The following is a 72,089-nucleotide window of genomic DNA, read 5'->3' on the forward strand; positions in this document are numbered from 1 at the left end:
GTTTAAATTGCTGTTCTCTACAGAGCCCTGGGTGCTCTGGAGTGCCTGCAGGGACCTCAGCCTGTTCTCTCATAAAGCTCTGTGATTGGAACCATCTATATTTTGGTGCACCAGGCTTGGGAAAAAGTGCTATTGTAATCCTTTACAAATAGGAGACAGAAGTGCATCTTGAGAGCATTACCATGAGCACTCATGGACTGATAAAATATCAGCCTTGAAGATATCAGATTGCAGAGGAAAAAAAGCCCCTTTCTGGTTTTTGAACACTGAATTATTTAATTTCAGCAAGTGTTATTTTTCTGCTGTTTTTCAAGTGTTAGCAGGCTCTCTTCACTACATCATAAATAAAATGATGCTGCAGCTGCAGGCCAAGGCCCCACAAGAAATCAAATAGTAGCTAAAGACAAGTGCCACTAAAGACTTGATTCCAAAGCACAGAGTGGGTATTAATGACTGAGTAAAGGAGTGTTGGAGTCACTTCCACAATCAGCTTTTCTTATAATTCTATTTCAAAATTCTTTGGAGAGTTTGGAAAAGTTCTTTCTTTGGTGGGGATTAATTCAGGGAAATGTCAAGTTCATCTGTGAGGAGCTGGGATGAGACCATGACTCAATCACAGATCACAATTTTTAATGTGTCTTTATGTACAGGTTTATATGTTTTAAGTTTTAATTTTAGTGTAAACCAAAGCAAAAATGTGTAGCACAAACTTGAAGAGAGATTTTCTCCTGAAGCCTGAAAATGTAGCTGACACCTGTTGGAGATCTCAATTGTTTGTAAAAAGGAAAGTTACTATTAAAGAATATAAATGTAATGGTAAAAAAACCTCAATTTTTCCCTAGCAGGAGCAGATAAGATTCTTCTTTCAGCCAGGGATAAATACTTTTTATTGATCATCAGTTGTGCAACAAGAGTGTTGAGATGAAATAGTTTAAACTGCCCTAAGGTTTCCTAAAACAATTCAATAAACTGCAACAGTAGGTTCTCTTCAGAACTAACAAAAAATCTAAATATTTTCATAGAATCCCAGGATGAAGAACATCCCATGTATTCACTGACTGGAGATACTCTTCTAAAGAGCATGAAGATTTGTTCTTAGGAATTTGCATTGAAAAAATAGGGATTTTCCCTGTTTATGGAGCTGGATACCTTTAGAAAAGGCCATCCTGAAAAGCTGGGGTAAAATGCTCATTGCTTTTCTCTCTGCTAATTGCCAAGCCCTTGAGTCACCCAACACCAGCTGATACTTGCTTTTGTATTTTTTTCCTCCCCCAAATTTGAAAGTGGGATATAAAAAATGCATTGCTGGAAACTGGTAGTCTGGGCAGAAGTAATACAGAAGGTGCTTCATTGAATGAAGGGAAAGGCTTCTGCCTCAAAGGTAAACAAGAATAAACTCTGTGTTTCTGCACTTGCCCTTGGTGGTCAAAACAATAAATACTGTGTCTTCCTTTCTTGAAGTTTATACTTTCTGTAGGAATGTGATTTTGCTTTCAAAAAAAAAACCCCTTAATTCTTCTTCCTTGTGAAAACAAATTTCATCACCAACCCATAAATAATCACAAGAAAAAAATAATAGCAGCCTAATTTACATCTAACCTTTCTTTTTAATGATTAATGGGTACTATTTATGTAAACTGTTTCTACATTCCAGCGTGAAATGAAATTTAAATTGCAAATTTTACAGTGGTGTATTTTAACTGGTGACCCTTTCCCCAATCACAAATTAAAAAAAAACCCAATTACATTTGTAATAAAGATGCTAATGCATTTCTTGTTTTTAGGGCATGTAAAGTTCTTGCTGCTGGCAACTTGCATTCTCCCCACCGATCAGCCACTAAAAATGTATTTTCCAAAGTACTCCAAGATGTGTGGATGTGGAGGAGTCCTCAGCTCATCCACTCTGTGTCCATGGCCAGGTAAACCATGTGTTGTCCATGATTTCCCCTGGACAAGGGCAGCCCTTGGAAGGAAGGTGGGTTTTCCTCACTTTTGGGACACTGAGCTTTCCCACAAGGGGCCAAAGGGCTCCAGGGATTACTTGGTCCTTGGACACTGGTGAGGAAGATGCTCCTCTCTGCCTGCTGGAATGGCCAGGAGAGGAGCCTGCAGGTCCCTGGGGTCTGGCTGTCCTCAGTTCTTTGTGCCCCACAGAGCTTTGGATGGATGGTTTTAGAATTCCAGCCTGTAACAGTGATTTGTACTTTTGCTTCCAGTTGCACTCAGGACCTCTTTGAGGGTTAAAGGAGAGGATATTTTGGTACCTTGCTGTCACTCTATTAAACCTCCAGGAGGATCCAGGAGTGGAGAGGAAGGAGCTGAGTCCCATCACACTCAGGACTGTGTTCAGCTGTGGCTTTCCAAGGGCAGCAGCATTTCACCCTCTCTGGAAGGGGCTGGGTCTGCTGTGAGCTGCACAAACACTCTGGGATGCAACTGGAGCCCCAGGGCCCAGCAATGTGTCACATCCATGTGGGGATCTGGAAGGCAATGAGGAGAAAGGGGGACCAGCCAAGTGTGTGGGGGAAATTGTGCCAGAACTGGGTGCATGTCTTGGGCTGCAGTACAGGATGTGACCAGAAATGTGTATTCTGTCCCCATCTGTTAAACCAGGTGGGGCAGTGACCCTGATCTCCTGGCACATATTATCTGCTCATGGGCCAGCTTTAAACCAGCTGGGCAATCATCTTTATCTTTCCCACAGCCCATCCTCCCTCCAGGAGATATCATCTGCTGCTGGCCCATTCAGTCCCACTGCATGGCTGATAAAATTCCATCATCCCACTGGGAGATGCTCCAGCCAGGGGAGCAGCCAAGCCTTTCCTACCCAGATAAAAACTGAGATTTTGGACACCAAGGTACCTTCTTTCCACTGGATTCCAGAGGAAAGCCAGACCTTTCCACATCATCCCTGCACCTTCAGAGGAAAACTGCACCTTCTCCAGGAGCACTGCTCCAGCTGAACCACATCTGCCCCTGCAGGAGGATGCAGCCACCATGGAATGGGACTGTGCCAACACCCTGACTGACTGACGGGTGTCAGGCTGTATTCTGACTCTGGCAGTGTTGAGATTGTTCTTTGTAATACTGCATTTCTATTTTAATTTTCCTAGTGACAAACTGTTATTCCTAATTCCCATATCTTTGTCTGAGAGCCCCTTAATTTCAAAATAATAATAATAATTTGGAGGGAGGGGGTTTACATTCTCCATTTCAAAGAGAAGCTCCTGCCTTTATTGGCAGACACCTGTCCTCCAAACCAGGACAGTGCAGTTTCCTGCCTTAGGGCTGCTGCCTTGTGAAGGGTGCAGGGGCAGAGCTTTCCAGCTGCATGTACTTTCCTCCCAAAGGGAGAGCACAAAACTACCAGAGAAGTATTTTTTTATTTTAAGGCCTTCTGTTTTGGTGGGTAGGAGAGCTTTATTCTATTTTTGTAGCAGTGCACTGTCAGAAAAGTGCAGGACTAAATATTGTATTTGTGTCTGTACATCTGTAGGGGCAGGAAGAAAGGTGATAGGGACAAAAAAATAGACCAGTTTGCAGAAAGGCAGAATTTGGGGACTGCACCAGGCTGTTTCTGACAGTGCCAGCAGACAGAGCACTGCAGTGCTCATCACTTTTTACTGGTCCCTGTGTCCAGCAGTATGAAAATATCGTTTTACCCACAGACTGAGCAAACTCATTCTGTGAAACATTAAATGTGGAACCCCTGGGTATCGTTTCAAGATTTGCTTTGCAGACTAAAAGAGCACTTTAATAGCAGGTGTATAAACCTCCTTAGCAGTGCTTGTGGAGGCTGTGACAGAGATGACCCCAAGGAATCTCGAGCTGTAACTTTTGCAGCACTCAGTTGTTCCTGGCTGTGACAGATGCCTTGGGGAAGGGAGCACCATTGTGTGGTGGGGATTCACATGACTTAGAGCTGTGCTTAGGCTGATCAGGACAATAATTTAACAAGGGAAATCACCTCCCTTTAACTTGGCTGGGACCAAATTCTGTGTATCACAGGGGCTGGAACTGAACGGGCTATAAGGTCCCTTCCAAGGAAACCATTCTGAGCTTTTATGATTTTGTAATCACTGAGTGTCTTGTTTTCCAGAAACCCCCAGTCTGCCCTTGGCACACAGGCTCCAAATCCAGCCTGCTGATCTCAGCAGAGCACATCAGGACCTGCATTTGCAGTTTCTGGAGTCCAAGGCAGCCCAGTGCTGGTGTTTTTGCTGGATCACTGGTGGCACAGGACACCCACTCACTGTGGAGCTTTGCTTAGCTCCTAGCACAGAATTCAAGAGGCCTGAAATCTCAGGGTGATATAATTGCTTGCCCTGACAATTTACTAGCACATAATGCTTCCTTTGTGCTGCCACCAGCCTTGAGCTCTGCTGTTGTGTAGTTTTTAGTGTACCCTTCTATTGTCCTGGTCAGCAAAAGCTCACCTGACCTTACCTCTTTGCTTAATAACTCCCTAAGTCATTTAGTCTGATTTCTCTGTGCTCTCAATGCTATCTTATTATTTTATCATTTAATTTCTAGCTGAAAGTGTTATGTAGTTACAGCTAAGAGGTTGGGTCCCTTCAGTAATTCATTTTTTGTCATTGTACAGTGACCAAAACACTCAGCTCAAGTGACAGAATTCACACAAAGCCTGATGCTGTGGCTGCCCTTCAGAGGAGGCTTCTGGGTTCAGATCTTTCTTGACAAAGAGGCACCAGATTGATTTAATGGACTGTTATAACCTCAACCAAGGCTTCAGATTAGTATAAAAACACTTCTTCCACCCTCAGTTAATTCCCTGTGGGGGCTTGTGGCTTTTACTGAACATGAACTTATTTCTGCTGATATTAGAAGTAAATGAACATGGTTAAACAGAGTGTATAATAGACAAAAATGAAAATTTGACTGTTTCACCTTTAATGAAGGTATTCAAGCAAGGTATTACTTAAATTGCTTAAGCAGTTCTGGTTATAATACAGCACTGAAGATGCTGAACTTGTTAGCTTGTTGATTGCATGGTTGTGTCAGGGCTAATCATGACTGACAAATAATTGAAGCACTCTTGTTAACTCTATTAAAGGATATATTCCAACAGCCACAAAATCCTCATCTGAAAGGCAAATCCTGTGTGTTGTAGCCCACTGAGAACATTTCCAAGTTGTGCACACAGCAAAATGTTTGTTGTGCTGCTAGATATGAATACTGACTTTTAATTTACCCTTTAAAATGAAAATCAGGAGGGGAGAAAACCTCTTTGAAAGGGTTTTAATCCTTCTAATTTAAGCAATTAGCAAAATATTCTTAAGGAAACACGATGCAAGATCCCTCTTCTGTGACTTACAATTTACCCTGTAAGGCAAGGTGGTTGGTTAAGTTTTGCTTTTAAATGAAATTATTAATTTTATACAATCTCTTCTATTGTGAAGGCAGAGAATGAAACCATTGCCTATTTCTACTCCTTCCAAATAAGTGCCTGCAGGGACACCTTCCACTAGCCCAGGTTTCTCCAAGCCCTGGCCTGGAGACCCACAGGGATGGGGCAGCCACAGCTTCTCTGGACACCCTGTGCCAGGGCCTCACCACCCTCACAGAGAATAAATTCTCCCTAAAATCCCATCTAAGCCCACTCTGTCAGATTAAAGCCATTCAATCCTGGCTGAGATCTGGGTCTGTCCCAGACCCCTCAAGGCAGAAGAGGTTGGTGTTGCCTGGCCTGTGGTGCTTGTCTCCTTCATCCAGATTTTGGGGTGGGTATGGAGGTGTCACTGCAGGTGTTTGGGGCACATTTCTGCTCTGTTCAGGGACAGCATTGTTCCAGGATATTCCCTTGGGGACAGCCAGAGCACAGACCTGGCTCCTTTGGGGACAGCCAGAGCACAGACCTGGCTCCTTTGGGGACAGCAGGGCACAGACCTGGCTCCCTTTGGGACAGCCAGAGCACAGAGCTGGCTCCTTTGGGGACAGCCAGAGCACAGAGCTGGCTCCTTTGGGGACAGCCAGAGCACAGAGCTGGCTCCTTTGGGGACAGCAGGGCACAGACCTGGCTCCCTTTGGGACAGCCAGAGCACAGAGCTGGCTCCTTTGGGGACAGCCAGAGCACAGAGCTGGCTCCTTTGGGACAGCCAGAGCACAGAGCTGGCTCCCTTGGGGACAGCAGGGCACAGAGCTGGCTCCTTTGGGACAGCCAGAGCACAGAGCTGGCTCCTTTGGGGACAGCCAGAGCACAGAGCTGGCTCCCTTGGGGACAGCCAGAGCACAGACCTGGCTCCCTGGGGACAGCCAGAGCACAGACCTGGCTCCCTTGGGGACAGCAGAGCACAGACCTGGCTCCCTGGGGACAGCCAGAGCACAGACCTGGCTCCCTTGGGGACAGCAGAGCACAGACCTGGCTCCTTTGGGGACAGCAGGGCACAGAGCTGGCTCCCTGGGGACAGCAGGGCACAGAGCTGGCTCCTTTGGGGACAGCCAGAGCACAGACCTGGCTCCCTGGGGACAGCCAGAGCACAGAGCTGGCTCCTTTGGGGACAGCAGGGCACAGAGCTGGCTCCTTTGGGACAGCCAGAGCACAGAGCTGGCTCCCTGGGGACAGCAGGGCACAGAGCTGGCTCCTTTGGGACAGCCAGAGCACAGAGCTGGCTCCCTGGGGACAGCAGGGCACAGACCTGGCTCCTTTGGGGACAGCCAGAGCACAGAGCTGGCTCCCTTGGGGACAGCAGGGCACAGAGCTGGCTCCTTTGGGGACAGCAGGGCACAGAGCTGGCTCCCTGGGGACAGCCAGAGCACAGAGCTGGCTCCTTTGGGGACAGCAGGGCACAGACCTGGCTCCTTTGGGGACAGCAGGGCACAGAGCTGGCTCCCTGGGGACAGCCAGAGCACAGAGCTGGCTCCTTTGGGACAGCCAGGGCACAGAGCTGGCTCCTTTGGGACAGCCAGAGCACAGACCTGGCTCCCTGGGGACAGCCAGAGCACAGAGCTGGCTCCTTTGGGGACAGCCAGAGCACAGAGCTGGCTCCCTTGGGGACAGCCAGAGCACAGAGCTGGCTCCTTTGGGACAGCCAGAGCACAGACCTGGCTCCTTTGTGGACAGCCAGAGCACAGAGCTGGCTCCCTGGGGACAGCCAGAGCACAGAGCTGGCTCCTTTGGGACAGCCAGAGCACAGAGCTGGCTCCCTTGGGGACAGCAGGGCACAGAGCTGGCTCCCTGGGGACAGCAGGGCACAGAGCTGGCTCCCATGCCTGTGTTTAGGGCACCTGTGACCCTTCTGCCTCTGCTGCCCAAGCCTGTGCTGCTCCCCAGCACTGCTCAGGGTGAATCCTGCAGAGCATCCTGGATTTGCCAGACAGGGATTTCCTGCCAAGGGAAAGATTTCCTTGTGCTCTTCTCAGACTATAGACTTTAAAACCATTTGCAACCTATTGAATTGCTTTTGTTTTTCTCTCTCTTTGTAGAGCACTTTTGAAAAAACCCATCTGCCTTTTTTTTTTTATGTTTTCATGGAATATCCTGAGCTGGGAGGGACCCACCAGGATCATCCAGACCAACTCCTAGCCCTGCACAGACACCATCCCAACAATCCCACCCTGTGCCTGGGAGCATTGTCCAAACACCCCTCTACACTCTGGCAATGTGTAGAAAACCCTACATCACACAACCCTCAGAGGTATGAAGCTCAGGGCATAAAATCCATCCGATTTATTTTTATTTATTTTTATAATTGTACGTTTTTCTGCCAAAAACAAATGAAGCTCAAGCAGAATCTTGTCTTGTGGGCATTGTATTTAAAATTTCAAATTGTATTTACAAAGTAACTGAAATAAAAATTAAAACATTAACATGAAAATCATTAGAACAGCAGTAATACAACACATGACATTTAAAAAACCAAAAATAATCACACCTACATAATTTTAGGCCTCTGAAGAACACCTGCATCAGTGAGACAAGCTGGACAGGGCTGTTTCCAAAGGATAGTTTGGAATGTATTTTGGCTCTATTAATTAAATCATCAGCTTCCTAACTCTGAGGAAGGGCTGGTGGTTGTTGCAAAGCTCAGTGAGTGGCAGAACGTGCTGTTCCCCTGTCATTTCTAGGCTGGTCTCATTTCTGCTCAGCCTGCCTTATCAGCACGTCAGATGGAAATCAGATCTTGCAGAAGCTCTATTATTGCTGTTTTGTTTTTCAGAAGCTGTAAAACCTGACAGTTTTCTGACATTCTCAGCAATTGAGGGCACAGACATTTCAGATTGCAATGTTTCTCTGCAGAAAAGCTTAATGGACCTGACGTGCTTTTCCATCTCTCCTTGTTTAAGAGGGACATAGGAGCCAAAGTGAGATGTTAACTTCCACAAAGAAAATCAGAATCTGCCACTTTCTCTTTTGTCTGCTGGATCAGATGCTCAATTTCCATCAGCTGTCTCTGTTGTGCTGAAATATGATTGAACATTCATCTTGTTCCCTGGCTTTGGCACACACCACGCAGCACAAGTGGCTACAAATTGAGAGCTTTATATTGGCTGTTACTTTTATTTGTTAAAAAGGTACAGTTTATTCTCTTGTTGCTCATGGTAGCATAAAACTGGAGTTATGCATTGCTTTGGCCAAAGAAAATGTGATGTATTCAGGCTTTGAACGGCCCAGTTTTGCTCTTTTTCTGTCCCTAATTTTGCTTTTGTTGCAGTGTCAGTAATGTAACATCCTCAGCTCATCCTGGTTAAACACAATCCAGTGTTTGGGGCATTTTAGCTTTAGTGATGCTCTCAGAGTCACTGACACTCCTGGGGGGCATCCCTGTGCTGCCCTCAGAATTCCAGTTTCCCCTTTTCCTTCTTTCTGTATTTTCAGCAGTTTTAGTGAAAAATTTCACAGTGAGATGGGTGTTGCTTGTAATGAACATCCTGGCAACTACACTTATTTTGACAATTTTTAAAGCACAGCAAAGCCTTTTCCTACTGACAGGTCTAATCACATAGGGCCTTTCATTTTGCATTTTCCCCACTGTGGATGGATCAATATTCCTGTTGTGAATAGATAAGCACTGCAAAGCTGCATGGACAAAATTTGGAGTCAGGACTTGGGCTTTAGGAGCCTTCCACAAACATTTAGTGAGCTGCACAAAAGCTTTCCAATTAAACTTGCTTTTTGTGGGTCAGGCAGTCCTGAGAAACCTGAACACCCAGGCAAAATTCTGCTTTGCTGGCCCAACAAGAAAATCCCTTGGAAAGGGATACTGAGGGGTGAAGCAGGAAGGGACAGGGGGAAGCTGAGGCTTGAAAGAAATAGAAGAATTCAGTGTGGATTCAGGTCAAAAAGCATTGCTGGGACTGGAAGGTGGAAGGAAGGATTTGTTATCATTGCTTTCTGCCCATGCAGCCTCTCAGTTCTACATCCTTTGTGTCCAAGCCTTGTGCCTCCCTGGATGCTGGGGAGAGACCAGGAGAAGATGATGTCTGAAACAAAACAAAACAAAACAAAACAAAACAAAACAAAAAAAAAAAAAAAAAAAAGGGAAGGGAAAATTTTGAGAAGGCAGAGCAAGGAAAACCAGGTGAGTTTGGTGGGAAGCTCTGGAGTTTTCCACTCCTGGCAGCTGGTGGCATCTCCTGTGGATAGCTGTGAGACAGAGAGGATGCCAGTCCCTGTTTCAGCAGCTAAAGGAGCTGAACTGATGAGTAATTTTACTGACTTCCTCAGGAAGGAATGTAGCCAGGTAAGTTTTAGTGCACAGAACATCTGTCAACTCCATGTTTTGTTTTGTTTTTATTGCATTTATATGCTCTTTTAGTACTCTGAAAACTTTTCCTTTTGGAAAACAGCAAAACTACATCAAACCTCCTCAGCCTAAGCCTGTGAGGTACTTTACCTATATGCTGGCTGCTCTTCTTACAAAACCATTAAATAATACTTTTTGGACATTCAAAGCAGGTACAAATCATCATTCAACTCATCACTGCCATTTTGTTAGTGCCTTATGAATCCAGGAGAAAAGTTTTTATAGCCAGTATCCTGAAAACTCCCATAATGAACTCCCAGGATACAGCAAAGATTGCTGCCAATAATATAAATAAATGTTGTATCAGGCTGTGAACATGAAATGGAATACAAAATAGAACAACTGAAAGGTTGAGAAGGGTTGTTCTTTGGTACCTGGTTTATATTTTATAACCATGGGAACTAAATCAATACCATAATTCTTTATGCACGGATATTTCCTATTTTGTGATGGAATTCTTATAAAATATTCAGAAAACCAGGGGGAAGACAGTAACTTGAAGAGTTCAGGTTATTTTTTTGGCTGTCAGGGGAACATTGCTTGAGAGGATTAAAAAATATCCCAGAACATTTTTTTCCTGGATGGTAGCTGTGTGCTCAGGGAAGGGAATAAACCACCAGTGTTATGGAATTGTGCTAATCCCAGTTTTCCTGTGAGTGGGAACCTAATTTGTTGCCACCTGTCTTAGGTACTTAGGGATATGATTTGTGGCCTACATGAAAAATGGAGTTGTTTCATGTAGTAAAGCTCAATTTTGTACTTCAAAGAGCACGTAATTTTGTTGCTGCTTCTCAGAATAATAGAATTTCACTTTATTAAATTATTTATGTCTTATATTTGAGCTTACTCTTTGGTTAGTAAATTAAGTTGCTTTATTTATTATTCTGTTAAACAGAATAATTTTATTATTTCCATTTCTATTACTCCAATTCTTTAACTCAGAAGGGTTCCTGGGGTCATCTTCATCTTTCCTCACTTAGAGCACAGCTAATTTTGAAGGTAGTGCAGCTTTCTCCAATTCATTGTGTTTTTTATTTTTATTCTTTATTTCCAAGGATGGAAAGTCCACCACCCCCCTATAAAAGCATGAGACACCCATGAAACTCTTTGTCCAATTCTTCTCCTGAAGGGCTCAGCACACCCTTAGGGGTGTCACAGAAACAAGGAAAGTTTATTTTTTATGGACAATACAGTTCAGGGGAGGTAAGGCAGCTAAATACAGTTTATACTGGAAAATTAATCCCTTTATTGATGAGTGACTTGTCACATGGAAACTACTTGTTTTTTTAGGAGAGTCTATGAAGGACTTAATAGAGGAATTTGTTAAATCCTACATCCATGAAGGATATTCCAAATATTTTTCTGCTTTTTCCAAGCAGAAATGCTTCTTTAGGAAATGATTCATTGTTTCTTAATAATTTCAAAAAAACCCTATTGATTTTTCATCTGGAGGGAGGCTTTTATTTTGCCTTTTGGGTGAAAGCATTTGGCCTTGTGCACAGGAGCATTAAAAACTCTGAGCCAGACCTGCCCCATGTGTCTGCAGCAGCTGTGATTTTATTCCTTCAGTTTTTAAGGCTCCTTTTCTTTGTCTTCTCCTCTATGGCAACCTGGTCATTGTTTTCATGTTTTTCATATCAAATCAGTGTTATAAATTCAGCTGGAACTGTTTCTCTCTAAGGAGAGCAGAGAGTCTGACAAATTGTCATGGACTCCACGGATGCAGGAATTATGGAATCCTTACACATGCAAAATATAAGCAACAAAATTTAAAAACTGAGGCTGTAACTCTGTGTTTACAGTTAGGACAGATCCCACTGCAAGGAAAAATCCTTGCACTGAATTCTAGGATAGACTATTTTTCTTTGATATTTGAATAACTATTATATTCTCTTTTTTTTCCCCTTGCCTTTACAGTTTCAGGAAAATCACATAGAAAGGTAAGATGGGTGAAGAGGCAGCAAAGGATAGTGGTGGTGTTGTCAGCTAAAAAACCAGTGTCCACAAAGGGGTTTCAGGTCTGTCTTTAAAATAAAATAAAATAAAATAAAATAAAATAAAATAAAATAAAATAAAATAAAATAAAATAAAATAAAATAAAATAAATGTGTTTAGACTTGATCTAAATGAGCTTTTGGGTAGTCAGGTGAACTGTGGATTTTCTGGTCTCTATCCAGCCCCTCCTGTCTTTTCATAGAGAATATGTTTTGCTTTATCAGACCTCTAGATTTGATCAATTTGTGCTGGTATTGATGCAGAAATGAAGCCACTGCCCTACAACAGGTGTTGCAATAAAATGCCTATAAAGCAGTAGCCTATTCTCTCTGCACTGACTTTCCCTTCATCTGAAGGGCTGCTATTTTTATATTCCATGTTTTTTACAGGATTAGCTCTGGTTGCTGGAATGGTTTCAGCTCACTGCAGCTCTGGCAATTGCAGCCTTTGGAATTAAATTACAGACTTTTCTGCTGTGAAAGACCCAAAGGCTGTGAACTGCATTGTTTCTGAGCTAAATATAACACTGTGCTAAGCACAGGTTTGTTCCACTGCTGACATGAAGGTCCCAGAAAAATCAAACCACCCAAACTCCTCCATGCATCCCATATTAGGATTTCATTCCAGGACAACTTCTTGTAACTTCTGGTTTTGGGAAGCAGTTTGAGTTCCAGATCTCAGCTGTGAGAGTGGCTCAGCTCCTTTGCACTCTGCTTTTTCCATGAGCCTTCCAGGAGTCATGAATTCAGGGGGAAAAAACCACACCTGGTGTCTTCTTTCAGGTAATGAGACCTAATTAGCATCCCTGTTAAAATTCTGAGTTTTTGCTAGATGGCAGAAGGCTTCCAGTGCCAGTGACTGGTTTTTTTTTAATTATAAATTAATACCATGAGATTTTAAACGATGTTTCACTTATTGCAGAAAATAATAAAAAGCTGCAAACAAATAAAGAGCACTGTCTAAGGTCATTGCTTCACATTTCTCTTTATTTCACAAGGTCTTTGCCCTTCAGATCCCATGAAAGGCAGAACAGGGTTTTGTATATACTTTATTGTGTTCCCTTAAAAAAACTCCAAACTCAACTGTCTCCCCTTCAAATGAACTGAGTGTGAAATCCTGTCTGTGTGTTCTCAGTAACAAAAACACACTTTGAGGGAATCCTTTGCTTCTCCTTTGCAGGGGCTTGGTTGACTTTTTTGGTTTCTCTTTTTAGTTGTACTCATTCCATATGCCTTGGTTGTTCAGACTGGAGAAGACCTTAGAGCACCTTGCAGTGCCTAAAGGGGGTCCAGGAGAGCTGGAGAGGGGTTTGGGACAAGGGATGAGAGGCAGGACAAGGGGGAATGGCTTTAAGATGAAGCAGGATAGGTTTAGATGGGCTATTGAGAAGGAATTATTCCCTGTGAGGGTGGTGAGTCCCTGGCACAGGGTGCCCAGAGAAGCTGTGGCTGCCCCTGGATCCCTGGCAGTGTCCAAGGCTGGATGGGGCTGGAACAACCTGGGATAGTGGGAAGTGGTGGGCAGGGGTGGGATGAGGTCTTTGGGGTCCCTTCCCACCCAAACTACCCCGGGATTCCAAGATTGATATGCTGGAGGGCATCTCTGGGAAGCTCTCAGAACCGCAGTGTATTTAATGCACATCAAGCTCATCAGGATTAGATTTTCTGCCTCTCTTTAAATCATGGTTTGCCTTGCTAGCTTTTATTGTGCAATATTTTATGTTTAAGCCCAGCCTGATTCCCTCAGGAGCCCGTTCATCACGCTGTTATCACAGTGCTGTAGCTTTGCAGCCAGGCTGGTTTGCCAAGTTGTCACCTCTTTTTGTCATGTAAATCCCCCAAGGTGGTGGCACCCATGGCCTGGAGATGAAAATTGTGTCCAAGAGCCCATCCAGGAGCAGGATACCCCATGGCTTTACAACCTGGAGTAGCTGTGCTGTGGGAGCAGCAGGTCTCATGAATCTTGTTTAGCAGCAAAGGAAGCATTTATTTCCACCGTGGAAATATTAACAACGTTTGGATATTTATTCACAGCAAGCAGCATCTTATTTACTGCAGTGCTAAACTGGACAAAGTTTTATTGTGTCTTAAAAAATCGACTAAATAGGTACCAAAAAGTGAGCCTCAATAGCATAATGATCAAAGCTTTTACATTTTGAATTTTCTTGGGAAAGGAAAAATCGTTAAATAATTTTAATAATAGAGGTTTTCCAGTGTATCTGAGTGCTGCTGACCTGAGGCAAACCCTGCATTGGGAAGGAATGACTGGAAACTTCCAAACACACCTGTGGAGTGAATAAAAACTGAGATAATTTGAGGAACAGTGTAAATTAATGTGAGAATGAGGTAAAATATCCACCCCATATCACTGCACTTCTTGTTTGTAATACTCACCTTGGTGTTTCCTACTGCAACTGGGTGTTAAGAATATTCTCTGATGTTTTTTCTTGATGCTGAATAAATGTTGCCCAGCCAACAATTCCTAGACTGCAAAGATACTGGTGACTTCTTTTGGCTACCCCCACTTCAGGAGTAAAAAAAAAAAAAAAAAAAGCTGTATTTAATTATTATAATCTAAGTTAAAATTATTTATTTGATTATTTAATACTTATAAATGAGTTTGATCACAACTCTTGGAGGAGATCATAAGGTTTTGGAACTCAATATGGTAAAACTGTTCAATTTACGTGCTACTAAAATTCATGCCCTGTTCCAGCTTTTTGTATTTTGTTTTTTTTTCCTTAAAATTTATCCTCAGCCAAGACACAACTAAGAGTGCTTAAGTGATAAAACCAGAGCTCTCCAAAGATGAGTTCAAGCTGCAGGCAGGTGCTTCCCTTTATTAATATATGGGGCTTGTCAGAGGTACAAGACTACAAAAATTGGCTTACTTTGATGTATTGAACTGTTTAGGAGAAATATGACACCAGCAATTTCCCATCCCTTGGCCTCAGAGGAAAGCATCTGTCTGAAGTGACTCTGGAAAGAAGGGAAGGCTGCCTGACAGCTCCAGGAGCTGTGCCTGAGGAAGTTCTGTGGATGGACATGAGCTAATCTGACCTTTCTTTGTCGTGATCTTTTCTAAGTGGGAGTAAGAGATCTGTGCAAAGAATGGTTTTCCTGGTAATCCAGTGTTCTTTGAGGTTTGGTCAGATTGGGATATTCCTATGGATCATGAGCACTTCCTTATTCACAAGGTCGAGTAGCACTGCCTTCTGTGAATTGTCCAACATAGAAAAGATTGTCCTGGTCACTAAAAAATTCCCTTTTCCTGTCCCTTCCATGGGGTGCAGAGTGGCTGCAGGTGATACACATCTCCCCTCCTGCTCCCATTCTGACCTTTGCTGTTTTTAACTACTCTGCCACTGGATTGTGCAGGGGACAATATGGAATTAAAGTGGATCAAGAACTGTCTGAATGACCCAACCAAAGAGATTTAAAGCTTGGAATGCTGGCCCTGTGCTGCATCTTCACTGGGCTCTGCCTGTGAGGATATGAAAGGAAATTCTAAGTCCGTGTTGAGACAAGTGTTATTCATGTTTTCCATTTGTGCCATTTTGCTGGCTGTTCTAATTAATCATCCCTCTAGGCTGCCATTTAGTTTCTGAGGATTGCTAACACATGCTTTCAAAACCTGCACCCTACAGACCGTGCTGTTTGTGGGTGTCTGGGGGAAGAGAGGATGTGGCTGTATAAATGCATCCCACAGCCTTTGAAATGAATTCCCAAGTGCTTCAATCACTCTTCCCTGCTCTAGGCCAAAACCAAACATTGTTCTTACTGACTGAGATGAGAATTTCATTTACCAGCGCTGTGATATTAAACTAACCAAGATTCCATTACACAAGGAGTATTGAAATGAAATGTTATGGAAATGGAGATTGTCTAACCCTCTGCATGAAATCAGTGTCGTTTGGAAGGGAAGGTGTCCATGCTAAATGCTGTTATCTCTCCATGGTGTCAGCTCCCTGCTTGCCTTTGAGAAGGGAAGGAAAGAAGGAAGAGTGGTGGCACCCCTTTAGTAGCCTCAGCAAACATGAATTGGATTTTAAAACAGGAGGAATTTGCAAGACTCTTCCCTGCTGTGTGAAAAATGGGCCTGGGGAGGAATAGACCCTTCTTTCCTGTAAAAGTATTTAAATTATACAGCAATTAGCTGAAATTTCTAAACAGATTTTGTCACAGAGGACTGGGGCCAGGCAGGGCTCACAGGAATGTGTCAGGCTCTGCTTTGCAAAATCAGGCTCCAATTTTCTTTCCCTCTGCTTGTGCTGAGTATCCTGAAGGATTTTCCTGGTTTGTGTTGGAGTTCATCTTTCCTGGCCCAATAGAAGAATAGCCTTGATCTCACTTGGGCAGAGCAAGAAATAGAATATTCTCACTTCTGGGTAAATGAGTGCAGTGTATAGATGTTGGGGGTTGGGTTTCTTTCTTTTTACTTACAGAATTTTTTCCCATAAGTTGCTAGGAAACTAACTACTGGTTAGGGTACTTAAGAAAAACAAGAGTGGCTGAGGTTGAGGAGAGGAATATAGACAATAGATATTTTCTGTGGTTTGGGTTTGTTCTTTCTTTTTTCCTGCCTTGGGTCACTCACAAAAGTGCTTCTTCACTCATGAGTAAAGGCACAGGGGAAGATGGACTTCAATTTCTCTCCTCAGTTTCCCAGCTAGATCTAAGTAAAAGCCACCAAAACTCATTGGATTTTGTGCAAAGTCTCTGAAGGTCTCACTGTGCTCCTGATCACACTCAGTGATCCCAAATCTCAGGGATCTGACTCTAAATGTTTGCCTGTATTTCAATATGCAGTGTATTAATTATATTTTTTACACTATAGTGCATTCTGGGAGGACTTTTGGTGGTTTCCTCAGCTCTGTCTGGTGGCATTGTTCACTCAACATCCATAGGATCACAAATAGGGGATTGGCAATGCCAAATGATGGTTCCCCTAATTGACTGGCATTGCCATGGAAATGGATGTTTGTTGTGGAACTCTAAATTTTACTCCAGGTGTTACTCCATAGGACAATTTGGGAAGGGATGGGCTTTTCTGCAGGTACCGAGTCTTGCCTTGTTTGAAAACTCACAGTTAAAGCACTGCAGAGAAAATCTGAATGTGACTGAAACATAACTCTGGGGTGTAACACAGTGAATGTTGTGGGAAAGCCAGGTTCTCCTGAGTTTCCAGGGAGCAAATTCCAGCATGAGGGCTCCTGCTGAACTCACTGGAGCCTTGTGCAGACCTCACTGGTGATTTCTTTAATGCTCAGCACACATGATGATAAATGTTATACCCATGAGGCTTTCCCCCTTGTTCTTAACATTTCCTCCAGAATATTGTTTTGAGATAGCATTCTCCTAGAGATGGAGCTCAGGTTTATGTTGTGTTCAACTACTACAGATAAAGATTTTTAACTAGAATATAATGATTTTGTGTACAAGGTACTGATTTGGGATGTAAGAGGTGTCCATTCTGCTGCTGATTTCAGCATGGACCTGCTGTTTACTCATAGATTTAATTGTGTCTGTGTTACCTCTATGTTTTTTCTGCCTTGTCTCTCAAAGACTGTAAATGTTTTAGGGACTGGGATTTTTTTCCCTAATGAGTTGTATGAAGCAAAGACAAGGCAACCCTGATCTCATTGAGGGCTTCAGTCATTACCATGTAACATTTATAATACCCCTGATTAATAATATATTCCAGATGAGCTTCTCAAGCCCAGCTTTGAAAGTTAAATCAGTTAGCAATTTCTGAGATAATTCAGATACTAGGAAAAAAAAAGTCTAATGAATTGATTTCCTTCTGTTGCTCTGTTGACACTGTGGTAACTCAGCTCCCAATCCTACAACAACTTCTCTGCAAACCTGTTGAGCAGCTTCCCTGATGAGGGGAGCTGCTCATGTTTGCAATGTTAAGTGCATGTGAGCTATTGAATTAGAAGAAAAAATAAACCCCCAGATCATCTTCATTGTTTCAAAATCCTGGTTTGTGTTCTTGCATGCAAATCTTTGCCTTGTACAGAGGATTTGTCTTCTGACCTTTACAGCAATGAGTTATTTCATGTACTTTATGTTTACAACCCATTTACAGCAGCCCCAAAAGCAGGCATTTTGGGTGAAAATGCTGTCATGTTCTCTGTGTTGGCTGTAGGAATATGGAATCTGTGCCATTTCAGGCTTCCTTAGTATCTTTAATTATGTGCAAGGCAAAAATTAATGAGCCAGCTCTCTGCATGTGAAAGAAGTCAGCAGTTTTTGGGTATTTCTGCATGAACACTTCACAGATTCTGACTGAGGTTAGGGAGCTACTGTACCACAAATTAATCTCATTCTGCTGGGAATGCCTAAGGAAATTAGGTGATTAGTCTCTGAGAGTTTCTCTCTAGTGTGAGAAATCTCCAGCAGCAGCAGTGTGAGCAACCAGCTCAGGTGAACTGCTTGGTGCAGGGTGAGATGAATCCCCCCCAGGGGAATTCTGAGGGATGAGGGATGCATGGGATGGAGCAGGAAGCCTTCCTTCATGGCTCTGGGGAAAGTTTCCTTCTGTGGGAGCACCCAGAGTGTTCTTGCATCTTCAGGGAGGGAGATTCTGTGATTCAAAAGGAAGGAATTTAAAATACTTCAGAGATTCTGACTTTGCCCTAATGAATGTGGTACGCTGGGTGAGGCAGGTAAATATATTTTTGGGGATTTTTTATGTTTATAATTATTGTTTCTGGTCTGGCTGTAGGCAGTTTTCTGAAATCCTGGAAGAACCCTTGTAAATTCCCTGTAGTTGTTTTGACATCAAATATTAGAAGAAAGGTTAACCCTGAATATAACTCATCCAGAGAGGTGGGGCTCTGGAAAAAGCGTGCAATTTCTTCTCAAGGAATAGCACTTGGTGTCAGGTCACTTTGTGCAATCAAAGCTAGGAGAAATAACTTGTAGGACCCAGGAAAGTCACCCCTAGGAACAAACCTGAGAGGCACACTGGAGTTATTTAAGCTGAAGTGCCAAAGGTCAGTGTGAGGATGGTTGGCAGCACTTGGAGCAGGATGGGAGGAGCAGGAGTTGGACCAGCTGCAAGAGGAACCACGCAGGACTGGGGTGAGAAAATCTCCCACAGTGCACCCAGAAAACAAATATAAGGGTGAAATATCTTAGATAAGCCATCTTGTCATGACACAAAAGACCTGGTGGTGACCTTAGTTGGGGCTGTTGGGAGTTTTATGCCATTTCATGCTTCCCAGACTGGTTTACATTAAAGTTAAAGTCTACAGACCAAACGTGCGACTTTGCTCAGGTTGGGTAAATCTGCTCCAGGGTCATCTCTAAATCCAGCTGTGGACTGGAGCTGAAAGCACTGTGAGTTTATGAGGGGCAGAGGGATTGAGCCTCTCCCCAGCACTGTCCCACTGGCACAAACCCTTGTCAATGCATTTCTGGACAATGAATATGGACAAGTTTGGCCCCCTGCACACCTCATTTTCCTAAGCACAGCTTTTCAGCCCTACCCAGGCCAATCAAAAGGAAAGGACAGAGCCCAAATCAAGAGCTCAGCATGCTGCAGATCACCCTGAAGGCCACTGTTCCTTGTCCCAGCACAGGTGGGCTCTGTGCACCTTCACATTCCTACCAACATCAATCACTCCTTGAGATGATCACCAGGCACAGATGTGAGCACAGAACAGCAGCTGGGGACAGCCTGACCTCAGAGAGATTGGCTTTGATTGCCTTAATGGATTTGATGTGTTTTGAGCAAAAGTGATGTTTTGCCACAGGGAGAACACCGAGTTGAAGAATTTCCACCACGTGCAAGGCTCTTCTTCATTTAATCAAATCCTTGACAGGCACACTTCACACTTCTCTCACAGCAATTAAAGGAGCCATTTTCCCAGAGTAAAATGTTAGGCATTATTTTAAATATAAAATATGACATGTTTTGTCAAGATTATCTTTAAAATGACAGTCTTGCTTTATGCTCTATTCTTGCTCTGTGATTGACTGGTGAGAACTGAGATAACTTTTAGGGCAATAATTTATCATGTTTTTAATTAGTTTGCTATTTGCATCTGATACTTTGCTCAATAAAAATGCTAGAAAATATTTTTTTTTTCCTGCAAAAGGGCTACATATCAAAATTCAGACACCAGCATGGAAAGGTACAGTACATTTATGACCTTGTGTGATTAGTGATCTCTGAATCTAATCTTAAGGTACTTTAATGGACTATAATTATCTACAGTGTATAGTTACTGCCTTTCCTGAGATTGATTTAAAATTGCCTCAGGAGGCAAGTGCTGTGTAATTATCTGATAAGAACTAAACTTGATACCCTGACTGGAAACTTTTGGAAACACAAAAATAAATATAGTTCAGGACAAAACTTACTGCTGGCCAGCTTCAGAAATGAAATCTGTTCTCCCAGGCTGTCTCTGCAGTGACAGATAAAGAAGAAAAGGGCAAAAGCTTACAACCATTTCCAAGATATCAGCCTAATTCAGCAAACTTAGTGGAAGGTGGGCTTACCCTCTGCCATAGATGTTCCTACAGAACCATGAGCAGAAGAGGGGAAGCTGAGGAGAAAGAGGTGTGAACTCCTCTGACCCAGATGCTGAGACAATAGGTATTCTATTAAAATAGACAAGGTGCTCAGGAGGTTTTTCTGTGGAAATTGGTGACACCAGGAAGGGAGGGATGCTTTGCAAACATTCTGTGAGTTGTCCCTGATGATCTCTGCTGCAGTTTCCAGAAGAGCACAAGCCCCATCCCAACGTGGCACTGTCAGTGGAGGTGGTGACACCAATGCCAGCTCACAGCTCCACCAAGTTAATCCTTTTATTAGTATTTAACACACAGTGCTGACAGCACTGATGAATGTAGCATGGGCCAGGGAAACTAGACATTCAATTACCTGGTTTTTAAAAATTCAACTCTTCTTGCACTTTTCTATTATTCCAAACACCCCTGTTCTTTGGACCTGCCCCAGTTTCAGAGATTCCTTGGGAAGTTTGCTGTGGGAGGAGGATGGAACTCTCTAGACTCTCCTCATGTGCTGACTGCAGTAAGAGTTTGTGAGTTCATATCAGATTAATGAGTTGTCATCTCAAGGAGTGATTGATGTTGGTAGGAATGTGAAGGTGCACAGAGCCCACCTGTGCTGGGACAAGGAACAGTGGCCTTCAGGGTGATCTGCAGCATGCTGAGCTCTTGATTTGGGCTCTGTCCTTTCATTTTGGTTGGCCTGGATAGGGCTGAAAAGCTGTGCTTAGGAAAATGAGGTGTGCAGGGGGCCAAACTTGTCCATATTCATTGTCCAAAAATGCATTGACAAGGGTTTGTGCCAGTGGAGAGTCCTGGGGAGAGGCTCAATCCCTCTGCCTCCCAAAAGCTCACAGTGCTTTCAGCTCCAGTCCTGGGGACAACCAGCTGAGTTTCCTGTTCCTGAGGAATGGTGCACTGAGGAATGATGCAAAATTATCCTGTGGCACAAGGCAGGTCATTGTTTAATCCCCTGTTTAATCCTCAAACCGTCAGAGATCATTTCCTAGCATGGAGGGTGTTGTATCTTCCCCAGTGCACCTCAGTTTGGGACTGTTTTTGATGAGGAATGGAGACAAATCACTCTGTGGAATGGGAGTAGTTGGTTGCTGAGGATCCCAAAGTAGTTTGATGGTACAGACAGGAGGCAGTCCCTATGTTCTTAATGGGAAAGTTCTTCAAGTGGAAGAAATTAAAAGTTAAAAATACGTTGTCAAGAAAATTTGAAAGAATAAAGTGTGAATGGAGTTTGGAGCCTTCCCACTGAAATGCCACAGTGCAGGAATAGAGGAAGAAGGGTGTTCAAAGGGGAAATGAAGGAAACAAAAAGGAAAAAAAACAAAACCAAAAAGGGAAATTAGCTGGCAATATGATGCAGAATCTAAAAACACTGAGAAAGAGTCACAGCTGGCAGCAGAATTTTCTTATGTAGCTTTGGAAGATGAAACCTTTACAGGCCCACTGGAAGATGGAGGTGATAAAATTTCTAATAGTGACTCAGAAATGACAACATGATAAAATATTCAGGAAGAACGACACTCTGCACCACAGTCCACATGTCATCTGAGTATTTCCAGCCTGAGTAGCATGACATCAGTTGTGGATCTAATATGTTATTCAATTAATATGGAATGAGGGGACAGGAATAGAATGATCACGAGAGAACATGGTTTATGGAAATAGACTCTGGACTTGTTCAATCATGAGGAGATTACAAATGGAGGTGGCAAAGGAAGGTGGGGAGTTTGATATACTTAGTCCAGCAGACTTTTGTAAGGCATTTAATCCAATCTGCTTGACATTCTGTAAAAGAGCAAGTGTTACCATGTCAGGCAAGTTCACATTAATTGGATTGAAGCCTGACTGGCACAGCTCAAAATGTCGTTACTGCAGAACAACCATCAGATTTTTTTCTGATTTTCTCTCCCCAGAGCTGAGGTCTGCCTGCATTGGGAGTAGGCAGAAGCTATTGAATATTTTTATCTAGAAGCAGGGCAAGCTCAATGCAGATAAAGCATGGAGATGACAGAGGGCTGATGAAGTGGTAAATAATGAGTAGGCTTGGGAATGATCTAGAAAGCTTGACAAGTCAGCCCACTCAAAATGAGTTTGTTTTAATATCATCAAAGTCAGGACAGGAAAGGTTTATATCTCTTTTTATGTAACAATTGCTGTAGCTGGGAAAAAAAAACAACAGACTGTTCAGGTGTGTAAAACTCTGAGCAACCTGGGCTCACTGCCCATGGGACAAGAGGAGTTTTAAGGTCCCTTCCAACCCAAACCATCCTGGGCTTCTATGAGTCCTGTCCCTGCTCCCTCTCTGTTCCCTGAGGAGACAGCTCTCCAGGAGCTTCTCCAATGTGATTCCATCCCAAGGGGAGCAGTTCCCCACAAACTGCTGCCACGTGGCTCTCCCACAGGGTCAGTCCTTCAGGCCCATGCTGCTCCTGTCTGAGTCCCCCCCAGGGTCACAGACAGCACCAAACCTGCTCCAGGGCAGGGCTCCTCCCTGCAGCTCCCTGCCAGGACCCTGCTCCTGCGGGGACTTCCCATGGGATCACGGCTCCTTCTGAGCATCCCCTGCTCTGGGTGGGCTCCTGCAGGGGCTGCAGGTGCCTCTCTGCTCCTCTGTGCCCCCACGGGCTGCCAGGGCACAGCTGCTCCACCCTGGGCTTCCCCACAGGGTCTCAGGGGATTCTCCCTGGGGCAGCTCCTGCCCTTCCTTTTGCACTGACCCTGGTGTCTGCACAGCTGCTCCTCTCTCATATTCCCACCCCAGTCTTCTCTGGCAGTGGTTCCATCTGCCCAATAACATTTTTTTTTTCCCTTCTTACGTCTGTTATCCCAGAGATGTTACCATCATTCCATCTCAGCCTTGCCCAGCAGCAGGTCTGTCCTGGAGCCAGCTGGAATTGGCTCTGCTGGACACTGGGGAAGCTCATGGCAGCTGCTCACAGAAGCCTCCCCTGTAGCCACCTCACTCCCAAAACCTGACCAAGCCATCCCAACACAGTGGAGAAGCGCAGGGAGAGGACAAAGGGGGGTTTGAGTGGCAAGGAGGGTGCAGGGGACCGTGTGAAGGAGCTGGCTGGGAATGCTGGTTGCTTGGTGATGCCCTGCATGGGAAAAGCATCCTGGAAAAGTGTCCCTGACCTCTTCCCAGTCCATGGGGAAGTGTCCCTGACCTCTTCCCAGCTCAGGGTCCAACAGGTGGTTAGTGGGGAAGTGGAAATGTTTCCTGTGCATGTGCAGTTCTGTGCTCTGGCTGAAGTTTCCACTGCAGTACCAATCTGAGCAGAGTTACTAGATTTTTGTTCTGTATCTATAATTTACTGGTTGTTTTGAAACAAATGTCACTTGCTTTTCATATTTACGGACAGCTGGGGACCATGAAGCAGCTGTTTAAAGAACTGTATTTACTTTTAGATGTAAACAAAATATTAAAGTGCCCTGCAGAAATCTCTGTGCTCACACAAACAGCTCATATTCTATATTATTTATATGTGAGAGTGTGTGGGTCACTGCAGCTTGTCTCTGTCTGATGCATTAACTCTCCTTATGTGACAGCTCTCTCTGGATGAAGCAAACTGCAGAGGTGGACAGACAGTTGCTGGAGGGCCACTCCAAAGATGTTGTTAAGTGAAAAAAAGGTGTCTTTTTTCCTGTCCTCTTAGATGAGCAAGGTGATAAAAAAAATCTCTTTAAACACAAACTTTTCTTGCTGGCAAAAACTTCGTAGATTATCCTCATGAAAGAATTATAGAAATTTAAAATAAGCATTTTGCATACTTCAGCCTCTGCTAGGGTCAGGATGTTGCATGTGGATGCTTCTCTGGGGCATCCAGTGCTCTTGGTTCAGACAGAGATGGTGTGGTGGGATAACACCAGCCTCATAACCTTGGTGTTCTGAGGCAGGCTGTGTTCATATTGACTCAGACACATTATAAATTTGGGTGATATCCATAGTATCAGAGGAGAATTTTTATGATTACGTGACACAATGCCAGAAAAACCCCCAAACAATCCGAGGCCTATGAAAATCAGCAGGGTGTGCTGAGGAAAATCAATAAGCAATTTGCCCAGAGAATCCCAAAGAGAATGCATGTTTTTGGAGACTTAGAATAACTTTTGCTTATTGATTCCTAAAACCTCCCATACAGGGAGAAATGTAAATACAGGGATCCTGCTCCTCTGGAGTTCAGTGGGAGGAGGTTCAGCCCCCGAGCTGGCAGCTGTGGGATTTACACAGGTATGCTCTGCTGCTTAATGAAACTCTTTAATTAGAAAACTTTGTCACAGCCTACATGTGGCTCGAAGGCAGTTTTACCAAACAGGCTGAATAATTCCTGCCAAGCTTTGCAGCTGATTGGTATTCTCAGCTTGGAAGGAGAGGAGCAGGGGGAGCACAGATAATGAGAGTGGGGGGCTCGCCCTTGTGGGCTTGGTGGGACTCTTTGCCTTTTGAGCAGCTTCTGGTGTCTTCTGCCACCTGACAAGCCAGAATTAAACTGAAATATTAATAACTGTGTATTTTGACTGGCTTCAAGTCAGCCAGAGTGCTAAATCAGGGCTAACTTAACTCAGTGTCACCACGCGTGTAACCACATCTACTTTTAACCATTTAACTCTGTGTTCACATTGATTTTTTGATTTTCATCTTAAAAGCTTCTGCTTCTGTCAGAGAATGGAGTATTTATTGCTAATTCAGTCTGTGTTTCTCATGTTTCCATGTTTCTATGTTAAAAAAAACCCAAAAAACAAGCAAACAACAAAGGAAGCTTAAATTAAGAACCCACTTTTTAAACTCAATTGCAGCACAATTTTAAGTGAAGAAAAAACTTTTCAACTTTGTGGTAATTTTCTTATAAGGATATTTTGCATATTCTCCCTTTTTCACACTGATGGATATTAAAATACAGTTGGGGCTGTCCACAAGTGAGATTGACAATTTTCTTATTCTTAAAATGCCAAAGGATAAAAAAATCGGTGTCAGTTCTTCAGTCTGATTTTTCTTTACCACGCAAATGTGTCCAAAATATTGAGAGCTCATGAGGAGAAAGTGAAAAATTGTGTCAAACATACCCTTTTCTGTTCTTAAAAATGTCATTGTTTTTGCCTGCCAGTTATTGATCTGCTCTTCCTGACTTAGTGTGGTGCCTGATCTAATTTTACTGCTGGGTACCTCATATCACCATTCTCTGAAATTCTGCCTCATTTCAATCTCCTCACAAAACTCAGACTGGAACAGGCTACTACTTTGATTAAAATGTGGAGGCAAAAATTTCCTGGATAAGCACTGAACAGATTCTTACTGTGGTGATATAGGAAGAGTATTCAGAACTTAGGAAGAATTGTTTCTAAAAGGAACAGCTTCACCTTCATGTCATTCTTGTGGATTTTATAAACTTTGCTTCATAAAGTCATTTATTTAAAAGACATGCAGCAATCAAATATTACTCATGGAAATTTTAGGCAGAAAGTTTCTTTTCCTTGAAAGTGGTAGGTAATTTAAGACAGAATATAGCATTTTATGAAGCAAACCCAGGGCCTTCCCTCTACATGCATGTGACTTTTGGAGGTAAATTTTGCACTTCAGTGAGAATTGGGTAGAGTTTTGAATGAAAATAAAGAAATAAAGTTTTTATTTTTCTCACTGATTCCCTCTTATAATGGAAATTTATGCTCTGGATTTTAGGAAATCAGGCACAAAAAACCCACCAGCAGCTGTTTTTCAAATCCTTTAAAAGGTAACACTGGTTATTCTGAATGAGAAATCTGACTTATTTCCTACAGCTTCTATAACTACTACCAAAAATCCTATAGCTGGGGAATAGGACATGAAACCACTGACTTCTTGCAGCTAAAGCCCATTTTCTGATGGAAGGAGTTTGTGAAAGGACAGTTAAATCTTGTGTGGGAAGGTAGGAAGCTCCTCTTGGAGCTTTTAAATGTGTTCAGATGAAAAGATTGCTCTAATTTTTGCTGATTTTGTCTTAGGAGCACAACAATGATGTCTGAGGTGCTTCTCCTGCTTCTGGAACTGGTATTCCCTCAGCAGAAAAGCAGATAATTTAAGAGGATGGATAAAGATTATTTTTGTATGCAGCTCCTTGTCCAAGGTGGTTGAAAGGATGAGATGAGACAGGATGAAACAGCCTCAAGCTGCCCCAGGGGAGGTTTAGATTGGTTATTGATATATATCCAATATAAATTGGGAAATATTCTTCACAGAAGGGGGTGCCAAGCACTGGCACAGGCTGCCCAGGGCAGTGGTGGAATCACCATCCCTGAGGAGGTTCAAAACACATGTGGATGTGACACATGGGGACAAGGTTTAGTGCTGAGCATGGGGGTGGTGCTGGCTTGGTGCTTGGACTTGATGATCTTAAATTCTTTACAATTGTGTGATTCTAGGAGCTTCACCTCCCTTTGGGGTGGTGCTGGACCCGCTCCTGAAGCAGCTTGCAGGGGCAGAGTCCAAGCTGAGTGATGGCCACAGGAGAGCACTTTGGAATAAAGTGTGGAGCTGCTGTTGGAGCAGAGTGCTCACATGGGTGTGCCCCTATCCCTGAATCCCTCTGTTACCCCTGGAGCATCAGGACACATGGGTTTGGTGAGGGAGAGGAGGGGCTTCTGCAGCCCAGGACCATTTGCTCTCTGTGCTGGAAATCTCTGGATGGGAACCTCTGGATTTGCTTTCACCCCCTCCACAAACCAGAGCTACTTGTGCCACTGCAAGGCATCCAGAAATACTTTGGGACTTCGAAGTGTTAGAATAATGCCATCCAAATCCCACGGGTGCAGTAGGAATATGTTCTAGGTGCTGGGGGCAGCTCATTTCTGGTGGGAGGTGCAGTGGAGTCCCTTCCCACCCAAACCATTCCAGGATTCTCTGCTCAATGCAGAGGAGTGGGTCAGACCACAGGCATTGCTCCAGCTGCTCATGCCCCACAAGATTTATTTTTATAGCTCATTATCTATCAGTGCTGAAGCTGCTCTGACTGGACATCAAAGGCAGCCTGCAAAGGGAAGAATGGCATGGCAGAGTAGCTGGCTGAGAATGTTTCTCTGCCAAAACACCTCTGCAGTTTGTCTCCTCCCTGTGAAAAGATTTTGTTTTTCTTCTCAGGCTCTGTTAGATTCTGCCTACAGTTGTTATAATTTTCCTAGCCTGTTATAGACATTAGGGAAAAATACCTTGCAAGGATGAGGTAAATGGAAATTTGTCTTGTCTGTTGAGCTCAGCGGGTAGAAAAGGAAAATATCCATAGTATTTATTTCTATTATATTAAAATTGCTGCCTACATCTCCCAGTGCCTTAAAAACAACAGAAAATTAGATTTTATTTTTTTTTTTTCACATGGCTGACATTCCCATCCTGTTGTGTTATGCTTTTTTATTTTTTTTTTATATTTCCCTTTGTGCTGTTAGCACAGGCTCTGGCACTTTGCTAAGTAAGGAGCTAAGGCTGCTGATTTGTGTAACACCTGTCATTATTTCAAAGCTTTAATAAACCCTTTTTGCAGGCAAAGAGGGAGCTGTATTTCACAGATCCAGAGGGAAAGCTGGCATCCCCCTGCCTGCTGCATCCTGCCTGCCTGTGGCAGTGCAGAATCAATAACTGCTGCTCCCAGTCCCTCCAGAGCATCCCTCAGTGCCTGGCAGCTCCAACCAGAGAGTCCCCAAACATTACAGCCTCTTCCCCAGGCTGTGCATGCTTGTTAGCTCCCCTCTTCCCCTTATTTTTTATTGGGAATGCTGTGTATGCTTCATTACAGTAAATGCTTTGCTGTTAAATTTTCTCCAGTACATTTTGGCAGCTGCATAACAGATAGATGGCTCCTCTCCCCACAGTGCAGGAGGACCCTAAATTAGGAATACATTTACCTTCAGCTTTGGGGGTTGTTTTATTTTATTCCTTTTCAAGGTGAGGGCTCTCTCATATATGGGAAAATGATGCTCCCAGGTGGGAGCTCTTCAGGGACCTCAGTGGTTCAAAAAGAAAACTCCAGGTGGGAGCTGCAGGTGAAAGAATCCAAGTTAGGTTCTGCTCAGCTCCCATACCCCCAAGCCCTCCTTGCTGATTTCCAGTAGTTCAAGCACTCAGACTGCTAAATGGGCTGAGCTACAAAATATTTAATCACAAAATATTTAATTTCCTTAGGATATGCAATAATCATGATGAAGAAGAGGGGCTGGACCCCACTCTTTGAGGCAACCTGGGAGGGCATTTCAAATCCTTCCTGTCACCAAGAAAAAAAATCTCAACTTTTTAAAAATACCTGGGTGAGAGTGGATGTGTGTGCACTGCCCCAGTCCAGTCCTGAGAGGTGCTGGGTGCTCCTGGTTACACACAGCCAGGACCAGTATTCTGAAGGCAATCAGAGATTATGCTTCATCCTGCTATAATCCCCTACTTTATAACTTACATTATAAAATCTGCTTTTCAAAAATTACCCAAAACACCTTTCTCTATTTTTTAAGAATATTCTTTAAATTTAAGAATATTTAGGCTTTTAATTCCCTGTGCTTTCCAGAAGAGGCTCAGGAGCAGATGCAAAGCCAGACTTGAGAAAAGAAGGAACAAAAGATTTTTCTGAGTGATCAGGGGAATGCAGCAGGCTTGGTGGGATGATGGTGATCCTGAAGGGAAGAGCTCATCCAGCAACAGGGGCAAAAGGAAGTGGGGACAGCTTCCTACAAGCCCTTTTAGCTGCTTTCTGTCCCCTTTGCATTGCTGTATTTTGAGAAATATTAACTGTGACAATTTTTAGTCTCATTTTGGGCTAAAATGCCTCTTTCTAGTTCTGAGGGTAGACTTCCAGAAGGACTGTGGCACTTCAGAGCCTTGACAGGACTCAGCATCTTGTCACACTTGTGAACATGAGTAGCAACATGAAGAGATTTCGGTTATGTTCATTTTCCATTTGCTCTTTTTGCAGGCTGCAAAGTGCAAAAATATCTAAAATCTAATCAGGAGGTGAGGGCTAGGTCTGTATTTTCTGCCCTATTTCATGTATCACTAAGCCATGACTGCAGAGCAGGTGGTGGAGCTGTAGGAATAAATGACTGCTAATGAGAATTAAAGGAGTTCAACTTTATGAGTTAATTTATTTATTTACAGGCACTACACTGATTTTTGGACAGGAGTTCAGGCCTTTGCTAAAGGTACTCACACATGCTTCTGTTCAGGCTTTCCCCTCTTCCCATTTCCATGGGCAATGTTAAAGGATGTAAAAAAAAAAAAAATTGTCTGTTCTGGTTCCCATGCCAACCTATGGAGGGAGGTCCAACACAGCTGAATTTAAAGCAGGGATGATGATTTCTTCTCAGGATGTGGGAATGGTTACCTCAGGCTAGAGCACACTGACACTCCAGCTGAAATCCCAGGTCTCTGGAGGTCATTACTCCACCCAGAGATGCTGCAGCATTTTTTATTACTGTGGTTATGGCACTGCAGACATTTTACAACTGTTTTTTTTGAGCATCTCCATCCTAAAGATCAAGCTGGGAGTTTTCCCCAAGGAATTTCCCTTGTTTGTTGCTGTAGATGTAGTCTGCAGAAGGACCAGCAAATTAATTACCAAACTATCCCACCAAATCCAGCAAATTAATCCAAACAATTAACAAGCTACATATTTGTGTCTTCTGACATAAGTTGGTGTCTTCTGGCACAAATATCTTTCTGTACCTCTAGTTAGAACAAAGTGTGAAACCACTCCCAAACCACTCCAGTTAGAGTAACCAAGATTTCACTCAAATTAATGGAAAGAGAAGTGCAGGATTTTTCAGTTCAGTGCTCTAAAGCTGATTTAATACATCACAAGAACTACATTTCACACTGATGTGAGCAACCTGTTGGAGCTGAAGATGCCTCTGCTCACTTCAGGGGAGCTAGGGCACAGGATCTTTAAAAGCTGCCTTTCAGCTACAGCAGCTCTGTGGCACAGAAAAAGATAACCAGGATTGTATTTACTCTGCAGACTTATCCTGGTTTCCAGCTAGGCACATTTAGGGATAAACCCCTGGATTTTGCAGTGCCTGGTTTGTGCTGCTGGTTTCCCAGTGACAACTCGGGCTGATACACTGTGCTGGACATTTTGTGAGCTCTGGAGATGGAAAACCTTGGCTGCAGGTTTCCAAACCCTGGTCCACAGCCCTGTGGAAGCTCAGCCATGAGCAGATTTGCAGAAAGGAGCAGAGAGTGCCAGGGAGCAGGGAGTGTGCTCCTGTGTGTGGTTCCTGGAGGCAGATGGTGCTGTTGGCCAAGGAACAGCACTGCAGAGGCTGCAGGCTCCTCAGACAGACCCCTGCAGACAATTGCAATGATGATGGCTCTCAGAACTCCTCTGAGATCAGCAGGCAGCCCTCAGGGCGGAGATGCTCCCAGAATTTTAAGCAGGGTTGTTATGATTTGTGGGAGTCCTGGGTTTGGAGGAGCTCTGTGTGCACCTGTGGGTGTGTGTGAGCTGCTCAAACCTTCCCTTCCCTTCCCTTCCCTTCCCTTCCCTTCCCTTCCCTTCCCTTCCCTTCCCTTCCCTTCCCTTCCCTTCCCTTCCCTTCCCTTCCCTTCCCTTCCCTTCCCTTCCCTTCCCTTCCCTTCCCTTCCCTTCCCTTCCCTTCCCTTCCCTTCCCTTCCCTTCCCTTCCCTTCCCTTCCCTTCCCTTCCCTTCCCTTCCCTTCCCTTCCCTTCCCTTCCCTTCCCTTCCCTTCCCTTCCCTTCCCTTCCCTTCCCTTCCCTTCCCTTCCCTTCCCTTCCCTTCCCTTCCCTTCCCTTCCCTTCCCTTCCCTTCCCTTCCCTCCCTTCCCTGCAGTAACACACAGCCCTGGCTCAGGATTGCTGCTGAGTGTGACTTTATGAGCAGTGGGAAAATGGAGATTTAGGCCTTTTAGATGGGAAATGTGACATTCTTCGTGGCAGGTTGCACTCAGCAGAATGACAACTGTGTCTTTGCACAGAGCTTGAAGGGAAGATAAAACTGTGTTTGAAGAACTGCTCAAGCAATTGTTGCCTGATATATGAGCCACAAACCAGTGCAAGAGTCCTGGGACTGTCCCAGCCATCAGCAAAGTCTCTCATGCTGGCAGGAATGTGCACTGGGGCAGAGAGGTTTGGGATTTTGGGCAACACCCTGGAATCTCTGCTGTGTTTGACTCACACTGGCAGAACTGGGTCAGGTACCAGCCAGAGCACATGTGAAGGGCACAGCCAAGGATGGCAGCTGAGCCTAGAAGGGACCTCACCTTTCCATAGAACAATCTGCCTTCTTTTTCCATCAGCTCTCTAAGTGCTGTGTTTATGGTTGTGCTATTGCTGAGCCCAGCTGCTGGAGAATGATGAAATCTGATAAACATGCCGAGCTCTTTTATTCATCATTAGACTCTGGACACCTTAGGATTGGCTTGGGTCACATTTCAGAGCTTTTCTCTGCAGGGCCCTTCCATCAAAACAGGCCTGAGCTATTCACACATTCACAAGAATCCTGAGGAATGCAGGAGCTCACTGCAGATTCGTGTGAGCTGCATCAATATCAAGGCCATGGAGATGAGCACTGTGATTTTATGCCTCTGTCTTTTTGGTTGGTAAAGTTCTCTGTGAGATAAAACTGGAGCCTCAGATTTTTTTTTCTTTATCCAGCCCTCCTTTAGTCTCAAGTTTTCCAGAAGCAGGTTAAGAGTGCAGCAGAGGAAAAGAAAAGTCTCCATGTGTATTACAAGTGCCTCTAAACCAAAAATACATTAAAAATTCTTCTTCACCTTTCCTCTTGTTCCTCATGTCCTTATGCTCATGTTTAAGGTGCAAGGGAGAGGAAAAATTTCAACCTGAAATTTTAATTAAGGCTTTGTGAATTTTTAGCCATTAACCTATAGAAGCAATTTTAGTGTTGAAAACTCAACAAGGAAATCTACCTAAATGCCTTTCTTGAGCAAAGTGCTATTTTTTCCCAGGCAATTATTACACCAGTTGTGGATTTAGTTTTGTCTTCTTCCAGTGTTTTTGTATGATATCTCACCAAATATGAGCTCAGAAAAGTATCTACTGAAAAACATTATTATCAGGTGAGAGGGGCTTTATTTATGGGCTTGGTAGCAAATTTATGATGGATAAGTAAAATTGGAAGCAAATAATAATGGAAAATCTCACTCATTCTTACACTGTCAGTGAAAAGAGCTGTAAGGCAGTTTCATGTGATGTGGAGCAAATATTTTATTTCCAGATAGAGTAATTTTATTTGAGTGTAGTGGGTGAGCAGCTGGGTGCAGCTTACTTATAAATTAGGCTTTGGGGTCTTGTTTTCTTCATTTTGAGTCTTTGTCTGGAATAGTCCATACCTGGCAGGAAAATTGCTTTCTTATGAATCTCTGGGCACTGTTATTCAATTCAGCCTTCTCTGGGCCTAACTGACATCTACTTTTTTCTTACATTTTTTTTTCTACTTGTCTATGCATTTTCAAACTCTGATTAGATATGAAATGTTAATCTTTATAATTGTTTTGGCATCCAAGATAATAATCCAAAAATAACCCTTTGATTTTCTTTTTTCTTGGCTATGAAATCAGTGCACCTACTGATATTTTATTGGTAAAGAGCTCATTCTGATGAAGTCTTGGGGATATTTAAGAATTATTAATACCAAAGCTGTCACTTGACAATAAACATTTCAGAGCAGATGTGGGAGGACATCAGTGAGTTGTAAGAATACACAGTTCCAATTTTTTTTTCCAAAATCCAAATGTGGAGGGTGGAGTTTTAAAAGGTTGATACCTTTCATTGACAGCCTATTTCAGGAAAAAAAAAAAAAAAAAATAAACTTGTCAGTTTATTGTCAGTTTATTTTCAGTTTATTATTTAGAAAGTGGTGGTTCAAACTGTGGTTCTACCAGAGCCTAAAAAAGGTAATTAATTGTGTAAGGAGCCCAGGTTGCAAAGCTCCCATCCCATGAAGCAATACACAATTAGTCCAACCTTAAAGATGTGTGCTATAAATCCTGATGACCCTTTGGCAGTGACAGAATGAGTAGCTCTGGGCACATAGAATGAAGTTCTCCAAAGACAGGATGCCCTGGAGGGATAAAACTACCTGGAAAATTAAAAAGGGAAATATCCCTTTCTCTTCTCCCATGTTCCCCTCCCATCCCCATGCCATGCCTGCACACAGCCTTTCACATCTTAATTGATTTATATGTGGGCAAACATCACCTGCATGACTTATTTCTGAAAGGATTTTAATGCTTTGGAAGTACTTAAAGGGGGGAACAGCCAGATTCATAGCTGGCATAACTCTGAACAGCTCTGCTGAAGTCAGGGGATTTATAATGACTTGAATACTTAGGAGCCAGGCTTAAAATATGCAGCTACAGAACTGCAATGCTTCCTTAGAAAAGTTTTTCTTTGGGTGAATCTCACACTGGGGGATGAAATACCTCAATGCTTTCAGCAGGAAAACAAGGGGAATGGTTCATACTGGTTCCCTGTCAGAGCTGCTGCATTTGTGGCCAGCGTGGCTCAGCAGATCTGAGCAGCAGCATGGGGGCACAGCTCTGTGCAGGCAGGAGCAGCTCCTGTGGATACCTTCCTGCCTTGCCTGCTCTGATGCTGTGGTAAGGATTTATTTATTTATGTCTGCAGTGCAGCTCCAATGCTGCTGCCCTGTCTGGAGACTCAGTTTGCTCCCACCTGCTGCTGCAAGGGAGGAGCTGATGCAGCTGGGTGGGAAGGGGAGCCCAGCACTGCAGTCTTTGCTGTGGATACTCTGCAGCCAAAACCTCCCAAAACTGTTTAGCTGGAACTTCTGGAATTCTTCTGTGGGGAATCTGATCTCTTCTCAGGACAGACTCATTTCCCAGGTGGTGACTGAGCTGGTGCAGTGGGATCCAGACTCCCCAAACCTGCCCTGTGGTCCTGCCTGACCACTACAGGGAATGCAGGTTCCATTGCTGCTCATCACCTTAAACCAGGCACAAACCAACCCCAACAATTCAATTGTTTGGGGCAGACTGAGGTGTCCCCCTCAGCTGCCCTGTGGCACATCCCTCTCACAGAGCCCAAGAAGAGATGCAGCCAGAAAAAAGGGATGATTCCATCCTTATTTGGGGATCCCAGCCACAAACCAAGAGACTAAATCAAGTCTCAAACTGTGCAACTAGAGGAGGATCCCTCCCCCCAAATCCCCCAAGACCCCAAAGCCTAATTTATAAATAAGCTGCACCCAGCTGCTCACCCACTACACTCAAATAAAATTACTCTGTATGGAAATAAATATTTGCTCCACATCACATGAATCTTCCTTACAGCTCTTTTCACTGACAGTGTAAGAATAAGTGAGATTTTCCCATTATTATTTGCTTCCAATTTTGCTTATCCATCATAAATTTGCCATAAGAGAACCTCATTCACACCAAGATTTCCCTCAAAGTAGGTCTTGAGGAAGTCTGCCCTGCAATGGGCTCCAACTCCACTGCTCTCAGCAGGGCAGCAAACACAGGAGCAAGGTCTGGAGCAAGCTCAGAGGAGTTAAATCTGGAACAAACAGAGGAGCAAGGCATGGAGCAAGCTCAGAGATGGAGTTAGATCTGGAACAAACAGAGGAGCAAGGTCTGGAGCAAGCTCAGAGGAGTTAGATCTGGAACAAACAGAGGAGTAAGGTCTGGAGCAAGCTCAGAGAAGGAGTTAGATCCGGGGCAAATAAAATGTTCAGGGTAATTTCAGGGTTGAGCCACTGCACTTCCATGAGATGACTTTATGTCACAAAGGAATGAATCCCAGCACCAAATCCTTTTAAGGAGCCCAAAATGCAATTTGTGTGACAAACACCATCAGTATGTGTGAGAAGCAAAATTATGCACCACGTGTAGCCCCTGTGCTCCTGCTGCTTATCAGCCCTTCCAAGACAGTTGGCTAACAGCCTCATCTGGGAATTCCAGTAATACTCAGAATTCCTTTGAACACAGAGTTCCATTAGCTGCAAATTAATTGGATCTGTAGGTCAGTGGGAAGTGGATTACCACAGTGGAGGGAAGTGGTGAGCACACACATTCACAGCACATCAGAAAACCTCTCTGGGAAGAATCTCTGGAATGTTTCCACACAGGAGCCTGTGCCTCCAGCAGCAATGAAGAGCTGCTGGGAACAATAGCAAATTGCTTTTTATTGTCCTGCACATCTACTGGAGATATTCCTATTCTATTTTAGATAATAATGAACTCTTGAGTTCAGAGCAGTATGGTCTGAAGGGACAACTATGGCATAGCTAAAGCCTCTGATTTTTAGCTTAATTTTAAGCAAGAAGTGCCCAAAATCTGTGGAACTTCTGAGCTTTCCTAAGATTTTTTTTGTGGATCTCTATCTCCATATTTACTATCTTCCCCTTGCTTTCTGTTTACAGGTTTTTCCCTTTGTTTGTTTGTTTGTTTTGCTTGTTTTTAGATTATGTTTTGGGGTTTTGGTTTTGCTTGGGGCTTTTTTTTTTTTTTTTTTCTGATTTACTTTTTTTTGCTTGGTTTGGTCTTAGTCCTTGTTTTTTTTTAGCAATTTCTGTGAATGTATATAAACAAATCCCTAGTTCTTGTGATTTCCACCTCTAGTCTCATCACTTTGTTGTCCCTTTTATGTTAGATCCTTGCCATCCTTCCTCCTTTCTTTTATTTCCTGTATTTATTGGCACAGACTGGTAGTGGTTTTCCACAATAGGAGCTGAAGAACTCCATTTAATTCCCAATTTCCCCCACATCATTACTAGGAACTAATACACAGCTAACAAGTCATCTTATATTTCCCAGAAACATCAGCTGCATGGGCTTTAGATTAATTCTATTTATTGTTTCAGCAGATTTACAAGTTTGCAGAATTCCACAGATTTCCACAGTGCTGGAGATTGGTGATGTTTGTGTGGATTGGCCTGTTCCCTGGTGATGGAGTGTGTGTAATAATCATTTTCCAATATTCAAAAATTAGGAGCACAAGCAGCCCAGTGCCTCCACTCTGTGATAATTGATTCTGGCTTTATGGATTATATTTTCTTTACTGAGGACCTTCTCACTGAGCAAATTTGACAAATGAAAGCACTTGCTGAGATTTTATTTCTCTGGCAATTTTCTGTGTTTGCTTCCACCACCAATATCATATTTTTGTTTGTGAAAGGAAGAGTTATTGTTTATCCTCGTTATTTGCCTCTCAGAGCTGAAGCAAAAATAACTGATATTGAGGACACATTAAAATGGAAGCAGGTGGAGAAGAGCAGCTTCTTTAAAAAAAGCCAGAATTAGAGAAAATTTTACAAACTTGCTTATGGAAAACTACAGCAAGTAGTTACAGAAGACAAATGATGATTTAACTTGCTGGGATATTTGGCTTTTTAAAAATTTTGCTGGACACCTTAAAGATCTAAACCACATTTTAAGAATTCCATTTATTTGTGTTTCTCTGGGAAGCACCAAGTGCTGTGCTGGCCATGCAGAGCAGGAGGCAGTTCATTTTTCTGGGCATATTGAGCAGCTGAAGACATAGGATATATTGGAAAACCATTCTCCCTTTCTGGAAGATCACTGAGCCTCCAGCCCTCTTTTCCTGTCAATATTTGGGATCACAGTTCACATGTGACCCTTGGGAGGTGGGTGAGGATTTATTCTGTCCATGGGCACTTTGGGAAAGGGAAATCCCTGTGAGGGTTGGAATCTGGGACATCCTTGTTGTGGAATTGCTGCTTGTGAGGGGGTTCAATCAGAAGCATCTCATTTATTCCTTCTGGTTAAAAAATCATCAAAGGGAATTGTCCATGGAATTGCCCACAATAAGGAGAAGGAATGCAGTGACTCCCTTTGCAAGATGACCTTCAGGACTTGCACTGATCACTCAGCTCCACGTGGCAAAGAAATATTTGTCATAAAGGAGCATTCAGGCATCAGATGGGGGTGTCCACAACATCCATGTAATCCCAGGATGGTTTGAGATGGAAGGGACCCCAAAGCCCATCCAGTGCCACCCCTGCCATGGGCAGGGACACCTCCCACTGTCCCAGGTTGTCCCAAGCCCATCCAGCCTGGCCATGGGCACTGCCAGGCTCCCTCTTCTCTCCCACCAGTCTCAAGGAGTGCTCTGCACAAAGCAACAAGTTGGATTTGGGTTTTAAGGTTTTTTTTGAAAAGTAAAGAAGAGAAATAGACACAAAGCTTTTCAACCAGGTGCGTGGCTCGGTGCCATGCACAGAAATGGAGTTAATCCCTTTTCTCTGCAGGTCTTGCAGGAAAGGTGCCTCCAGATGCTCCTCACCAGGCAGGAATTCAGAATAAAGGGGAGAGATGTATTTACACAAAAAGCCAATAAGCTGAGAACTGGGATAACCACCCTACCCCAAAGGGAATGATCTGGACAGTGTTTATTTCTTTGTTAGAAGCTGAAGAAAGTGTCACTGTTAAATTCTGATGAGAAGATGCACACCCACCCCCCCACTTACAGCATCAACTGATGCTGATGTAATGAAATGTGGATGAAAAACGTGATTTTTTTTTTTTTTTTTTTTAAGTCCAAGCTGTCTGCTGCAAAATCTGTTCCTATTCAATCTTTCTTTTTCTTCCTTGTTTGTTTGTAAAGTGATTGAAATGGTCAAGCCTGGAAATTTCCATCACTCTCTTTCTATAAATTAAAAGCTTCATTTAGTAACCTTTTACTTGTAAATTTTAACTTATCCTGACAGCATTTAAAGTAAATATAAAGATAAGCTTTGAAAAAAGAATATTTAATCATTTTCCTAGTGTAAAACAAAATTTATTTCTAACCTTATATTTTAATCATGCCATGAAGAAATAGTTTTATTAACAAATTCATATACTGGCTCAGGCTGTAAAACATGATTTAAGGTGTGCTACAGCACAACAGGGCATCTTTAATTGTCACTCACTTAACACTCTGTTAAGAAAAGTGTGATTGATGTCCTTTAAATGTTTTGTAATTTTTTCTTTAAAAGAAAATAGATTTATTGTCATTCACTGGGGCCCAAGTTCTTCCATTATGTATGTCTGGAGCTACTTAGAAATTTCAGATGTAGTCACATCTCTTTTACCTTCTCTTTTCTTTAACTTCATTAAGCAACCTTAAAGCCATGGGACCAGAGCTGCTATCACTGATTTATGATAATCTTTTGAATTCCTTTTGTAACCCACATATGAACCAATCCACAGAAAAAGCAGCATTTTGTTAAGGGCAATCAAAACCAAAGTAACTCCATATTTCTTCTTTTCATGCTTTGCTGTTTGAAATCCCATTGAAATATTATTGCCAATGTTTTTACCTTCTCTGTGCTTTAAACCAGTTTAAGAAGAAAGTCTAATTAAAGCAATAGCTGCTAGTGATAGGAAAGAGAAAAGAAATGATGACAACAATTCTTCTGTACTGTTAATAAAAGCATAATGCAGGAATCCTTGTGAGGATGATGAGACCCTGGCACAGAAAAGCTGTGGCTGCCCCTGGATCCCTGGAAGTGTCCAAGGTTGGATGGGGCTTGGAACAACCTGGGACAATGGAAGGGGGTGGAATTAAAAGATTTTAGATCCCTTCCAACTTAAGGCAATTCTATGATTCCTCTTTTGTTCCTATTAATTATAATGAAATTAATTTCTATTTAAGTGAAATTACCTTTCCAAGTGCTTTTTTTTTTTTTTTTTTTTTTTTTTAGTACTTTTTTTTAAAATCTCGAAGTACTTCATAAGAAGCAAAACAATCTCCCTAGGATGTGTAAACTGGCACATATGGGGGGATTTAACAGCTTTGGAAGGATTGTTTGGGAAGGTGATGTGTTTGAAGCAGTTGTCTCTCCTTGTGCTGTGAACAATGCAATGGCTCTGGAGTCAGAGCAGGAAGAATGCTAAAAGCTGTGGGGATATTTGTTGATAAATTTGCAGGAGTTGCAGTTGGCTGTACTGCTTCCCTCCCCCACATCCTTCACTGAAAATTCAGTGCTGACTGACTCTCCCACCCACTCCCTGTCAAAAACCCTCTGAGTGCTTGCTTTGAAAAACATAATGTCTGAATTTCCTGATGTAGCTGTTGCCAGCTTGTCTAAACTCACACAGCACCAAATTTTCTCCAAGCTCTAAAGGTAGAGCTCGTGTTGGAAAATCATCTTCCCCAGATTAGCGAGGTTATTTTCAAACTTTGAAAAAATAATAAGAAAACTCAGTAAGTAATGCTTCTCTAAGCCAAACACACAAAGCAAAGAATGCCTTATATTGTGTGCTTTGGTGGGCATTCCAAAGCTGATGGCTCTCCTGGGACCTGTATAATTCACACAGGACTTTAACCTGTGATTAATTGCAAAGGCAGCTGAAGGTTTGCTCCTTCCCACTTGTGCTTTCATCAGCACTGAAAATCCTAAAGTAAATCTGGTCTAGGCTCTAAGAGACTCGAGTGACTTGCTGGGCTGATTAAAAACCAGCCATGCTGCTGAGCCTTGGAACAGCACTGGGAAAACTGGGATCTCTGGGAGGGAAACATCTACCAGACACCAGTGCTGGAGAGAGCAACTTGGTTTTTGTGGGGGGAAAAGTGACTAAAAGAGTGAGAAAAGGGATCTGCACAAGTGCAAAGTGGGTATGAGGGAGAACAGAAAGGACTTTAGGGCTTGGGGATAATGTTTTTTATGGGGGTTTGTGAATTTCTGACAGCTCTAGGGGTGCAGAGAGGAAAATGGTGGTAATGCCATGGGAGCACCAGCTTCAGCTGAACCTTTGCAGGGTGAATTCCAAACTGGGGACTTTGGCCATGCAAAAAAACCCCACTTTTGGCTGATGCTGTTGGAAGTGCACATCTTCCTGGCTGAAGGTGAGTGATCTGTGAGCAGGGGATTTTTGTGTGGTTTGTGTGGTTTGAGCCACTTTTGTTCTTTGTCAGCCTATTTCAGCCAGGAGCTGGGTCAGCCTTGCACGGTGGAATGTTTTTCTGCAGATGACAAAAGTGGCTCTGCTGTGGCAGAGAAAGGAAGTGGGAACACAAGATCCATCATCTTGGGAGTGAAGAGGGGGCATCCCAGTGTGCTGGCTGAAAAGGAGAATACAGGTTTGTGGAAGGCAGCCAAGCTCTTCTTGGAAGAGCTGGCAAAAGCAATCAGGAATACCTGTGGGAGCCACAGCTCCTGGAGGTGTGTCTCACCCACACAGGAGGTGCTTGTGAAGGATGGAGAGCTGTGGCTGCTGTCACCGTGCTGGTGGCACTGCCCCAGCTGTCACTGCTGCCCTGATCCTGCACCTGCCCTGGGCACAGCTCTCCTCCCTCCTTTCAGAGATATTCAGGGAGCTGCCAGAGGAAGTGAGATAAGCCACACCAGCAAAATAAATCAGAGAAATAAGGAAGCAAACGGTTCTGCCTCTCAGTTTTTGGAAATGCACGAGGAGAGGCAGCAGCTGGAGCTGAGCAGGGGAAGGGCAGAGCTGTAATCAAGATGCTCATTTTTTGGCAAGCCCCAGATGCAGATCAAGAAATGCAAAGTTTGTGCTGACGAGGAGACAAGGGCCTCAGTTCTCATCCAGCAGAGGGTAAATTAAAAAATAATTATGGAGAACAGCAATTTCTCTCAAAGGGTTCAATGCCTTTCATGTTTACCCCAGAGTTATTTTCTTTCTGTGGATGAAATGGAAAGGTCTGGGAGTTAGTCTGGGGATATTTAGTGCCTGTTTACTCCTCTGACATCCATGGCAAGCATGAACTGGTCTGGAAGGGGAGTTTTCCTGGTGGTTTGGCTTAGGAGAGGGTGGGAAGAGTATAAGCAAAGTTGTAAATGAGTGGAACTCCCAGGGAAGGAAACTCAGAAACAGCAATGACAGATTTTGCTCATTTGGTATTTCCATGGATTGAGAGAATTCAGTTTTGGGGGAATGGAGATGAGCAATATTTGCACACCTCAGTGAATATTGAACAAATTTCTCAGGCTTGTCCTAGAAATATGCAGGCAGCCCTACTACTGAATGATGGGTTCAGCTCAGTGTAAACATGGAATCAGTAAAGAAATCTGTGTCTTTGGTCTCTAGCCCTTTGGACAAGCTCACATTAAATCTGGATGTTACCCCTATGTGATCTATTCTTTGTCCCAGACAGTAACTGAGACAGGTCTATAAAGAGCATGGATTTAAGGAGAAAGTACAGGTTCTTGGACAGTTAAGTGGTTTTTATTTTGTATTTCCATTGCACCATACATTACAGCATAGGCTGCTCTTCAGTATATCATGGGAGTGCAGAGGAAATGTGAATAGCTTGGCTCATAGATTTAAAAGCAGTGGATCATGCTGTGTGTGCTCCCACCTCCTCTTTGAAATTACCCTCAGTGTAAAACATGTATTTACATTCAGATCAGAAGTATCCACAAGAGGCAGGCAGCTGTGGAATGTGTTACATATTGTAATTATAAAGATATATTTGTTCCCTTTTCCTGGGAAAATTCTGTTATTGATTTGTTCTCACTTCTGCTCACCTTCACCCAAGCAGTGGGGGGAAGGTGGATTTTATGGGAAACAACGTTAATTGCCTTATCTCTGGGGAGGAAATACACTCATTGAAAACCTCACTTACAGCTGGGTAACAATTCCTCTGAACAGACTTAGAATAATGATCCAAGCCATGCTCTTTCTTAATTAAGACTGTGTTATAGATGGTTACTGGGGCACATGGAATGTTTTGGCAAAAGAAAATGCCTAGAAAGTTAAAGGGGAAAAAAAATATAATGTCAAGAACACATTTTTAAAATGAAATGAAAGCTGTAGCTTCTCTAAATTGTTTTTAGAACAAGAGTTTTCCAGCAGATTCAAAGCCATTTGATAAGAGAAAAGCTGGACAAAAGCTTGAATTTTACTTTTAATCCTTCAAAAAAAGGAGCAAGAAGGAGTCAAAAGACCAAAACAAGAACCAACTCAATCCCCAGACCCCACGAAGAGATGTCTGTGCAACGTTCTGACCCCCAGACTTGGCTCTTGTTTTCCTGGACATAAATGGAGACAAACTCCACCAGAATGAGCAGATGAGGCCAGGGAGGCACACGAGGTCTGTCCAGGATTAGCTGCATGAACAGACAGGATTTGTAGGCTTGAACCTTCTTTCCACCTCTCCTGGAGGCAGTGTCCCAAAATTGCTCATGGGCTGGATTGCTTTGGAGGTGCTGCTTTGAGAAGCAGTAATGAGTGTGAGGAACTATTATGTTGGCTGTTTTTCTTGAGCTGCAGGCCTTTTTCAGTTCTGAAATATAAGCACCTCCAAAATTACTGCAGCAATGTGGATATTGTTGCTGGAAAATTCTTTGTGGTTGATATAACCCTTCTATTCCAGTTTAAGAATGGTTACAATATGCCCATTTAAAAAAAAAAAAAAAATAGGGGTGAGGAAAAACAAACCCTGTGTTGCAGAGAACGTTGCATCAGATAAATAGATCCATTTTCTTGGCAGAATAACAACATTTTTCCTTCTTTGATATGGGGCAAATGGAACTGCTGAGCTGTGTTCTCTGCTGAGATTAGAGATGTATTTGGAGCCCAGAGCTCCCCTCTATCACAAGTTAGTATTAACAAAGCCACAAAAGCCTCTCTGCTTTTACCACTGCCACTACTGCTATTAAAGAGTGCTTCTGCCTGAAAGTAGAACATGAATGGCTCTGGCTTTTCATCCACAAAGAAATGTATTCAGCTCCTTTGCTGAAATGCTTCGATTCATGATGTTTGTTCTGCTGTGTTTTAGATGAAGACAGCACACAGGTTCTCTCACTTATATATCCCCAAGAGGAACATCTCCCCTCTCATCTCAGCATCAACCCAAGCCAAGTATTCCTCTTTTCCCTATTTTGGGTTTTCCAGAGGATTTTTCTCCTTTTTTTCCCTCCCCCCTTGCAATTATCATAGGCACCTTTTGGCCCAGATGGTCTAGCCTTGCATGAAAATTAGATTTTAATTAATCTCTCACAAAAATTTCTACCTTGTGTGGATGATGTCACGTTCCCATTATCTAACCCTTAATAACTGATTATAGCCTAATTGAATGTACTAGAGGAAAAACGACAGGATGTCAGGATATAAAGTTCATTAAGGAAAATCAATTTGCAAGGCTTTAAATTGCATTAAGGGCTACCCTTTAAATCATCTAATGTATTTCTTCCTGGTTTGGGAAGGTAAATAGGCACATTGTGGAGAAATATGTGCAAGGAGAAGTGGTAGGTTTTGTGGGTAAATTAGATTGCAAATGACTGAAGATCAGACAACAATTCCATTATCAATGACAAGCTGCCAAGGTACTCAAAGAAATACTTTGCCAAGTGCCTTGTGTTTTCCATTTCTTTGTCATTCAGAAATAAATAAATCTTGCTTGGAGGCTGGACCGAGATCTCTCATTGTATTAAAAAAGCCAACCGAGAAGGGTTAATGAATATCAACTCCATTACTCGTTCCCCAGGATGGATTTGGCAGCCCCTTTCCATGCCAGACCGGATGTTTTCATCTTTTTCAAGTCTACAAACAGTGGAAGCTGCTCAGAGTCATATTCCTGGCACCAGCAGCAGCTTGGATGCATTTCAATTCGTGTCTTTTGTGCTCCGGAGTGAATTCATACCTTTGTGAATTGTTTAACCAAAACAGGCAGAGGGAGAGAGCCTTGACTTGGCAGGCAGCTCCTGGGGCTGGGTTGAGGTGGTGGTGACACCTTGGTGACAGCTGATGTCCCCTGGAACTGGAACACAACAGACACAGGGGCGTTGGTGGCAGGGCTCAGCATTCCTGGGTGCCCAGGGAGGGAAATCGGGAACAACTCCAAGAGGGAAGGTAAGGATGGTGAGTGGCCCTGAGGAGTGGGGAAGAAGGATAAGGATGGTTACTGGACCCTGAGGGGCACTAGCCTCTGCTACCCAGCACGTACTGGTGTGGCCTGGCTAGTACTGGACCATCCCTCCTGACCTCTGTGCTTTGGCACCAGGCAAAAATGGGTTTGTTCAAAACCTGAATAAAGTGATAGGAAAACCCTGCAGTATTACCAGGTAAATTCACTCAGATTCCATTCTGGAACAGAAGCTTTTCTCTCCAGTGCCCAGGTTTCTTCTTGATGTTGTTTTGGGCTGGATCATAACTGGTCCATTTATACACCTTCTCTTCCAGCCTGTGGCATTCACACATTCCCAGCACTGACACAGGTCCCCCTCCTGTCCCTGATTTATTTCCAGTCCTGTTGTGTTGACTGCAAAGGTACACAAAGAGATACATCCCCAAAATAAATCCAGCACCATGGATCTGAGCCAGTCTCATTCTACTCCTGAAATTCTTTGTCCAAGATCCAACTGTTCACCAGAATTCCATGGTCTTTCTTGGCCTCAGTGGGATGAGGAACCCAGATATCTCAGTATGCAAAAGCAGCCTCCTGTTTATTGTGATTCTCAGGAAAGATAATTAATTAGGACTTCAAAGGAAGGAGGTGGCATGTGCAGCATAAGCTTTAAGTCACATTTTGTCACCTCCCTAGAAGTTGTTTAAAGAGGGGCGAGTTGGTACACTGTGTCTTCCTCTCTGAGAGGGTTTATACAGAGGTTTTTAATTACTTTGGAGATTTATTAAATGTAATTTTGTATGGTGGCATCTGGTACAAACTGGATGCCTGGCTTTGATCTGCTGGGGAAGAGAGGGTGACAGTTTTCTTCAAATGAAGAGTAACATCAGCAGAAAAACAGAGAGGGAATTAACATATCGGAGCATCACTTTTCATGTAATCATCCCCCTATTAAATATGGAGGGGAGGATTTTGAAAATCAAGTTTGCATTTTGAACAACGTTACTGGGGCTGAGTTGCCCTCATTAGCTATTTTGTATTAAAGTTTATAAAAAGCCTGATGCTGACAAGCATTGGAAATGCTTCTTTAAATCCTGTTTTTAATCATTTTAGATCACCTACTAAATATCTTTTAATATTTTAATGGGTCTCTCATTCATAGTAAAAAGAGGTGAATAAATTGAATGGAGAAAATAAAAATGCAGAAATCTTCTCAGGCTTTTGCTCCTCGTAACGGTACCAGAATGAAATTTATGGTGCATCTGTGTTTTGCTTTACGTACAATTTGCAACCATATTTTTGCATATTTGATGTGACTGGAAAAGTATGTTGCATATTTTTGTAATGAATTTGCATTCCAGGTACTATTTTTTGGCCAGTTTTCTTCTAAGTTTCACATGACCCTAAGGCCACTTAGGGCTTTTTTATTTATTTTTTTTTTTTTTCAGGATTTTATGACATTCCCAGTGCTTTTCCTGAGTGTAAATAAGATGCATCCAAATATACAGATGCTCACTTTTATGTCATATCATCCCACAGACAAACTGCCAGTGAACATTTTCATTCTGAATAGGTTCCATTTTGTTGGCTTTATTTTCAAACCTACAAAGTTGGCGAATGTTAAAGAGGGAGAAGATATTTTTTATAATTCTTTTCATTTTATCGTGTAAACAGATAAAAATCCCTACAAATATTCATTGAAGCCTTTCTTCATTGAAGGATTTTATTCCTTAGGGATTTTGTGTGCAAAAGCATCAGGTTAATTTTTTCCAGGGGACTCACTAAATCCTTTCTTTCAGGAGAAAGTTGCTGCTGGAGGGATCCTGTTTTTTTCCAGGCACTGATTCCATGCAAGACATCCAGAGAGAAGGGAAAAATCAATGTCCTTGCATTCAAAACTCTTCTCTCAGATGGTTGAAGGGGGGCTTTAAATATGGTCACTCTTTCTTTCTGCACAGCTCAGCTGAATCCCTTTCACTCGAGGCAACTGTGAAAATATATAATCAGGCAGCCCGGGTTTCTCATTTCCATAAGAGCTGGGAGACCTCTGGAAAATAATCTTAGTAAAAACATAATAATTATGGTTGATTTGCTCTTTGCAATTAGGAATTTTTGTCATGCAGGGATTGGTGCTTAGCATGACAAAAAGAGAAATACAGAGCAGAGCTGCAGCAGGAAAACAGTGAGAGTGGTAAGAAAGGAGAGGGAAAGCAGGGCTTTGTTAGGTTTGGGACAGTGAGAGGAGTGATAAGAAAATCCATTGTGTGTTTTCCATCCTGCTGGAAACCAGTGCAGCTTAGGCAGTGTGGCTGTGCTGCAGGGATGGCAGGGAGAGGAAGGCAATCTGATAAATGAAATGATGCATAATTCAGTGCTGCAAGGGCAGTGTAGGAAAACAGTATCATCTCCAGACAAATTAATCTGTCTTAGGTTTATGACTGTCTCAAGGCCGTTTGTTTCATTGTCAGTTCAGTCACAGGTAGAGATGTGATTATTATTTCAAATGGAAAGTTTTTTCCCAACAACCATTTTCGGAAACTGCTGTCTCAGAGCAGAGTCCCTTCCCTGAAGTAATGCTTTCATTTGGAAGTACAATAGCAACTGTCAGTTCTGCTTCCTTTTGTTTTATTTCCTTCATCTCTGTGTTGTCATTTCAGGAAGGAAATGTGTCAGTGAGCAGCCAGTGCCAGATGTCTGAACTTTCACTTGTCATTTGGGGTGTTGGCAGCATCACTCACCCACCCCAGCCACAACCAGCTGCAAGAAGTTGGCTCTGCTCACAAATCATGACAAATCCATGAGACAGAAGGGGAAAGGAACATTAGGGCACTTTGCAGGAGACTGAGGCATGGAGAAGTTTGGTCCCCTGCCCACAAAGATGTCAGGGATGTGTTGGAGACCCTTGTGCAGCTCTAGAAGTCTCTGTCTGCACACTGTGATTAAAGTCACTCAGCAAGGGCTGGTGCAGCTGGCACTGGAGGCTTGATATCAATGGACTGGCCTGAAACCCCTGAATTTGTGATATCCCATCTTTGACAGCACTGAGGTTGACTCTAGATACCACTAGAATGGATTAATGAGTTTAATATATAAGATATTTTGAATGACAATGTGTATAATTATTATACATAATGTAATACTGTATCATGCAATAATAAATGTTAAATATAATATATGATAATACAATTATATACCCAAAGTATCTGTTCAGCTCCTGGAGTGAGTCACAGAATGACAGAACAGTTTGGGTTGAAGGGACCTTCAGTCTCATCCAGTCCCACCTTCCACCAGACCAGGCTGCTCCAAACCCTGTCCAGCCTGGCCTTGGACACTTCCAGGGGTGGAACAGCCAGGATGGGGGGCATTTCTTCAAATAGAACTCTGATCTGGAGCTTCTTTTCCTTCAAATCTGGATATGTTTTCTTTCCTAGACATGACCAAGCTGCAATGAACAGGGCAGTGAACCCTGTGACCTTTCCAGTGGGTTTGGTTTTACAGCTTGGGCAGGAGTTCAAATGTGAGCAAGCTGCATCCAGGGGGAGATGGAGGTGGAAGAAAGAGTTTTTTCAGCCTCAGCATTAGGGATTTCACTTATGGAAATGGAAGGTGCAGCAGCTTTTGTTCTCTTTAGGGCTAGACATGCCAGGAGCATGTCTGTGGCTCTTATCCCTCAGGCTATCTGACAAAATTACAGATATTTCCTGCACTGTGGTGGCACACTGAACATCCACACACCTCATTCATGTCTCATTGTTCACAAACAGGGTCATGGCTTCAATGTCCAGGGACAGAAAAATGTCCTTTGAATTAGGCCAGCCCTTGTTCTGTGCTTTTTATCGAGTTCTTTGCCCATTACAAGAGGGTTTTTCTGGAAACAACAGAAGGCAGCAGATAAGGGAGCAGGCTACAACAGATAGGAGCACTTAGTTTCTGTCAGTAGACAAGCAGCTCCCTTCCTCCCTGATATAATGCCTGAAAAACAAGAACAAAAGCACATTTTCATTCACCAAGTTCCTTCAGTGCTGGAGCTGATAAAATCTGAAATGTTCATCCTGAGCCAGTGGCAATGGGAGAGGAGGAAAAACTCTTTCTCAGTGGGTAGCAAACAAAGGGAAGAGGAAAAAATCCTGGCATTGCCCAGTGGGGAGCCAACAGGATAGAATTTGGGGGAGAAAGGTCTTGGGAGCAATGCTGTGATTTAAAAATCAGAGAATTCCAGGCTGGTTTGGATTGGAAGGATCATTAAAACCCATCCATGGGCAGGGACACCTCCCACTAGCCCAGGGTGCTCCAGCCTGGCCTTGGACACCTCCAGGGATCCAGGGGCAGCCACAGCTTCTCTGGGCACCCTGTGCCAGGGCCTCCCATCCTCACAGCAAAGGGAAGAGGGGTAGGAATGTTCTCAAATTTTCCTTTTTTTTTTTTTTTTTTAAAAAAAAGAAAAACTATATGTACTTCCTTCATCTTTCTTGAAAATCTGCTATAGGAAGTAAGTTTAAACAGCCAAATCAGTATGGGTAGGTCTGAAATTATCTATTTAATTAGGTTTTATGCTTTGAATCTGCAGATGTTGATATTAATTTATACTTAATTTTACAGAGCTGCCAGCAAAATATGCTGTGAAGGAGCCAACAGTGAGTGTTGCTCACTTGTTCCAGATGGGACCCAGAGAGTGTTTTAGGGCTCAGCTGAGGTTTATGGAAGGTTAGGGAGGAGAAACAGCATCACATTTCCTGACTGGTGCAGGTGGAGAACATTTCCTCTCTCAAGAGTGGCTCATGGCTCTTTTCCCAGTGAAAACTGTAGTTAAAAGTATTGGTTGAAACATTTCTAAAGCCAGTAATTTTTTTCTTTACAGAATATTTCGTGTTAATAATCAATGACTAACTATGGCACGTGTTACATCTGCTTTGATGTTATCTTTTAGAAAACCATAAAAAGAGAGATTTCCTGAATAATATTTAAATATTATTTTAAAAAAAGGGAATAAAGAAATTGCTTGTTTTCTCACTATAAGATATTTATTTGAGGAGCTGAAATTTCCTCATAAATCATAACAAACCAAAATAACTCTTTGTGTGGCCATCAGGACTGAGTCTATATTTCTAAACATTTCATTTCTGAGGGTCCTGGAAATCAGACTTTGTTCTTTGTGCACTGAAATAGAAATAAATATTGTGCATCAAATTCTAACTTTTATTTGTTTCACAAGATAGGGCTTATAAAAATATCTCTTACTTCACTTGCTAATATCCAAAGCAGGTGAAGAAGCATTAAGACAGAGCACACAAACACAGCAGAAATGTAAATGAAAGAATTCTGGGAACAAGTGCTGCCTGAAGACATCCCCACCACACAGTGATATATATTTCCTCAAAAATAACTTGAAGATCTTTCTCTGCCTCCTGCACATTATAAAACACTCAGGGAAATATAGATGAAGTCCTGGAATGCATTTAGATCATTATTTGCCGTGACAACAATGCAATTCTCTGAACAGTGTGCATGTCATATATACAGAGGCAGTGGAATAAATAAAGCATCTATTGCATTAGAAAAAAAAATACATGTCAGGATCCAGGGGCTTGGGAGAATAATGGGGAGAAGAAGAAATCCCCTCAAAGAGATGATGAGAGTGATTGAATTGATTGATTGAATCAAACTGGCGCTGTGAATAGTTGGTGAAGATTCAGTGAATAATTGCAGGCAATAATTTTGTTTTCTGCAATGCAATATGGTGTTATACAAGTATATCAACAATGGGGTAAACAAATCTTGATAAGCCACTGCCCTCAGTGTCAGGGCAGCCTCTGTTTGGTACAGGGCTCACAGAAACACTGAATAATCCCTTTGAACTCTGAGGAGTCATGGAATCATCCAGTGCCACCCTCTGCCATGGGCAGGGACACTTTCCACTGTCCCAGGTAGTTCCAAGCCCTGTCCAGCCTGGCCTGGGACACTGCCAGGGATCCAGGGGCAGCCACAGTTTAACTTGAGAGTCTGAGAAGGTTGTGCCATTTCCAAGAACCTGCTGGTGGTTGGGTTTGTTTTCACTCTCAAAGACACTGTGGTGTAACAACAAACTCCAGTGATCACAGAGCAGAGGGGTCCTCATGGCATCAGGATGTGCCTGAGCCAGGGGAGAAGTGACAAGCCAAAAATCACTGCACTGACCATTCCTGTTGTCCTTTATCAGCTGTGGACAGACAGGAATGGAAAGCTGGAATTTTAGGGTTGGAAGTGGCTTATGCAGATCAGACATCCATGTCCATTTTAAAATGGAGAAGGGCTGGGAAAATAGGATGCAAAGTTGTCAAAAAGGATGTAATGACTGCCATGCTTCGTGTCTGCATGCTTGGGGGTCATTAGGTCTGTGCTAATCATTAGGAATAAGGTTCATTAGGCAGCACTAATGATGCTGCCTCTCTATGGGATCAGTGAGCCAAGGGGAAGAATGTTCTTCAGATTGCACTGAGGACTGGATTAAGGACTGATCCATCCCAAAAATCTGTACCTGCAACATTTGGGCCATTTGGACTCTTTTACCTACAGCAATTCTGGTGGTTCTGCCAAAGGCTGCAGCACCAACAGCCTGAGATCAGCCAAGTCTCATGGCACAAACAGAACAAACCCCCAATTAAAGGGCAGTCAAAAACCATTCAGCATCAAACCTTTACGAGCAGCAATTTGTAAAGTTCCACGTCTGTCATGCTGGAAACAGATTGCTGTGATTGAATTAATTTTTTGGGGATGTGATTAGGAGTCACTGACATGAAATCAAGTGTGATAAATATCAATAATTGAATGTTGGATCAGTTTTCCTAGGACAGCTTAATTCCATTCACCCTGATTTGAAAACCTCGCCCTTAATAATGTTTTGTCTGTGTTTCTTTGTAAATTGTGTTTTCACCAATCTTGATATTAAAAAAACCCCTTTGTAATAAAGTGCCTCAGAAATCCTGGCTGCTTTACAGTTTTTGTTTGGCCTACTTTGGAGATTAGTTTAATTTAGGTGATATTTGATTTCCCTGCTGCTGCTGGTGTGTTTTTTTGTTTTTCTTCAGTTTCTCATTTTTTTTCCTGCGTCTTGTGGAGATTAGCTTTCTATAAACATGTTATCTATAACATAAATCAAAGAAGCTGGAAATAGTAATATAGTATGGTCATGTATATTCATGGATGTTTGATGAAGGAAAGACATTAACATATTTCTAGATTCTCTGTTATTCCCTTCAATTTTTTTCTGTAAAAAAGAGAAAGAAGGAAAATGTTTGGGTAAATTCGCATATCTAGGAGAGTAAAATTATCAAAACAGGTAGGGCAAGAAGTCTTTTCTCTCTAATTTGGTGATTTGTAAATTAGTGAGAAAAAAGCTGGGGTGTTTTCAGTTCTGTTGATCAGTGGTGAAGCAGATTTTACTCTTCCAATTAAGTGCAGTTTTTCCTTGTCCCCCTTACAGGGAGATTTAAGTCACACCAGAGATAAATCTATCCTGGTGCTGCACCCTCTGTTCTCTTACTGTTCACTAAGTGAGCTAAATTCTTACTTTATTTAAAATTAGGGTCATTCTTCCTTTCTTTACAGGATCTCAGTCATTCTGATCAGCTTGATGAAGGTGCCTGGAAAGCTCAAGCTCTCCCTGATGCCTGGAGATCTCATGTGAGCTGTCCCAGAGCTTTCCCTTGCTCAGGAGATCCCAGTTCCTTCCACATGCCCTGTAATGGGATGCTGGTCTGCACCTCTGACAAGCTGGATTGACTGTTCCTGCATGGAAAAATGCCTGTTCAGGCTTGTTAGGGCTCCTAAGGATTCCCACTGGAGACAGGGGGAAGGGGTTTTGCTGGATGTGAATGAAATGACTTCAATGATTGCTGAAGTCTTTGGCTCATTTATCACTGAAGCTAAATCAACAAATCTCAGCAGACCACCTTTGAGCTAAATAAAGCCATAGCTGCTTCTCTCCTTTCAATATTTTATACTTAAAACTGATTTTTTGCAGCAGCTTTGGTTCTGTCTGAGGTGGAGCAGATCAAAGGTGAGATTTTCTGTTCATGGGGTATCTGTGATTCGACAAAAAAAGGGGGAGAGGTCATTCCTGCATTCGTGAGGGAAAAATTGGAGTTCAGAAAGTTTCCCAAAGAGGGAAAAATTAAAGAGAAGAAGATGAAAGAAGCTTGGCAATAAATGAAATTGTAAAGCCTGCAGTGAGCTAGAGGCTGTGCCCAGGTTCTTGGGGTCCCCTGCTCACCCCTCTCTGTTCTGTCATTGTCCCCAGCCCACAGCAGCATCCAGGACAGGAGATTTTGGGTTCTGCTCCAGACCAGCCATGCCTTCAGACCCTGGGAGTGTGCCAGGAGCTCTCCAGGTTTCTGCAAGCCTGAGAGGCAGGAGGGAAGCCCTGATTAACCCAAGGTTCCTTTGCAAGGCTTTCATCACTGCCTTGTTGAATGAGATAAGTGAAGTGAGACTTAGCACTGCAAGCTTAGATAAGCCTGAAGAAAGGAAAAACTGACAATTACCAGTTTGATCTAATAATGCAGTAATGTGAGAAACTGAATTTAATACTCAGGAAAACAATATGAGGCAATGGTGATACTATAATTAAGTAAATAACTTAATACATACATGTTTAATTAAACCCCCCATTTATCTGAGAACACTGTCTCTGTTTGGAACAGCAATTTGAAATCACTAAAGCTCAAGCTGAACAATATAATTTTCATTTAATACTAATCTTGGACCAGCACATTGAAGACATTCATTCAGCAGAGTAGAAATTAGATTTTCAGGGAACTGTATCACGGGTTGTCTCTTGGATCCCAAACTGTGAAATTGTGGATCATGGAAGCCCAGCACATAATTACCCTGGTTGCATAATGCAGTGTCCTGCCTCTGGAATAATATTGTAGGGGTTTATATTTGTAATCCCTAGAGCTTCGAAAAAAACCCAAATTTAATTCAAGATGGAATTTGGAATTTTCAAATGTAATTTTAAGATACATTCACATTGAATAAAATCACAGTAAATAAGTTGCTGTGTGCTTCCTTTGATGTTTTATGCAGTTTATTTATAGAAAGTTGGAAAAATAGTATAGTCATGAAAAATTAACCCTTCCCTTCCCTTCCCTTCCCTTCCCTTCCCTTCCCTTCCCTTCCCTTCCCTTCCCTTCCCTTCCCTTCCCTTCCCTTCCCTTCCCTTCCCTTCCCTTCCCTTCCCTTCCCTTCCCTTCCCTTCCCTTCCCTTCCCTTCCCTTCCCTTCCCTTCCCTTCCCTTCCCTTCCCTTCTTCCCTTTTCCCAAAATATTGTGGAAAATCATGTGCATTTTACCAAGGGTCAAGCAAAATTTATCCATGAAAATGCAGATAATATGAAAAAAATTAAAATTACAATTTCAGAGTGTAACAGGGTGTGAAGTTGGATTTGTGGAATGATGTTTTCCAAGGCATTTCTGATCAGTTCCAAGAACAGCTTGGGGCTTAATCACTTAATTATCTCATCACAATAATTCTTTTCATACTTTCACTGATATTTTTCTCTTTGTTTCTGTTTTAATTTTGCAAGAATTAGAAAAAGGCTTATAGAATTAAAAACTTGGCTTCAGCTCTCCTAGAAGCTTCTAGAACGTGATGTTTTTCCTTTGAAAGTTATCAAGCTTGACCTCAGCTTTCTTACCAGAACTCTTAATCCACTTACTGGAAAGAATGAGACATTTCACTGACTTTTCTTTTATTGGAGTTTCCACATGTCCCCTCTTGTTTTCTCAGCTGAGCACTTAAGCTGCTTCCCAGGAAGTTGTAAATGTCATTTTGTCAATGTTGCTTTTGGGTACTCAGGTTTTGAAGGTATGGATCTTCCAGAGTATGGTGATGGAGCCAATAGAATTATGTATTGGGTTGAGATGGGAGAGAACTTAAAGCCCATCCAGTTCCATCCCTGCAAAGGGCAGGGACACCTTCCACTATCCCAGGGTGCTCCAAACCCTGACCTTGGACACTTCCAGTGTTCATTCTTCCACCTTGTCCCTTCCTTGTTCCAGCTTGTTCTTCCCCCTGTGGGAATTTTGAATTAAATATAACATAGCAGCCTTCCATGCATTTATATCACAAAAAAAATATAAATGAAAGGTGGGAATGCTGCTGCTGCTGGTCCTGGTGAGTGGGGGTTTCACAGGGCAGACTGAGCAGGAGGAAACACCTTTTTGGACATGGGAAACTCCTGCTGAGCTGTGAAAACAGGAATTCCTAGCACAGTGAGTAGCTGGGTAGTAAAGACACCAGATCCAGTGAAAAGTCAGGAGTAACTTGGGAATCCAGCTGGAGCCCAGCCAGTGCTTTCTGGGAAGACTTTGAGGCATTGTAAAAGTCTCTGCTTTTGATGATTAACTGTGTCTTGGACAAGGTAATCCCTCCAAGGGCTGTCTCCTCAAACTGGGAGGTGTTTTGGAGCAGTTTGCCACTCCTGGTGATTTATGGGAACAAAACAGGGCCTTGGTAAAAATAGTGGGGAAATGCACACGAATTGCTGTAGTTTGGGTTCCTCATTGACACAAAAGTTGTTTTCTGTATGAAACCAGAACTGGAGATTTAATAATATTTTAACAGACCTGAGGCATCCAGGGAATGAACTGTGCAGGTTTTGCCCTCTGCTATTGTCTTGGTTTGAAAGACAGGTGTCTGCTAGGAAAAGCAGGGACCCCCCACCTTGAAATGGAGAAAATAAATAAAATTAGTGTAATTTTGAAATTAAGGGGCTCTTAGGCAAAGACAGGAGGATAGGAATTACAGCTTTTTACTAATATATATTATAAGGCAAAAAAACCAGGGAGGTTTCCCACCCTCCCATCTCAAGGACCAGCCCATCAGTTCTTCTTAGCTTGTTGTGCCATGAAAATAAAATGTGTATAATCTGAAGGTTTTGGTGCTGGAAGCCTCGTGGACACAATGTGGGTGTTGCTTGTGTTTAAAGCTGATCACTGGGGGTTTTTTGTGCTAAATCTGAAACTTTAAAAAGATGATGAATTCTTTGGATGAATTTCCTGTTCTGTGGTCAGTTTCTTCAATTTGTTCAAGGTATAAACCCAATTCTTAATGGAAAACAATAAGAATAATGAAACATAATACCAACAAAATTTTAAATTTAGTTGAAATTAAATGTTTCAGGGATCCAATACAACTTGGGGGAACTTTAGGTCTGAAATATCTCAACTTCTGCCTTTTGTTCCAGTTCAGGGTAGATTTTCCTCCCAAAGTTCTTGTAGAGCTTGTGATGTGTTTTTGCCATGCTCTATTTAATAATGTTCTAACCTCAGATGGTCCCCAGATTAAATGATTGTTGCAGAGGATTTGTAGAGGGAGCAGCAGATGTTCCAAATTCTATTTCTTTGGAAACTCTATTATTTCCTTGTCATCTTGGCAACTGGTTCTTTCTTAGTTTCTCTCTCTTTTTCTCTAAACAATCCCAACATACCTCAGCCCCCAACATTTTCATGACCAGAAAAATCCCACCCCACTTGAGGCCTCACCATGGAAATGGGAGCAGGCTCCATTCAGTGGAGATTTTCTGCCAAGTTTTCATTAAATTTCATGGTAGGATTCCAGTTAGTTTTTTAGTTGGGGCTCAAAGGTGTTCTGTAGCTGCTAAAACTTCAGGGGGACAACATCTCCCTGCTCCCCCAGCACAGCCAACCTGGGCCTGGCTCTGGATAAAAATCTGCTGCATCTGTTCTCACGAGACAGAATTTTCAGAATATTTGGTGCCAGCTGTAGGTCCTTCTTTTTGCTCTGTAGCATCAGGTGGGGCTGGTGCAAAACAATTATTGGGATGGTTCTGATGAGGTAAGTCCTGCATGTGTTGGTATTTGAATGAAATTAACTGGATGTGTGTGATCTAGGGGGAAAACAGATTTTTTGTTAAAAAAAAATAAATTTATTCAAATCAACCTGTGCAACCAGAGTCATGCACATCACTGTGGGCATAATACCCATGAAATCACTGCTCACCACAACCAGAACAACACATGGCCCTCAAGGCTCCTGATTCCCTGTGCATGGGGAGCATTTCAGGGACAGAATTAGGGATGGGACCTTGGCTGATTTTCCAGCTTGAGTGGCTTTTCCAGCCATGCTAAAATAATGCAAACTTAAATGCCTCATATTTTGCACCAAGCTGATAACTTTATTATCAGCTTCATATTCTTTAGTCTTTGATTACTTCTCCTAGGTGTTAGTTATGATATCCCAGAATGGTTTAACCCATTCAGTGCCACTCTCCCTGCCATGGCCAGGGACACATTTTGCTATCCCAGGTTGCTCCAAGCCCCATCCAGCTTAGCCTGAGACACTTCCAGGGATCCAGGGGCAGCCACAGCTTCTCTGGGCACCCTGTGCCAGAGTCTCCCCACCCTCACAGGGGAGAATTTCTTCCCAAAATCCCATCTAACCCTGCCCTCTGGCAGTGGGAAGCCATTCCCCTTGTCCTGTCACTCCAGACCCATTAAATAGTCTCTCATCCATGTCCATGGACTGTGCCAACTTAACCAACTGGTGTTTTAAACAGAATTGGTTATGTCAATGTGCCTCTCCTTTCATTTCTAATTTAATCATTGTCTCTAACAGTGGTTAGGACTTCATCATGGGTAACTACAAGAGATAAAGTGTCCCAAGAACCCCTTCCCTGGGAATCACCCAGGAGAACAACAGGATTTCTGTTCATGAGGTTTAAATAGCATCAAGAAATTGCTTGTTTATTGCAAATCTTGTTTGGATTGCTAGCAGGCCCATCACAGCTGAAATTCAGACTCATCTCTTGGGTGCTTTTTGTTTTCTTTTTAAACTTTTAGGATAATATATTTTTTAAAAAAACATCTAACTCTGAAAAAAAATCATATTTTGGGAGTAAAACTTTCCTGATATGCAGGCACTTTTGGAAAGAATCTCTGATTGCAATAAGCTGAGCCCTGTGAAACAATTTCAAGAGAGTTTGGGCACCTAAATAACTCTTTTACATCATGAAACATGGACTCAACAGAGACATTTAGCTCTGCAGCACTACCCACAGCCAGCCAACATCTCAGATAATTGCTTGCACGGCTCTATCCATAAGGGAATTTGATTTTATCACTGCTTTCCTTGCTAACATCCCCCTCTGCTCCAAAGCTGCTAACCACCATTTCATCTCAGATTGTCAAACTAATTAATGTAATTAAGTTAAACCCAGGCTGCCACCTACAGCTGCAGGTGGCAAAGCCATTTTTAAGGAGTTTGTGCCTTTGGTCCACCACAGCTTAGGCAACAATTCCTGAAATATCATTGGCATGTCCCCTGGAGGAGGAAAAGCCAGGTGAGCTTCTCGTGCTCAGAAGAGGGACAGCAGCTGGTGTGTGCCTCTCACTCTGATTTTGGGCAAAGGAGGCACACCAGGCTCGGGATGAAGGTGGTTTGGTGAGCTCTGAGCTCTCCCTGCTGGCTGAAATGTCTTTGGGAGGAAAGGGAAGCACAGGGGTGCCCTTTTGGGGGATCAGGTGCCTGCAGCCCCTCTCAGCTGGGGACATCACCTTGCCTCAGCCTCTTCCAGAGGAGGACACTGCTTCATCCCTCTTCCCACCTGGGAATGGACATCAGGGTGCTTCACAGCAGGGACATCAGCATGGGAACCTGGAGTTTGGGGATGTTGTTAAAGTGGTGTGATCTTTGTGCCAGGGGCAGCTGGGGGGCCCAGGTAATGGAGAACTCACAGTGTTCCCCAGTTTTCCTTCACTGGCATTCCACCTATAAAAATGCTCTCATCTCCAGCTGTGTGCTTTGGTTTAAAATGGGAGAAAAGAGGTTTAACAGCCTTCTGTGGTTTCTGTTGCCTTCCCATCTGTCAAGACTCTCTTTTATTTGGAGCTTGCTGGCTTATATGAGTCACTGGGGAGGCTCTGCCTTGATTTATGTTGCAGTGTCATAAAGCAGGGTGTGCTCCATGCAATGCTAATAAAAGCTAATGACACAAGTAGAACAATAGAAGGTGGGACAATGCTAATACCTTCCTGAGAGTATGGAAATAAACCTTCCTCATGTTTTCCACCTCTCAGTGTGAGTTTCCCCCCAACACCTCAAGGTTACATTTACATATTTTTAAATGGTTTGATATTTGTGCTGAATTCCTCACCACAGAGGAGGATGGTGGTGCATGTGTGTATTTTAATCACTGATTTGTTCTCTATGAAACTTTTCAATTATTTTAGCCACAAAGAAAAACCTCACTTCCATGGAAATCATTCCTGGGTTTTGGTAGCTGAAAATCTGGTTATCTTCCTGACTTTAGGATTTAACACCAAAATGCTCTGCTTTCTCCACAGAAAAATGAGGCAAGGAAGTTCCATCCTGCAGCTGGGAGTAATTCCAGTAATTCTCCTGCCTGTTGGTACAGTGCTGCACAGACATCCTTCACTTATTGGGTCTGGCAGGGGAGAAGCTTAGCAGAATTTCAGGTGTCAAGCACAATTAAGTGTTAATTAAAATGATCCATTTGCCTGTCCCCCAAGGTCCCCTGCTCCAGTCCAATGACAACATGCAATAAAAATATCAGGGCACGTTTATTTTCCAGCTGTCCCTATGACAGGGCAAGTGCTGATCAGTGAGTGACTGTGACAAATCTCCTGTGATGCAGGATAAGGTTTGAAAACTCTAAAAAAATATTTAAAACCCTATAAACACGAGTATTTTTCTCCTGAATTGCTAAGCATTGCCATTTGAAATATTTCATCCCTATATTTTGATTTTTCTTATCTTCTGTGGCATGGATTCTGATGTATTTGCACAGCTTAAAGTCCCACCATGCCCACAACCAACATGAATGCAGGGTGTGACTTGTATTTAGGAGGAGGAAGTGATCAATTCTTGCCCAAAGCCTTAAGAGAAATATTCTTATCTTTCCCACTGGGATTCAAAGCCCAGGAGCAGAAAAACAACCATATGACTTATGTGAATAATCATAATTTGCTGATCCAGCTGGAGGGTGAATTGCTCAGTACTGATGGGTGACAATTTTTGTCTTTGCGTCAAAGAAAAGGAGGAAAAGTTGTAAATGAAGGGAAAAAAATTAAAGGAAAAGAGAAAAATGTTATAAAACATTAAAGAAAGTAGAGTTTGAGCTGGCTTAAATCTGCTTGGTGATACATTGGTGAATATTAAGCTAAATGTATGTTCACCCATTTTTTTGGTGGGATGGGAGCAGTGGAAGAATGGGAATGACACAGAAATTATTCCATGGCACCTCTCTTTTTTTATTTTGTCTCCTAAACTCTGTATGTCTCATTTCCTTCCACCTTGAGCACTCCCTTCCAGTCTCCCACTCCTTTTCTCACACTGGCAGCTTAGTTTTCTCCAGGACTTTGCTTTCCAGTTCTGCCCTGCTTCCACCTTGTTGGATGATTCACCCACTTCTGCCATGTTTCCCCTGCATCCAAATGCATCTCACTTTGCATCTCCAGCTCTAATTCTGTGTCACAGCTGATCCATCAGCCCCAATCCAAGGCCACAGATTAATTACAGATTCATTTTCCTCTCAGCTGGCTCTCCCCCACTCTGCATCCCTGGCTCCTTCCTCTCCAGCCACTGGGGACTTGGCTTGTGAGATTCCTGTGTCCTCCACCCCATCCCTCTCCCTTTGCACTCTCATTTCCTCTGGGATTTCTCCATTCCCAACTACCCATTCCTGACCTAAACCTTCTCCATGACTTTTTGTGGGGTTTGTGTCAAGTAGGGAACTTGCTTGGAGCAGAAATTGGCACAACAAATAAAATGGGGAGCATTGAGTTCCAGCAGATGGGAGAAGATGTCATGGCAGTGCAAGGCAGGCTGAAAACCTTTGGGGACAACGACTTGGACATTCAGAGCTGTGACAAAGCTGAAGCAATTGATGCCATTGCAGACCCAACCCTGTGGATTTTGGAGATGATGAGATTTGCTGTTTCAAAGTTCTGGTGTTACAGGCAAATCAAATGTCAGAGAAAGGGAGGAAACTGGGAATTTTTGTGTAGGAAATTCAAGGGGGAGAAGAGTTGCCAGAGAGGATGCTCTATTTTGCCTTTGGTGCTCCTTTCCACCTGGGAATGCAGTTTTGCACCAGGATTACAGGATATGAGATGGAATGCATCACAAATAAGCAAATTATCCTTGCTGTCAGCCTGGTGTTGAGGTGGTAAATGCTAGCAGAAAAGAAGACAGAAAAAAGTCTAAAATTTTAATTAGGCTTTGCTTTGTTTACCCAAAAAAGCCTGCAATGTTAAAAGAGACTGAAGAGAGGCAGGAAGTCAAATCCATGATGGAAGATGGGTGTCAGAGTACTCCTGTGTGTAATTTGTTTCTCTTTTCTGTTCAACAAAACAGAAACTTTTATGAGAGTGTTTGAAAAGCAGAAAGGATGAACCAAATGAGCATCCCTGCATCCCTGGAAGTGTCCCAGGACAGGCTGGACAGAGCTTGGAGCAACCTGGGATAGTGGAAAGTGTCCCTGTCCAGGGCAGGGGGTGGAACTGGATGGGTTTTAAGGTCCCTTCCAACCCAAACCATTCTGGGATTCTGGGATTTTGTGACTGGTGAACAAAGATAATCCCTGAAATTATTCAGGAACAAGGTATCAGGGCAAATTAATAAGCAAGGCAAGTCTGATATCCTGACAAAAAATATCTTTGAGTGAACAACTGTTCACCAAATATTTACTGCTGGGAACAAATCACAAGATAAAAGATGGTCAAAAGCCACCAAAATAAATTCAAATTACATCAGTAGGAAAAACTTCAATTTACTTTAGTGTCTGATGCTTAGGAACAAACACTGATGAAGGAGGAAACGCTTGAAAATCTTTATGAAAATCAGTTCTGTACAAAATTGCCTTCTTTGGAGCGTCTCTCATCTGTGTGTTTGTGTTAGGATTAAAATTTTTCCTCTTCTTTTTTTTTTTTTTTTTTTTTTTTTCTTTTCTTTTTTTATTTTATTTTCTTTTTTTTTTTTTTTTTTTTTTGATCAATCATAAGATGTAAGAACAACCACATCAGCAGTTTTGTCAGCAGAGAACTGAAGGAAATATTCAAACATGTACTTAGCCTCAGCCTGGCTGATATTTGAGGGTAGTTAAAAAGGCTTTTCAGGGAGAAATCCGATGCAATTAACCAGCTTCCGATCTGCCTTATCAGCAAATCACATATTTGTGTGTGGAGACAAATGCTGACACGCAGCTCTGGAAGTTTACTGAGTTTACTGCTAGACTGAACTGAAGAGATTAAAAAGGCATTTGAGGCAGAATCTGCAAAATGAGCCTGTTGATGGAAAAAGAATGAGTTCACTCTCACATTGCATCAGACAGATGAAGGTGGAGATCCACAGGCAGGTGGAGAGGGATTGTTTACAAGAGCCTGGAGAAGGGGGAATGGCTTTAAGCTGCCAGAGGGCAGGGTTAATGGGATATTGGGAATGAATTGTTCCTGTGAGGTGCTGAGTCCCTGGCACAGGGTGCCCAGAGCAGCTGTGGCTGCCCCTGGATCCCTGGCAGTGTCCAAGGCCAGGCTGGATGGGGCAACCTGGGATAGTGGAAGGTGTCCCTGCCCATGGCATGGGGCTGGAAAGATGATTTTTAAATTCCCTTCCAACCCAATCCATTCTGGAATCCCCTGATTCTGTGCTCCAGCAGAGGTGTTTCACTGATACCACAGAATCCATTCCTGCTTTCAGGGAACATGTAAGAGTCACTTTTTTTGATAACAGTGGTTCTAATTTAATTTTTGATCGTTTCTGTATTTATTTTAACTCTGCAGATTCTGTGCAGTCACTCCTGCTCCCAGACACCATCCTGATCCAAAAACTTCAGGTTCCCCCAGACTCATCAGCACAAAATCCTCTGTACTTCATGTGAGCAAGGTTGCCTTTCTTTGCCTTGGTGACACTCGAGGCTGCTGTCACAAATTAATTAAAGGTGTGATGTGAGCACGTTAATTAAACCCCACGAACACCTGCATGGATCCTCTCAGTCATAACTCACATGCTGTTAAATTGCTTTTGCATAATAACAGACCTACTTGGGGACTGAGCAGACCTGGAAGCAGCCAGGAAAAAGCCCCTCCCTTGCAGGGGCTTTGGCTTGGCCATGGCCTTGGAACGGGGCCCAGCCCCATCAAAAACGATGAGAATGTTTTAAGCACACTTGGGACAAGATAATTTCAAATGAAGGTGACACTTGTGGTCTGAGGCAGCCAGTGAAGCACCACGATTTGGAGAGGACTCTGCTTGGGGACTGAAGATTTAGTGGCATGTCAAGCTCAAAGTCAACACAGCAGAATTTAATGCTGTGTAAATGGGAGCCAAAGACAAAGCCCTCGTGAATCCAGGGGATGGATGAGCATGTCTCCCACAGCTGCCCTCTCCAGCACCAGGGCTTTGCTCAGAAATAACCATTATTCCTAGCAAAAAAGAAAACACTATTGATTTTCAGTCCTCACTGAAGCTTTCTGAAGTATTTTTTTACATGAGGGAAAGCCTTTGCAGTTCTTAAATTAAAATTCTCGCTCTATTTTTTTTTTTTTCCCCTTAAAAATCTGGTCAGGTGAAATTGTGAGCACAGCCAGAATTTGATGCATTCCAGACTGACCCTTGAAGGAAGGAGTAAGGAATGGCTGATCCATGGCACACAAGGATGTGCAGGGCCCCAAAAGCTGCAATGTCTCAGTGACACTTTTTGCAATAGTCACACTGAGCTCCCTCTCAGGGAGTGCTTTAACTGCATTGCTGATTTCACCTGGCAGCTCTCAGCCCTCCCCAGCAGCTGAAGGATGTGGATAAAACATGAGAGACCCTGCAAGAAAACAAAGCTGTCTCTTGTAATATCTGAGAGCGTTTTTTACGTGGAGTTTCTGTGACACCTCAGCACAGCAGCGCTGGGTGGAAGTGGAGAGGTGTTTTATTTATGAGCTTCAATGAAGTTGAGGTTGCTTCTGCCTCTTTCTTATAAACTAGACAGTCTTAGGAGTAAATAACATCCCATGCTGGGGAAGTGCAAGATAAATGCCTCTTCAAACCAGGGCATCCATCCTGGTATGGATTTTTTTATCAATTTTTTAACATGTGTGATGCATATTCTCTATTTCCTTTCAGCCAGATTTCTCTCTTCCACCTGTCTTTCATTTCAGAGACATCCTATTTTCCCCACATCTATGTAGTGTCTTCTGAAAAGGCTGTGTTTACATTAGCTCAAAGCCATGTTGACTTTGTTCCTGGTCTTTTACTACACAAAAATTGTTAAAATTCCCTGTGAACACACTAATTATCACTGGATGCAATTATTTTTAAATCAGATGTCATTTATTCTGATTTTGTTTTGATCAGGAAACAGTTTCAACAAATTGCTTGGAGGATTGATTTCAATTAAACATATTTTTGAAAAACTTTAATCAAAAATTAATCCTTGATAAAAAACCACCAAAGAACTAAGCAAGCTAAATGCTTACAAAGTTTAAACAGCCTCAGCAGTTCTCAGGGCTGAAAAGACTTATCTCATTTCCACTTTTCCTGCTTTCTTTTTCTGGCTGAAAATAAAGGAAAAGAGAGAAGAGCTGAAATGACAAGCCTAAGTGCCTATTTGTTGATGCTTCCATTTTCTTGCTATGTTGCAAAAAAAAAAAAAAAAAAAAGGAAAAAAATATTCTTATGGAGTCTTGTGGCGAGAAGCCCTTTCAAATAAAGCTAAATTAAGTTGTTTGAAATGTGACCTTTGGCAAAATGTTTCAGTTTTTCTCATCCCCCTTCCATTCCCCCACCCCAGTGCTGCTCCTGTTTGTCGAGCTAATTTAGAGCATCTGCCTCTGAACATGATGAGGTTGTTATGGAGGGATATTTCTGTGGAAAAGCAGAACCCCTCATTTGTCTGATGGAGGCTGCAAGGTGTGTGTGCCCAAGAGCTGGAGCCCAGCACAGCCAGTCTGGATCTGCTGGGAGTCTAAGGGATGACAAACCCAGGATCTGCTGGGCCAGAGGCTGCCACGGACTCTGCAGGGAGAGTGGGAGGATGAAAGCTGGGCCAGAGGCAAAGAGATAAGGAGAGACAGCAGGAAGCATTTAAAGAGCTTAAAAAACTTATGAGGTAGAAGGTTCTGGGGGTAGGAGCCTTCCCTGGGGAGGCTGCTGGTTAATTTGGGATCTGCTGGGATACTGACAGGATTTGGAGGGGAGTGTCTCCATGGCAGGGCTTTTCTGGTTGCAGAAGGAGGAGAGGACCAAGGAACTCTTGCTTTTGGCACCAGGCTCACCTTGATGCTTTGGAAACCCCACTTACAGCCAGAGGCAAAGCTGAAGCAGACCCAGAGGATCACCCTGTTTTTGGGGCTGCATTAGTGGTCATTGCTGGGGAGGGTGGCTCAGGAGTCAGGATGAACCCAGGCTCTTCTTTCTCTGGACACCCAGAGAAGGCAAAGCCAGGGGGAAGTTTGACTCATTTGTATTCCAGAGGTGTTTCACAGACTGCTCCCCTGATGTCTGAGCAACCCACTGAGGAGAAAAGCTCAAAGCTTTGGAAAGAAAGGGTGTAATGAATGCTTTCCAGAAGCAGGGACAGCCAGGAGCACAGCTCTGCAGCATGGCAGGAATCCACCTGAGTGGTTTCAGTCCCAGTGTTCTGTGTGAAGAATGAATGAGCTCTTCCCCTTTCATAGATCACTTCAATGCCTCTCATCTTTCTACCCAAAGAGAAAATCTCCAAGACCAACCTTATAGAGGCTGGTAATACTCACAAACTTTCATCTTTCCTAGAATCAGGAGGAAACAGAAGTCTGAACTTTCTTTACAAATGTATTTTAGGAACTTATGTTTAATCTTTCTGTCTTCCCAAGTTTTATAAATAGACCTGTATTATCAATGTTGTGATTTTTTTCCAAAAAGCAAACTTCCCATTGTTGCTCTGCATTCCTTGCTAAGCTCTGTCTATTTTTACCCTAAATATTGTCTTCCACAGAAGTTTGAAAAGTTTTGGAGCTCTGACTTAATTCTCATTATGTCCTTTCCTGGTGCTGTGATGGCACAAGAGGGAATCCCTGTGCTCAAAACAGACTCAAAGCAACCCAAAGCTGTCCAGACTGCAGAGAGGCTCTAAACCTGGTAACCAAATCATCTGGTGCCTGTGGGGATACTCTGACTCAGGGTGGACCAACAAGGTTATGATTTGGAACACACAGGCCCCAGTCCTGCAATTTTAAATGCAGAGTGTAGCCAGAGCCTCCCATCAGAGTCAATACATATAAGCTTAGGTAAGTCTAAGCCTGTTACACTGATGCCATCTCTTTTTATTTATGTTGTATCTCCATTTCATTTATTTTTCACAAAGTGATTCCTCTATCTGTTTGTCTGAGATATCACATTTCTGCTAAGTCCAATTATTTGTGTGCATTTCTTTTTCTGCCATAGTTCTGTCCTCCCTGGTTTTGATCTCTTGCAGAGTTTCTGGGGAAAAAAAAATCTGTGCCTTAGAGCCACCAGACAGTAATTATGTGCATAGTGTGCCATTTTCTCTTGCATTTAGAGTAGCTGCAGTGGTAAATAATGTTTTATTTATCTTTAGTATTCAGGGAGCAGAGAGGATGAGCCTGGTGTGACCATGCCTGGGTGCTGGCAGATCAGAGGACAGACATGAGGCTCCTCAGCATTTCATTCCAGAGCCCTGCTAACCCTGGGAGCCAGCAGCAAACACACAGGTCTTTGCCAAATTCCAATCTCTCTATTCCTCCTGGACAGCACCTCCCTGAAGGAAAGTATTTCTGAGTCCACAGTGGGTCTGTGTCAGGAATAAAGCCAGCACATCTGCCCTCTGAGCTCAGAGCCCACGTGAACGTGTGAGTCTGCAATTTCATGTTTAAAGTGGTTAAAAACGGGTGAAAACAGCCCAACTCCGATTGCATTTCAGACAAAAAAGCCTGATTAAGCTCTGTGTTTTCTGCTGCAGTAAAACATGTGAAATACAAAAATTCCCAAGAGGCAGGAAGCACAAAAATGCTGCTTCTTGTTTATTTGCTTGGTGTGACAGCTTGGCTGTGCCAAGCCAGGGTGGAACAAAAGCTGTGCCCCCCACCCTGCTCCCCACTGAATCTTCTCAGCCCTGCTGTGGATTTCATCATGGACCTGGAGGTAATTTCAAGCTGCTGTTGATCTGAGATGAGCCAGTGTGATGATGAAGCAGGGGGTGAAATTCCGGCATGCGAGGGGGAGGGTGAGAACTTGCTCATGCAGAGATATTCCCCACTCCCAGCAAACATGCAAATCTGGAATTTGCTTTTCACTGGTCTTTGTGCAGCAAAAATAAATTATCACTTCCATTTACACCTCATGTCTGGGTGAGCTTTGTCTCACACTACTAAAATACCAGCTGTCTGGCATTAGAAAACCTGAAATGCTGTGGCAAATCTTCGCTGCCCCAATTCATATTTTTCTGTAAATAACTGTAAAACAAGAGGTCAATTGTTAAAATCAAATGAGCAATACTGGCAGCAAATGTTTGCTGCCCAGAGAAGCTGTGGCTGCCCCTGGATGCCTGGAAATGTCCAAGGCCAGGCTGGATGGGGCTTGGAGCAACCTGGGACAGTGGAAATGTCCCTGCCCATGGTAGGGCACTTGAACTGGATGAGCTTCAAGATCCCTTCCAGTCCAGGCCATTCCAAGAGTCTGTGAAACTGTGACTTTTTGACTTTGTGGTCATGGTTGTTTCCATATTTCACTACAATAAAACTTCTCAGCATTTATTTACTCTTACTTCACCTCACCTGCCATGTGCTCCTTATCTATGCTGTCTTAGTGGCTTTTTGAGCAACTCTAACAACAGCTAAAAAGTGAGGTTTTTTACTTCTCACACCACCTCCCTCTTCCCCCTGCTTTATTTTAGTGCAAACTCTATGCTGCAAGAAGGAGGAAAAGAAATTGAGTAGAAAATTTGTTTTTTTGGTTTTCAAAGACAGACACCAGAAGCTTTGTAAAACAATCAGAAGGGAATGAAAGGACAGCCTGCCTTTGGAGAAGCCTTATTACACTTGGGAAAAAACCCTGCCTTATGCAATTTTCTGTAGAGTGATTTCATGCTGTCCAATTTGCCTGCTAACATTTTAATTGGATAATCCTACAAATGCTCAAGAACTGATCTGACTGCTCAAACAGGTTGAGTCAAAAATCAGAGTGGTGTGGAGGTCTCCTGGCCTGACAGCTGGGCAAGTGAAGGAGAACTTTTCTCTGCATGTCTGTAGCTGTTTTTTCTATGATTGGCTGTAGTTTTTCATGCCTGTTGACCACTGAAGGTCTAAGAGAAGAAGGAGGTGGTGTGGCTTTTCCTGGTCTCTTTAGAGATTCCTCCTAGGATAAGGTCCAGATTACTGTGTAAAGTGAAGCTACCCCAAGTTCAATGCCTGCTGAGGAACTGCAAGAAACTGAGCAAACTGGATAAACCTATGGACAAAAAGCCACATTCAGCATCCTCTGCTGCATCTGGCTGCTCCCCTTTTGGGGAGGAACGTGCTAAATCAATAAAAAGTAGCCTTTTGTATGTTAACCCCCACCCATCAGTCTTGCTCAAGGTTGAGATTGAATTCCTTTGTTTGGAATGTTCAGTGGGGCTTGCTGGATCTGCACCTCAGTGCAGTTCACCCCATATAATAAAATAAGTGTAATTACAGCTGTAAATCACTTTATTAGTTCCCCTGCACACCAGCCAGTATGTGACAAAGTATAAACATCTGCTTTACAGAGATAACATATGTCCAGGTCTGCTGTTTTATGTGTTATATATTTAATTCTGAGTATTTTTCTTTCCTGGTTTGGCAGCTGAAGAGGGAGGTAACCCAGTTGGTGCTGCTGTTTTACTGACCCAGCTAAATCCTCTGCTTCACCCACAACTGGTGTCTAGCCAGGATCCTACCAACTGCCTGGTTATGTAAGTGCTAGAGAAATCTGCCTCTTTTTTATTTCTGGCCAAAATAAGGGCTTAATGAGTCTGGGATAAAGGAATGAAGGGCTGGGAAACCCTGCCCCTGCAGGTCAGTGCCCCAGGGGCTGCTTGTGCATCTCTGCAAACATGTGTGACCCTGCAGACCCCTCCCTCCCCTGCAGGTGACAGATATGGGCTTCTCTTCACTGCAGTTTGTAAAATTAAAACCCCCAGGGGTTTTATTTGCCTCTCAGAATAAAGTTTGTGTTCTTAGCCCTCATTTTCCAGGATGGTGGGTGCCGTGGAGGGATCAGCTCACTGCCCTGTGCCAAGCTACACCTGGTGGGAGATGGAACTCCTCTTCTACCCCTCTGGAAATGGTTTTTGGCATCAATGGCAACAGCTGCCAGCTCCCCTGCACTGCTCTTCCCAGGGCTCTGCCTCTCCCCAGGTCATTACAGACAGGGAATTGCTCTGGCAAGCTGGTATTGAGGCTGAAACTCCTGAAAGATGGTTTGAACAGGAGCTCTTTGTGGCTTTGTGTGTTCCCAGACTGCTGTGAGTATCAGAGAAAGCTGATGCCACATGAGCAAGAGCCCAGAATGTTTAATTACTCATTTATTTAGTCCTGTGTATGGTTTGCCTCCAGAAATCCTGAAATCCACTGCCATGGCCAGACATAGGCCTCAATACCACACAGGTTATTCAAATTTCTGATAGTTATCTCCCTGTTAAAAGGCTCAAACTTTCTTTTCTTTCCTCTTCCCCTTTTCTTCTTCCTTCTTCCTTCTTCCTTCTTCCTTTTTATTTTTCCTTCTCCTTTTTCCCTCTTCCTTTCATATTTCCTCTTCCTCTTTCTCTTCATCTTCCTTATTTCCTTTTCCTTCTTCCTCTTCCCACTTACTTTCCTTTTCCCACTTACTTTCCCTTTCCCACTTACTTTCCCTTTTTCTTTTCCTTTTCCTTCTTTTTCTTTCTCATTTTGCTTTCCCTTTTCCTTTCCAATGTTTCCAGGGATCCAGGGCAGCTACATCTTCTCAGGCCAATCCATGTCAGGATCTCACCACCCTCTGAGTAAAGAATGTAATTGCCTTCCATGGAACCGGCTCATAGGAAGAAAGCCTTAGGAATGCCCCAGATCTCACATATTTCTATGTATTTATTTTTAAAATGTCCAAACTGAACTTTTCTAGAGGCTTTCAGAAAGAAAACCAGAGCCAGAAGATGGTGTCACAGAACATGGATGGGACATGGCTTCGTGCTCCACACTGGGAGCTGAATTTCTCACACCAATTAAATAAAAAAAGGAATAAAAAGCCTTGTTACCACAAGTATTGACATAATTTCTGCAAGTTCTCTATTTAAAGAAGGGAGGTGTCCTTCAGACAGAAGGGCAAACTAAGCAAGAGTGGAAAATGATTTTAAAAGGATAGAGGAAGCTATTCCATCTTCAGGAGTTGAAATGGTGCATAAGATTTTGAGTTTTCCTTGGTAATTATTCAACTGTAACCTTCTCAATGCCTTGTCACTTCTTAATTTATTCTGTATTGTAAACACCTGCAGGCACAGATGGCTGAGCTATTCTCTAAAGCTTTGGCTATTTTGCACTGCTAAAATGAGGTAGGGCACTGGTGCAATACAGATTAGGTTTGTTGTGGAGATCTGATGGAATATTCACACTTTGCAGACAGGAGGATGATCCTTTATGAGTCTGTCCCAGCAACCTGGCTTAGGATTCTTCAGCACCCCCCTTTCCTTAGGTAGTAACCTTCTGGTGACTGAGTTATTTTTCATTGATCTTTTATTTTAGTTATTTTTTTAACCCTTGATTTGGGGTAGCAATATTGCTCTGGGCCAAATTTTGCTTTCTGTGCTTTCACAATTCCAGGCAAGGCAGCAGGACTGTGATTCTCATTATATCCCTGGCCTCTGTTATGGAATCATGGAATCAGGGGATGGTTTGGGCTGGAAGGGACCTCACAGCTTATCCAGTGCCATCCCAGGCAAGGACACCAACATTCCAAGTTGCTCCAAGCCCCATCCAGCCTGGCCCTGGACACTGCCAGGGATCCAGGGGCAGCCACAGCTATCTATCTATCTAATCTATCTATCTATCTATCTATCTATCTATCTATCTATCTATCTATCTATCTATCTATCTAATCTATCATCTATCTGTATCTAATATATCTATCCATCCATCCATCCATCCATCCCATCCTCTCTCCTGTCACTCCTGATGAATTGTCCCTCCCTGGCTTCCCTGCAGCACCTTCAGGTCCTGGAAGGTGCTGTGAGATTTCCAAACAACCTTCTCTTCTCCAGGCTGAACATTCCCATCCCAGTTCCATAGGGGAGGTGCTCCAGCCCCATCAGTAACTCCATTGCCTCCTCTGGAATTGCTCCAACAGCTCCATGCCCTTGTGTCTGGGTCACCAGAACTGGACACAGAGCTCCAGGTGGGTTCTCACCAGGGCACAGCAGAGGGGGAGAATCTCAAGTTCCATCTCAGCAAACAATGTTTAATGGATCTGTTGCATTTTCTGATAAGTAAAATGAGCGGGGGGAAAAAAAATCAATTCCCATCATTTGCAGCTGGCAGCCCTTGTGACCTGAATTCCAGCAGAGCCAAGGATGGACTTGGATCTTGACTAGTGATGGACATGGCTGTAGCATGGAGAACAACATTGATTTCTGTTACCTTTATCACTGTGCTCATCACAGTCAGATCCCTCTCCATGCACCAAGGGCAGAAGAGAAAAAGGGATTAAAAGTCACTTGTGACCTCCACCAGTCAACACCCTGGATTCCTTAAGAATTCTCACTCTCTATGCCCTGTATATGGATTAAAAAGAATGGAAAATTTACTACAGCAAAAAAAAAAAAATTGGAAAAAATTGTATTTTCAGCAAAAATAACAAGATGTTGTGGGTTTTGCATAACATATTTACATTATTTTTATTAAATTAGTGAAAACTAGCTGATTGTTTACAAAGCCAGTGAAAATAATGTCTTTAATACACAGTAACCATCTAAAAATAAGGAAAAAACCTCTATTTTTTTCACAGATTAGAAATACATTGTGTTTATTATGCTAATTTGGGGATTGGAGACAGCAAATTGAAGTATCATTTTTCCAGTTCATTAAGATTTGACTTTTGACTACTGCTCTGCAATTGATTAGTTTAATTAGGCAGACACCAAATGTTCTGAAGGCCATGAACATGGCCACATTCTACCTATGATAAAATGTGCTTTTAGTAAATGATAATGTGAGCTTTTCTTTTTTGGCTGGGAGTCCAAAATCCACCATCTCTTGTCAACACAAGCCATTGTGGTATCCTGTAATTAATATAGGGAGCATACATGTTCTTTGAGTGATGGGAATTACATCTAAAGTGACAATTAGCCTCCACCACAGAGCAAGACTTTCACACTCCATTAACAATAAAATTAGGAATAGCATTTTCTCAGCATAATCCATGGTCATTATAGAGCCATCCATGGGGATCAAGAATTGTGGTTGTTATTGAAATGTATCATTATAACAAGGGTAATGATTGCAGCATTCATCCAGCTGTAGTCATCAGTTGCTCTTTTTTTTGCTCTGATTTGGGAAGGAAAAAAAAATCTGCAATTAAAAAGCACATAGTCACAGAAAGTCACTGCAATTATTTTTGTACCACTTCTGTGCTTTAGAACTTCCTTTTCCAGAAAGTTCAAGAAAGAGGCAGAAAAAACACAACTTGGTTTTCTAACAGAAATAAAAGACAATTCAAGTGCTATGTAAGTTAATTGATGGGATCCAGCATGTGAAGCTAGATGTTAAATGAAACAACATAAACATTTGACTAATCATCATCCCTCCCTTTCCTGGCACTCCTGGTTCTCAGAGGGTGACTCATGTAATGACATCACTCCATATTCTTAAAAATAAATCCAATCTTGGTCAAGGCTTGGCAGCAGAAGGGACACACATTGATGGTGGTGTGGAACCATCACTGGACAAAGGAACTCTCCTATGAATCCAGCCTATGGATCTTTTGGCACAGACAGGATATCTTTGACATGAAGCAAAGCCCAGTTCAGGTGGCCAA

The sequence above is a fragment of the Oenanthe melanoleuca genome, chromosome 8 (assembly GCF_029582105.1).
Source record: "Oenanthe melanoleuca isolate GR-GAL-2019-014 chromosome 8, OMel1.0, whole genome shotgun sequence".
NCBI lineage: Eukaryota > Metazoa > Chordata > Aves > Passeriformes > Muscicapidae > Oenanthe > Oenanthe melanoleuca.